Source organism: Chlorocebus sabaeus, unplaced genomic scaffold (assembly GCF_047675955.1).
Source record: "Chlorocebus sabaeus isolate Y175 unplaced genomic scaffold, mChlSab1.0.hap1 unalloc_scaffold_256, whole genome shotgun sequence".
NCBI lineage: Eukaryota > Metazoa > Chordata > Mammalia > Primates > Cercopithecidae > Chlorocebus > Chlorocebus sabaeus.
The window spans coordinates 252,416-304,552 of NW_027327544.1; the positions used below are offsets into that span (position 1 = coordinate 252,416).

The window sequence follows — 52,137 nt, forward strand, 5'->3', positions numbered from 1 at the left end:
TGAAATGTCTTTTCAGGTCTTTTATTCATTTTCAAACTAGATGATTTGGTTTCACTGCTGAATTTCGATAGTTCTTTATATATTATAGATATGAGTCCTTTATCAGACATGTGGTTTGCAAATAGTTTCTCCCAGTCTCTAGCTCCTCTTTTCATCTTTATTTTGCATTTTACATTTTAGTCTATGATCCATTTTGAGTTAATTTTTGTATGACGTATGAGGTTTAGAGCAGAGTTCAGCTTTTTCTCCTATGAATAATCAGGTAACCAGTAACTTTTTTTAAGAGACAAGGTCTCACTCTGTCACACAGGCTGGAATGCAATGACAAGATCAGAACTCACTGCAGCCTTGACTCCTGGGCTCAAGTTATCCTCCCGCCTCAGCCTCCTGGAGTAGCTGGGACCACAGGCAGGTGTCACCATGACCAGTTAGTTTTTTTAGTTTTTGTAGAGACAGGGTCTTGTGCCATGTTCCCCAGGCTGGTGTGGAACTCCTAGGCTCAAGTCATCATCCCACTTATATGGGGCCAGGCAGTGGCACATGCCTGTAATCACAGCACTTTGGGAGGATGAAGCAGGAGAATCACTTGAATCCAGGAATTCCAGACCAGCCTGAGCAACAGAGGGAGGCCCTGTCTCTGCAAAAAATTTTAAACATTAGCTGGGCATGGTATTGTACACCTGTGGTCCCAGCTACTTGGGAGGCTGAGGTGGGAGGATCTCTCGAGCCTATGAGGCTGAGGCTGCAGTGAGCCATGATCGCACCACTACACTCCATCCTGGGAGAAAGTGAGACCCTGTCTCAAAAAAAAAAAAAAAAAAACCTAGAGCATCACCCATATTAAAGACAGGTATTGTCTTTTTGATAATTTAATTACAGTTATATAATGGACATGTAAAATATCCAGTTTGAAAGTTTGAAAAATACATAACTTTAAGTATTCTTACCTTAAAATTCTGATTCCTACCTAAGATATCACATACTGTTTACATAAGTATCACACTGCTGGGACAACAACTAAAAATGTGTACGAGGGAGAAAAATGAGCATGTATGCCTATTAAGGTATATTTCCCTCTTATTACATAAAAAGGTCATCACGGCAAATCCCTGTGACTGTATGTAAAGCAAGCCTACAGTTTTACTTCTCTGTATTATAAAATGCAAGGCTAAAATTCAAATACTACACATTTCCTGAAGCCAAGGGTAGTTTACTTAACATAAATGCCTAGGGTCTATATAAAAAATTTGAAAAAGCTAGCTACTTCATAGCCATTCCAATCTAAGTTGTTTTTTCTTTTTTAATTGACACATAATTGTGTACTGTACATATGTATGTAGTATATATAGTGATGTTACAATACATGTATTGTAGGTGATCAGCATAATTAGCATATCCACCATCTCAAACATTTATCATTTCTTTGTGTTGGTAACGTTCAATACCCTTCCTCCAGTTATCTGGAACTTTCTTTTTCTTTTTTTTTTTTTTTTTTTTTTTTTTGAGACAAAGTCTTGCTCTGTTGCCCAGGCTACAGGGCAGTGGTGTGATCTCAGCTGACTGCAACATCTGCTTCCCAGGTTCAAGCTATTCTCCTGCCTCAGCCTCCCTGGTAGCTGGGATTACAGGCACCCACCACTATGCCCGACTATTTTTTGTATTTTTAGTAGAGACGGGGTTTCACCACGTTGGCCAGACTGGTCTCAAACTCCTGACCTCAGGTGATCCACCCACCTCAGCCTCCCAAAGTGCTAGGATTACAGGCATGAGCCACCGCTCCCAGCCTGAAACTATATATTCTTGTTAACTATAGTCATCCTGTGTTATAGAACACTAGAACTTATTCCTATCTGGCTATAATTTTGTATCCTTTAACAAATTTCTCCCTATCTCCCTCTTCCCCCACCCTTCTCACCCTCTAGGATCCTCTGTCTACTTTCAACTTCCAAGAGATCCACTCTTTTTTGCCTTCCACATAAGAGAACATGTGCTGTGTAACTATCTGTCTCTGGCTTATTTCATAATATCTTCCAGTTCCATCCACATTGCTGAGAATAACAGGACTTCATCCTGTGTTATGGCTGAATAGTATGCTACTGTGTATAAAGACCACATTTTCTCTATCCATCATCTGCTGTTGGACACCGAGGCTGATTCCATATCTTGGCTATGGTGAACAGTGGTGGAGGAAACAGAGGTGTGGATGCCCCTCCGACACTGATTTCCTTTTCTTTGGGTGTCTACACTGTAGTGGGACTGCTGGATCACACTGTAATTTCATTTGCAGTTTTCTGAGGAACCTCCATACTGTTTGCCATAGTGGGTGCCTTAGCTTACTCTTACTCTTTCTCTTTTTTCTCTTCAAGACAGAGTCTCACTGTTGCCCAGGCTGGAGTACAGTGGTGTAATCTCGGCTTGCTCACTGTAGCATGTGCCTCCCGGGTTCCAGTGGTTCTCATGCCTCAGCCTCCTGAGTAGCTGGGATTATGGGCACCCGCCACTGCACCTGGCAAATTTTTGTATTTTTTAGTAGAGATGGGGTTTCACCACGTTGGCCAGGCTGGTCTTGAACTCCTGGCCTCAAGTGACCCACCAACCTCAGCTGCCCAACAGTGCTGGGATTACAGGTGTGATCCACCGCTCCCAGCTAATTTTTGTGTTTTTAGTAGAGACGGGGTTTCACCATGTTGGCCAGGCTGGTTTCAAACTCCTGACCTCAGGTGATCTGCCCGCCTCCGCCTCCCAAAGTGCTGGGATGTCAGCGTGTGCCCCGTGCCCAGCCAGCTGCTCTAGTGTACACCCCCCTACAGTGTGTAAGAGCTTCCTTGTCTCCATATCCTCGCCAGCACTTGTTATTTTTTGTCTTTTTGGTAATACTTATCCTCACAGGTGAGATGATACCTCACTGTGGTTTTGATTTGCATTTCTCTGATTATAAGTGATACTAAGCATTTTTCTCACATATTTTTTGGCCATTTGTATGTCTTCTTTAAAGAAATGTCTGTTCTGTTGGGTGTGGTGACACAAACCTGTACGCCCAGCACTCAGAACGCTAAGGCAGGAGGATAGCTTGAGCCTAGACCAGCCTAGGCAGCATAGCGAAATCAAAGAAGAAAGAAGAAAGAAGAAGAAAGAAGAAAGAAGAAGAAAGAAGAAAGAAGAAGAAGAAGAAAAAAGAAATAGCTTTGTCTGTTCAGCTTTTTGACCTCCAAAAATTAAGAGCCCATTTTGGAATCTGACGACCTGCCTGATTCAGAGACAATCTGTGTTTGGTTCTACTCTGCTACTTCCTATGTGACTTTGGGAAGTTCCCTTAGCCACTTTGAGCTCAACTTCCTCAACATTAACCGGGAATAAGTGCCACCTGTCTCTGCTGGTTAACGCTGAGGACTGATAGAACCTCCACAACGCCACTTGACAATGCCACCTGGGGGAAGCCCCTCAATGCGGGGCTGGTAGGATCATCTGAAGCTAAGTACAACTTTCCTTTCCACTTTTCCAGGCTCATTCTGCATACGATTAGCAAGGAATAGCGAATAAAGGAAACCAAAATACTTGCCTAATTTTTTATAAGAAAATTTTAAAAAGTGGGGGTGGTAGAAAAATAGGAGGGAGACGAGGGGAAGAAAAAGCAGCCGGTCACAAGTTCTAGTCCAGGGCGCATCCCCGGCCTCCTCACTCAGGCAATCACCAGTCCCCACCTCCTGGGGTGGGGGTACTTTCTCTGCGGGCTTCACCCACATGGAAGGCACTGCCACAGGTGTTCAGAATCCAGGAACACCTTGAAATGGGCAATGTGCTTTGGGTAGGAGACCTACAATTTCCTCAAAGAAACCACGGCACAAAAGTGACCCACAGAGGAGGTAACCAACGGCTGTAAATACTTGGTGGCAAAAACTGATGTCATACCTTCTGTACAGGAGACACACACCCAAATGAAACGTCAAAATAGCAGAGAAAAAAATACAGCAGACATCCAGTACCATTCTGTTACAGAAATATTTATATCCCAAAGCCAGGGACCTCTCTGGAACACTGCCTTTATTTCCATGTTTCATGGAAGATGTTTGAGTGCACTCACATGTGTCTCAACAAACTTCCAGTCCCTGCTCTAAACCCTGTGGCTCCTCAGCAAAACCCAAAGACAAGTGTCCGTTTTCCTTCCAAATGGGAAATTTCCTGACCTACCGAAACCAGCATCAAATCCACTTATTATGAGACAGCTGATTACAGGTGAAGCCCTCTAGTCCCAGGATGACTCCCCTCCTGCAGGAGCAGGAAGGATGGGCATAACACTGGCCTTCCAGACCACATCTCCAGGCAGTTCAAAACCATTGCTGCTAAGGTGAGCCATGATAAAAATCGAAACCAAGTATCTCTGAAAAGTGTACATGTCAAGAGCCACACCTCGAACCAGACTCAGCAGAAATGGACGTTGCAAGGTTTGTTCAGAGACCTCCTCTCCATGCCCCCTCTCCCGGGGACCTCCCTCCTTGCACTAGGGGCCCACGGCCAATGGACCACTCCCTTACCTCTAGCCCAGTGCATTTTCAGGAACAGCTCCCAGACTGTACCAGACCCTGAAATGTATTCACTGAATGCCCTATTTCTTCAAATGATCATAAATCACCTGACTATAACAACAATTGTTTTAAAAGTGTTCTCTCTCTCTGTTGGGAATCGTACCATGAGTTTGAGCAAGCAGCTTTGCTTCTCTCTACTGCAATCCTATCATTTGCAACATGTTAACAATTACTGTGTTCACCCATAGCATTGTTGTAAAAAGCCTTAAGACCCACTTCATGTAGCCTGCCTGGAGCACAGACCCTGTCACATGGCAAACGTCCACTGAAGGTGAGTTATCTGTAGCTATTAGTACCTAGCACTCCAGTGAACAAAAGGAGTCGATCAGGTCTCATCGTATCACCATGAAAGGATGTCCATGTAGACTGCGCAGTGGGAGTAAGGGGACTTAGTGTTTATCAGGTACTATTTTGTATTTTACAAAGTGTACATACATATTTGTAGGTACACTGGAAAAGATCTGGAAGGAAATACACCCAGTGTTAAAAGTGACTACCCTAAAGACACATTCATCCAAACACACAACAGAAAAACACTATCTTTCTGTCTTCCATATCATTTGAACTATTTTCAATAAGCATCTATGGCTTTTGTAAAGTTTTTGAAAGGAATTTATTGCAATTTTTTCTGGAGAAACAAGCAGGAGCATGAGAAAGGTGGAAACAGAAGGTAAAATGGAATGGGACTCAATGGAATTGAGTCCAAGCCAGGCTCAGCAGGCACACGAACCACGCACCTCTCACTACAACTCAACACCAGCTCTCTCTTCTCTTGGCCCAATGGCCCAAGACTTAGAGATAAAATGTTTTTTTTGTGATCACATCAATCACACCAAGGAGCTTGGAACCACCCTTCCAAACTCCTCTGGTTCTGTGTACCTACCCGGGGCTGTTAGCTTTCCTCCTGTGTCTTTGGCTGGCCTGTAATCCCCTAGTGGTGGAAATGCACCCTGACACTTAGCCATCATCCCCACAACACTCAGTACTGCATAGAGACCAGGGCAGTGATGTCCACTCGGACTGTGATTCTACTTATACAGCAAAGGACCAGGGACCAGATGTGACTTGTCTTTGGTAACTCACCAGCTGTTGCTTGAACCAGAACAAAGCCAGGTCTCCTGATGCCCAGAAAAGAACTAGTGCCTCTCCCACTAGAAAAGTGATGAAAATGTTTTGCTTGCTGTGAAAAGATGCACTACTGGAGAAGATGGGTGCAAGTTCTCATGGAGGCACTCAGCCCAGATCACCAGGAAACAGGGCTGCCAGATGAGACACTCTGCCCAGATCACCAGAAAACAGGGCTGCCGGATGAGACACTCGGCCCAGGTCAACAGGAAACGGGGCTGCCGGATGAGACACTAAGCTCGTCCACCGGAAAGGAAATCTGGCTGGGCAGTGGAGGGAAATTCACACAGTGCAAGGACAGCAACAGCATGAACAAAACAAAAAATACCTGCCTGGAAAGCCATAGCCTGGCTAGCAAATTCGAAACAGAGCCACAATCCTAGCTGCACACATCACTGCAACACAGAGCTTCAGTCAGTGTGCGCACACTTTAAGTAGAAATGTAAAATGTCCATGTTTTTGGAACAAGCGGGCTATTTTTGTGTGTGTGTGTGATGTCAAAGAAAACAGCTGAGAAAAAACTGTTGGCAAGGAAATAGAAATAGGCGCCCTTACACATTGACAGTGAGATAACGGTATGGCCCTAACGGAAGGGAATCCGGCAACACCCATCAATATTTAAAAAGCGCAGATCCCTGGATCCCACAATTCCATTTCTAGCAATGCATCCTATGAACATATTCACGCAAATATGCAAGAATTATGTACAACTCAGCATTGATTAATCCAGACGGTTGGGAACAGCCTAAATACTTACCAGTGGGGAACTGGTGGAGAACCGTGTTTATCTTATGCCAACATCTGTGTTTTTAAAAACAAGACACATAGGCTGGGCACAGTGGCTCATGCGTGTAATCCCAGTACTTTGAGAGGCTGAGGCAGGTGGATCACGAGGCCAAGATATCCAAACCATCCTGGCCAACATGGTGAAACCTCGTCTATACTGAAAATACAAAAATGATCTGGGTGTGGTGGCGCACACCTGTAGTCCCAGCTACACAGGAGGTTGAGGCAGGAGAATCGCTTCAATCCAGGAGGCAGAGGTTGCAGTGAGCCGAGATCACGCCAGCCTGGTGACAGAGCAAGACTCTGCCTTGGAAAAACAACCAAACAAACAAACAAACACTGGCAACAGTGGTCACAGAGCAGTGATGGGAGTAGGACTGCCTTTCACTCTCCAGTACGTTTTGAATGTCGCTCATATTACATATTCAAAATATATGACTACAGCAAATATTTTCAAAGTAACTATGAAAAACTGGGAAAATAATATCATCTAACACACAGAACTGCTGTATAATTAAAGGATGGAAAATCATTAGGCACTATCAGAGTTCAAAGGAAGAAAGATTAATTCTAGCTTGGATGTCAGAGTGGGGATCATGGAAAGGAAGTGAGTATTTCAAGTCTTGAAGGATGGAGAAGATTTAAAGAGGCAGAAATGTGGAGATGATGTCCCAGAAGGAGATAAGAACATAGGCGAAGACGATGAAGAGATGAGAAGGTATAAATTCTAAGTGCAGCTCTCAGGCTGGGCTTCAGAACAGGGCTTAGGCAACAAGCTGGAGTGCAAGGCTCATGGCGGGAATGGAAACACTGAAACCCAAACTTGCATATCACGCCCTGATCATGAGCCTAGAATGCCAAGCCAGGGAACCCGTCCTTGATCTTAACAATGAAAAATCACTGGGCCGGGTGTGGCGGCTCATGTCTGTAATCCAGTGCTTTGAGAGGCTGAGGCGAGAGGACTGCTTGAGGCCAGGAGTTTGAAACCACTCTGGACAACACAGCAAGACTCTATCCTTACAAAAAATTTAAAAATTAGCTAGGCAGGATAGCACACCTGTAGTCCCAGCTACTCAGGAGGCTGAGGCGGGAGGATCACTTGAGCCCAGGAATTTAGGGTGACAGTGAGCTGTCATGGCACGCCTGCATTCCAGCCTGAGCAACAGAGCAAGGGCATGTCTCAAAAATCAAATAAAATGAAATAAAATCACTACAAGCTTGTATAGACATAAAATATAATATCATGCCATATATGATTTAATCCAGCTATATAATATAAATTAGAGGGGGGAAAGAGAAATTAGGAAGCTATTATGAGAAAACAAGACTCAACTAAGACATGAGCAAAGGCCCTGGGCTCACAGCTCTATCTTTATATAAAGGAATGAACTACTACATTTATTTTCATGGCAACACCAACTCAGATACAGGCTACAGTATTCTGGAACCATCTCTGTATCAGTCAAATCAGATGGCCATAACACCTTAGGCAAATACCATAAAAAACACCATAGGCTGTGTGGTTTAAACATTAGTTTATTTCTCACAGCTCTGGAGGCTGGAAGTCCAAGATCAAAGTGTCGGCCAACTCAGTTCCCGGACAGGGACCTCTTCCTGGCTTGCAGACAGCCACCTTTCTTCTTGTTTCCTCACACCAGGGCAGTGCGAGCTCTCGGCTTTCTCTCTCTTTTTTTTTTTTTTTTTGAGACAGTGTCTCACTCTGTCACCAGGCTGGAGTGCAGTGGCACAATCTCAGCTCACTGCAACCTCCGACTCCCTGGTTCGAGCAACTCTCCTGCCTCAGCCTCCCGAGTAGCTGGGATTACAGGCATGTGCCACCACACCCAACTAATTTTTGTATTTTTAGTAGAAACAGGATTTCAGGATGGTCTCAATCTCCTGACCTCATGATCTGCCCACCTCGGCCTCCCAAAGTGCTGGGATTACAAGTGTGAGCCACCACTCCTGGCCTGGTTTCTCTTCTTCTAAGGGCACTAATCCTGTCAGACCAGGGCCCACGCTCATGACCTCATCTAACCCTAATCACCTCCCAAAGCTCCTTCCCCCTAATACCATCACAATGGCAGTTAGAGCTCCAGTACTAGAATCTGGGGGAGACATAAACATTCAGTTTATAACAATGTCTTTTCAATCCTGTTGAAAAAAACAACCAAATGAGTAGGCGACAAAGTACCTTATATGTAAACAAGTCAGGACTTTTCATATTTCTGCTAACACATTTAGGTCAATTTAAAATGTCTGATAGCAAGAGTCAGAAGCAGAGACAAATGAAAGTTAATTATTCTGCATTTTAGGCCTACATTGAGCTGTCTTCCAATGACATTGTGGCACAAAGAACACTGCTTTCTATTCCTGGTTTTGCCACCAAAAAAGCTGGAACATTTCCCTGTATTTCCGTTTATCTCTAAAATCACTCTGTTGACCTAGCAGAACTCCAAGGTCCCTTCCATTCACAAATTCCACAAATAACTTCCTACCAACAGAGGCTACACAAATAAACTACACTGACGAAGGGGAAAGGTAACACTAGCAAACAATGAGATACACACAAGGTAAGACGTATAGAGAACTGGATCCACCACAAACTGGTGGACGATGAGCCGGCGGTGCATAAAAACACATTCCCTAAGGATGGACAAAGAGGCAATGGCGCCGAGGTAGTATTGTTGAAGATTTCCTCTTTTAAATCTTCAAGATAAATGGCCCCATTGTTCATATTCATTCTGATTCCATGTGAATGTGAAAACTTCCTCCAGGGGACACAGACATCTAAAATCTTCCCAAGGTATCCAATTTGTCACTTGATGTTTTTACTGACAAGAAAAATGAGGGACTGAATATACAAACAGACCATGCCTGATCATATGTATAAAGACAGAACTCAGACCACAACCTATGGCTGCCCACCCAGGAAACCAATCCCCTATCTACAGTCAACAGCCAGGAGGCCAGCCAGGCTAGCACATCAGACAGGAAGCCAGACTGCTCTCTCTCCACAACCCAGAAACTAAACCACAACTCTGTCCCAGGTGACCAGGACTTGACTCAAAACTGACAGCCACCCTAATTTTGGCCCCTGTGTCCAGTTAGGATCATTCAGAGAAAGCCAAATATGCCCCTAACCAATCACATAGGACACCCCACTTCTGCACAGTCGCCTCCAGCCCCCACAACAGCCTCCACTGGGAGCCGTTCTTTCCATCCTGAAGCTTCCCCACTCCTCATCCGCCATTCACTTGCATGTCAGTCTCTGCCACACGCAAGTGACGGTGCCGACTCTCTTGCCACAGCAGCTCTGAGAAAGTCGCCTCTGCCTGTCTCATGTGGGTGGCTTTCCTTCATTTTCCCCAAAAAATAAGTCTTAAATGAGGGGCTTCTCACTATATGGCCAAGCTATACAATTCAGAAGCCCAGCATGGCAGATTCCAAGCCTGGAAAGACCATACACCCCTCAGGTCCTCTTTCCACAAAACACAGCTTCCTTCAGTTCTTCAGTCACTCCCACCAACCAGGGAAGGAACCACGTGTTATGGAAAGATCAAGGGCCTTGAAGTCAAACTTCTGGGTTCATCAAGTACTTCATCTTTCAACTTAAGAAATGACATGGCCTTGGCCAGGCGTGGTGGCTTGCACCTGTAATCCCAGCACTTGGGGAGGCTGAGTTGGGTGGATCACCCAAAGTAGGGAGTTCAAGGCCAGGGTAACTAACATGGAAAAACCCCGTCCCTACTAAAAATACAAAATCAGCCTGGCGTGGTGGCGTATGCCTGTCATCCCAGCTACTCGGGAGGCTGAGGCAGGAGAATCACTTGAACCTGGGAAGCAGAGGTTATGGTGAGCCGAGATCGCACCACTGCACTCCAGCCTGGGCAAGAAGAGCAAAACTGTCTCAAAAACAAAACGAAAGAAAACAAATGATGTGACCTTGAACAATTTTCTTAACTTCTCTAAGCCTCTATCTTCAATAACATAATTTTACCTCCAAGATTGCATTAAATGGAATCCCACAGGAAAAACAGCCGACAAATATTAGGGGCCCAACAGCTGTGCGCTGCTACTGCCACCCCACTTTACCCCAAGGGAGAAGCGCAAGATGTCCAGAAAAAGCCTGTTCATCCCTACACCTCAGCATCCTGTGTTCACACAAGGCGCAGTGGCATCCAGACTTACCGGGGTCACCCAAATACAAGCCATGTTTTGGTTTTTCAACTTAGGTACACATGGCTTCTAACGTTCACCATATATGATCCATAATTTAGAAGAGATTTTCCTACACTACCCTGTGGTTCTATTTTAGCAGACTTAGATGTGCCATAATAGCTCAGTCTCTTAAGCCCTCTTCAGTATCAAAAACAAAATTTTCATCTGTAACACAGTTATCAGCAGTGAAAGTGGAAAACGTACCTAGGAGTCAAAATGACCCTCTGCCCCGCCCCACCCCGCCCCACCCTACAAAAAGCTGTTCAGGAGTATTTGGGCTGCTTATGAGAACGCTGTCTGTATTCCCAGGGACAGACACATGCCTACCCTGGTTAGAAGCTGCGCAGCTCACCCTCCAGGGTAGAAAGCTCCCCACAACCCCTACCCAAGAAGAGAAGCAAATGGGGTGGCCCGGCTCCAGGATGTGGACTGTTTAGTGTGGTTTCTGCAGTCCAGGTCACCGCCATGGGTGAAGCTCTTCCTTCTTTTCCACCCAAGTGGCCAAGGTCCTACGGCTGCTGTAGGGCCTCTTCCCTATGAGTCAGCCCAGGCATTCCCCTTCCCCTTCCTTCTGTTTTTTTGAGACGAAGTCTCGCTCTGTCACCCAAGCTGGAGTGCAGTGGCATAATCTTAGCTCACTGCCACCTCTGCATCCTGGGTTCAAGCAATTCTCTTGCCTCAGCCTCCCAAGTACCTGGGATTACAGGCACCCGCCAACAAGCCCAGCTAATTTTCATATTTTCAGTAGAGACGTAGTTTCAACTTGTTGGCCAGGCGGCTCTCAAACTCCCGACCTCAGGTGATCCACCTGTCTCGGCCTCCCAAAGTGCTGGGATTACAGGCATGAGCCACTGCGTCTGGCCGAGTCAGCCCAGCCATCCTGACTTTTTGTTCTGGCAAAATTACTCTCTTCCACGTCTACCTTCCAAGTAGCTAAATCAGAGATCTGGCCTTGGGTCAGGCTTGAAGAATCCCTGTTTTTGGTCTTCAAGAGGTCCTACCAGGGTCTGCGACAATTCCAAGACTTGTGTTCTTAAAGAGGAAAGAAACCTCACATACACGGCTCTCGCAGAGCTCAGGCGGGCCCGTATCGGAGGCAAGGCTTGGGAGGCGGCCCTAAGGTTTGGGAGTGCCATCTATGATAACAGCTAAGAGATCTGAAGCTATCTGTCTGGGTTCAAACCTCAATTCCAACAGCACTGGCTGTGTGATGTTAGACGACGTCCCCAGCCTCTCTGTGGTTCAGTTTCCTCACTGTAAAAGGGCCACAATAAGACAGCTGCTCTAAAAATTAAGTCAATTGGTGCATATAAGGTATTCAGAATAATGCTTGGCACATGGGGGACTTCAATAGACACATATTGAACAGAGTAACTTAGCAATTAGTAAATATACTCATGCAGGCCAGGCGCGGTGGCTCATGCCTGTTATTCCAAAACTTTGGGAGGCTGAGGTAAGAGGGTCACTTGAGCTCAGGAGTTTGAGACTAGCATGGGCAACACAGCAATATTCCATCTCTAAAACTGTGTGTAACATACATGTCTATATACACTCAAATGTTCACAGTGTATTTATAGTATACAAAATAGCTGGAATACAGAGTTAACTATTCACAATGGTTACTTCTATAGAAGGGGGATTGCAAATTTCAGCTTTTTACCCCACACATATATTCTTGTATCATCTGAAATATTTAAGCAAATTGTATGTAGAAATTTGCCCCGAAACACATAGCAGAACAATGTAGTTTTCACTCAAAAATCTTCAAATCGTGATGGAATTGTCCTGTGAAAGTAAAGTTATAGAGATGAAAAGCCTCCCTCCAGCCTAAATGCTCGTTCTTATGACCTATATTACACAAACCAATGCAGACACCCCAATCCTTTCCCCACTGTCATAAGAATTTTTCAGTGAACTGTATTCCCCTTTACAAACTAGATGATAGTTAGAGTTACCAGGCAAGAACGTGGATCCAGTTCTGCTTTTTCAAAGCCCAATGTTCCTCCCATAATAGCAACGCATTCTTCAACCGGTCAACTGCCCCCAACACCTGAGCTCTCTGTTGTACACAACTCTACGAGGCCTGGGAGAAAACAGGTGCAAGTTTCACTTACTCAGTAACAAAACATCCCACCTGATTCCTCTGCTGGGCTAGTTCTCAAGTCATCTTTTTCTAAGCTTTCATTCGGCTCTACCACACGTACCTAGGCTGGGTAAAACACTTTACCGGGTTTTTTTTTTCGAGACGGAGTTTCACTCGGTCGCCCACGCTGGAGTGCAGTGACGTCATCTCGGCTCAGAAGCCAGCGCCCGGGTCCATGCAGCCCCCTCCGCGGCAGACGCGGGGAGCCGGGGAGCAGTGGGGACAGGCGCCTACCGGCAGGGTGACCGGGACCCCCGCGCGGGCCCACGTGGTATCGCAGCAGGCGCGAAGCCCCCGGTGCCACACGAGGCCGAGACAAAGCCCAGGCGCAAGGACCCCGGATCCCGACCTCGGACCCTGCGGAGCCCAACTCGGAGCCGCCACGCCCGGGGCAGAGACCCCCGCCCGGTCCGGAGACCTCGTTGCCCGTTTTCACCTCAGACCGCCGCCTACGAGTGCTCGCTCCTCGCCGCGCGCCTGGGCCGACTGGAGCGCAGCTGAGCAGCCGACAGAGCCGCGGCAGCCTCAACAATGGAGTCCCGGGGCGGGGCCGCTGCCGCGGGTTCAGCCCGTGTTCCACGCTCAGGATCCGGCTCGGATCAAGGAGCTGCAGCTGGCGCGAGGCTGCGGCCGCAACACACACCACGCTGGGGCACAGGGCCCCGCCTGCCGCCCGCCGCACCGCCTCCAGCAGAGCCGGGCGTCCAGGGCCCGCCACCCGGCCAATGGGGAGCGATCCGCGCGGAGAGGGCGGGGCATAGGGGAACAAATGGAGGCTGGGCGGGGCGGCGCTGGGATTGGGCGTACAGGTTTCCGCGGGAGGACCGGACCCAAGAGCTGGCCGGATCCTGGCCTCCTAGAAGACCCAGCTCAACGTCCACCTGCAGTCTGCTCTACAGGACGCGCTCATCTCAAGCCCAGAACTCAGGCTTTTAGGGCAGAGAGCGAGAGACAGGCTTGCTTTACAAAAAGTGAAACTGAGGTCCAAGGAATAGGATTGCCTGCTGCCCGAAGTCACGTAGTCCCATTCACTCGTTCACTTTGTGATTCAGCAAACATTTGGAAGCACGTATGGTGGGCTTTAGGACTGAAGTAGGGCCAGGCGCGGTGGCTCGCACCTGTAATCCCAGTAATTTGTGGGGCCGAGGCAGATGGATCACTTGAGGCCTCGGGTGGCACCGGGGGCTTCGCGCCTGGCCAACAAGATGAAACCCCATCTCTGCTAAAAATACAAAAACTTAGTCGATCGTGGTGGCGCATACTTGTGGTCCCAGCTACTGGGACCTGTGTAAAACAGGACCTGCACCCTGAAGGCACTCACTCGGGGAGGCTGCTGGGATGGGTGGATGCACATTTAAGGTCTTCATGGTGGCTGGGGCTGACCCCATCCCCATCGCTCTTCCCACACACACCTGAACACTCATCACTCCCACGCTCGCACCCACCACTGAAAGCCTGGCCCCTAATCTGATTTGCCTAACAAGCTCCCCAGATGAACAACACATGCTTCCCTACCTCTCCCCTGCTGGGGCCCCACCGTGTTCTGGGATGTACTCAGGGATCAGGAGAACAAAACCTCAGGGAGTGAAAGGACATTCCAGGGTGCAGGCCTCTGCATCCCCCTCCATGCCCTCACCCCTGCCTGACACACCCTCACCCCTGTACCTGGCCAGCTCCTACCAACCCTTAAATTCTCACCAAGTTCTGTGGTGGCAGCCACACCTTAAAGTGGCTGATCCCCCAATAACCTATGCCCTTGTATAGTCTTCCTGACCTTGGGTACGAGCAAAACCGGTGACTGGCTTCTAACCCATAGAGCCTGGCAAAAGCAATGGGATGTCACTGTCACAGTGCGTCACCTTCTCACACTTGAGAGAAAGGTTCCGCCTGCAGGCGCTGCCGGAGGGAGATAATGTGCTGAGAAAAGACCTTTGGAGGGGCCCCGTAGGCAAGGAAGCAAAAAGCTGGGCCCTTGCCAACCGGGTCCCAGGAAATGGATTCTGCCCTGGTGGAGCCTCAGATGAGGATGCAGCCCAGCTGCTTAGCGTGAGATCCCAAGCACAGGACCCACTAAAATGTGCTCAACTCCTAGTTTGCCAAAATTGGCTTAAAAGTGTGTGTTGTTTTAAGCTTCTAAGTTTTTAGTTATTGCCTGTGAAAGTGTTAAAATATGAGACAGTAACTTAGGTCCCTTCCCCATCACACACATTCTTCTTTCTGGCATTCATCACAATTATAGTTATTGATTGAAAATCTCCCTCTTGACTGGGTGCAGTGGCTCAGGAGTTCCAGACCAGCCTGGCCAACGTGGTGAAACCCCATCTCTACTAAAAATACAAAAATTAGCTAGATGTGGTGGTGCAATCCTGTAATCCCAGCTACTCTGAAGGCTGAGGCAAGAGAATTGCTTGAATCCAGAAGGCAGAGGTTGCAGCGAGCCGAGATGACACCATTGCACTCCAGCCTGAGTGACAAGAACAAAACTCTCTCTCAAAAAAAAAAAAAATTGTCTCTTGCCACTAGCATGAAGGTCCCATGGGAAGAAAAATGGAAACTCTTTCTCATAACAGTACCCCAAATGCCCAGCACGGTGTAGTTCTAGGGCAGTTGGTCGATGGTGGACGCTGCTGGTTGGAGGGCCCAGCTGGCCCTCCCACCTGCCTTCTCCCTGGTCAGGTTCCATTATAGAGAACAGAATAGTTTCTTGCCTTTCTGGAGTCCCTCTTAGTGGGGATTGGCCAAGTGACATTGTCCTGCCCCGGGACACATAAGTGGAAGTTGGCTGAAAGGTTTCTAGCCATGGTGTGCTGGGGCGATTTGAACCAGGACATGAGAGCTGACCATCCATTGTTCGAGAATTCTGCAAGTTGGTTGTTCAACACATTCAATACTTCAAAATATCAAATAATATAAACTCGCAAATTAAAAAATGCATTAGACTAGATGCAGTGGCCCACGTCTAACACATTGGAAGGTGAGGCAGGAAGATCACTTGAGCCCAGGAGTTCAAGACCAGCTTAGGCAAAAAAGGAAGACCCTGTCTCCACAAAAAATTTTAAAATTAGCTAGGCATGGTGGTGTGTGCATGCAATCCTAGCCACTCACGAGGCTGAGGTGGGAGGATCGCTTGAGCCATCTGTTCAAGGCTCCCATGAGCTATGATAGTGCCACTGCACTCCAGCCTGGGTGACAGAGCCAGACACTATCTCAGAAATAAACATATTTCATATATCAATAAATTTATAATAAATGTATATTTATATATACATTTATGTATTACAATTATATATTTAGACGTAAATATATATTTCTTGTTTTATTTATTCATTTATTTTGAGACGGAGTTTAACCCTTGTCACCCAGGCTGGAGTGCAATGACGCAATCTGGGCTCACCACAACCTCCACCTTCCGGGTTCAAGTGATTTTCCTGCCTCAGTCTCCTGAGTAGCTGGGATTACAGGCACACACCACCATGCCTGGCTAATTTTTGTGTCTTTAGTAGAGATGGGGTTTCTCCATGTTGGTCAGGCTAGTCTCGAACTCCTGACCTCAAGTGATCTGCCCACCTCGGCCTCCGAAATTGCTGGGATTACAGGTGTAAGCCACTGTGCCCAGCCTATATGATATATTTATATATTATAATTATGTATATTAATTTTATATAATTATATATAAATATAAATATAAAAACTTTCCTTGCCTTCTCTTGTTTCTACCTACAGTCAGTCCCATAACTTCAAATACATGTAATAACTTCAAAGTATATTTATATATATATTTTTTTGTTTTTGAGACCGAGTCTCACCCTGTAGCCAGGCTGGAGTGCAATGATGCAGTCTCAGATCACAGCAACCTCTGACTCCCGAGTTCAAGCGATTCTTCTGCCTCAGCTTCCCAAGTAGCTGGGCTTATAGGCTTCCAGCACCACGTCCAACTAATTTTTGTATTTTTAGTAGAGACAGGGTTTTGCCATGTTGGCTAGGTGGTTTTCGAACTCCTGACTTTAATTTATCTCCCACCTCGGCCTCGTAAAGTGCTGGGAATACAGGCACGAACCACCTTGGCCAAAATATTTTTCTGTTTCCAAGCACTTTACATGAGAGGAAAGCGGAGAATAAATCATCTGGCACTCTACTGTAAAAAAAATCTTTGTGCCTCTCTTCTTTTCATCTTTCCTAAGGGGACATATTACCAAAATGTCTTTAGGTTGAGGTCCCCACGTGAAAACTTTACAGGGTGCTGTGTTCTCAGCCACCCTCCTGCCTTTTCCTTGTCCTGGTATTTTAGAACTGTGTGGGGATGAGCCAGGATACCCACAGTGGCCATGTCTATTAGAGGGTCTAGTGAGTATTAGCCCCGGGGTCATCTCATCGCCAAGGACAGCCTCAGGTAGGGGATAGGGTCTCTCAGGGGAGTAGCTGGATGCTCTTGGCCTTAGAGGAATCTCCTAGTATAGTTTCATCTAAAATGGTGACCCCTTAGGGTTATTAAAATTTTAGGACATTAAAATGAATGGACAATACAACGTAATGTGATTAAAGCTAGGTCATTAAAACTGTTCCTCCAGCTGGAGTTTTTATTCCTCGGAGACACATTGATGGTCTGCCAATGGGATGGTGATATTGAGAGGAAAAGGCAGAAATGATTTCTGCTCTCTAGATTGTCTCAGACTTGTGAAGAGAGAAAAACTGTCCCAAAGGACAAGGAAAACCCACCCCAGAGAGGATGTGCAACAACCTGAACATGAAAATGCACTGAAGGCGCACAGGAGGACAAAGAGCAGTGCCAGTGCCTCCTAGGTGGTCACTGAGTACTTTACTGAACAGGATGGGTGTCCCAAGGGATAGAATGGCCTGCCGTGACACTTAGAAAGGTGTTGGAGTCTGCACTGCCTCTCCCTGAATTTGTTACCTTGAAAAGGCTTCTCCACTTATTTGAGTTTCAGTTTTTCATTGACTGTAAGATACATTTTATCTGTACAGCTTGAAAGATAAACATACTATTTCCAAAGAGGCAAAGTAAAATGATGTATTTTATTTGCTAAAAATTCGTATTTATTTCTTCCCCAGAGTGAGTGTAGTAAGTTTTAAAGGTCTGTTCTTTTCAAAGGTAATTTCAAATGGAATTGTAGGACTTAGCTTTGTCAATGCTACCGCTGAAATAAAAGTGTGATAGATAAATTGATGACTTACAAAGATTCACCAAAATGTCAGTTTCCCTCTTGCAGCATGGTGAAGAATTTATGACAGTGGACACATCTGTATCCTCTTATCTGGATACCTGAGGGTTTTTTTTTTTTTTTTTTTTTGGAGACACTGTCTTGCTCTGTAGCCCGACTAGAGTGCAGTGGCGCCATCTCTGCTTACTGCAACCTCCGCCTCCCGGGTTCAAGTGATTCTCCTGTGTCAGCCTCCTGAGTAACTGGGATTATAGGCAGCCACCACCACACCCAGCTAACTTTTGTGTTTTTAGTAAACATGGGGTATTAGGCCTGGCACAGTGGCTCAGGCCTGTAATCCCAGCACGTTGGGAGGCCAAGGTGGGCGGATCATGAGGTCAGGAGTTCCACAGCAGCCTGACCAACATGATGAAAACCTGTCTCTGTTAAAAATACAAAAAAATTAGCTGAGCCTGGTGGCAGGCACCTGTAATCCCAGCTACTCGGGAGGCTGAGGCAAGAGAATTGCTTGAACCCGGGAGGTGGAGGTTGCAGTGAGCCAAGATGTTGCCACTGCACCCCAGCCCAAGTGACAATGTGAGACTCCATCTCAAAAAGCAAACAAACAAACAACAAAACGACAGGGTTTTGATATGTTGGTCAGGCTGGTCTCAAACTCCTGACCACAGGTGATCGCCCTCCTCAACCTCCCAAGCTGCTAGGATGACAGGCATGAGCCACCATGCCCTGCCCACTCTATTTTCTTTTTATTCCCTAAATTTTAATATGTTTGAGTTTGTCTGTTCCTTTGTTACTGTTTTCTTACATAAAAGAAATTCTGCCTAATCCTTCGTAAAAAAAAAAAATCTTCCTGTGACTTCTGAAAGTGTTCTGGTTTTATCTTTCACATTTGAATATATAATAAGTCGATTATGGTTCATGGAATAGAGAAGAATGCGATGCATTTTCCCAAGTAGATGCCAGCCTGGTTTGTCTCATATTTTAAAATGCATGTGATTTCTTTTTCTAGTCTATAGTGCCAACTCTATCATTCATCAACTTTCCATATGAATGCTGGGTCATTAACACTTTTTTTTCCCTTTGATCTGCTTGCTCATCTTTCTGCTAATACTATGCTGTCCTGAATATTTTCGCTTGAAAATCTTAGAAATATGTTAGACAAGCCATCACTCTTTTTTGAGATGACTAAAAATCATTAGACATTTGTCATTTTTACTACGTAAGAAAAAGTAGTTTTTCTTGCCTAAAAACAACCTGAGCTGGGAATTTCTGTGATTTCATAGGAATAACATCTGGAAGTCGTGATATAAATGTCATTAAAAAACATGTGTCGCATTTCCTCTTATTCTTTACTACCTTGATATTGTGCAATAGAAATTTTTAAAATTGTGGCATTAGTATTACCAAATATCAATTATTGGTTTGATTTACTACTCAGTTAAATTTAATGAGCCTACTCTGTCTTGGTGTAATCACATGGCATGGGCTCAACTCCTCAGTTAACATGTGACTGCACGTGTAAAATATTGTCTACCAGGGAAACTCATTGAACACTTAGTGTTCAGACTGTGTTTTGGTGTCTGGTTCCCTAAGCACCACTGCAGTGACACAAAATAATGGACCTTCAACAGAAAAAGTTTTGGCAAATATATTGCATAAGCCATTTAGATGCAGTGAGTCATTCTTATTACTTGGGTTGGTGGAATCCCTTTCAAAATGTAAATTACTAATACAAACAAAGATGGAACTTTGTGAGCAGACGTTTTTAAGAAAAAGTAGTCTCAGGACTGATAATATTAACTCCCTTATGCGCATCAGGTAGGACTTTATTATGACAGATACTAGAAATGTACAAAGTGAAGTTGAAAGGTAACTCCTAGCAGCACATCTTACTCCCTGGATTCTCTAATAAGATGGGTGTTTCTACTTTGCTGTTGCCTTTTTGAATAGTTCAATTCTAGCATTCGTACTGCTGTGTGGGAGGGAGTATGTGTGAACAGAGTAAGAGTTGTGACAATCAAGTCACAGAATAAATGCTTGGAAATTTTAGATTCATGTAAACAGCTTATGGATTGAGTATAGATTCCCAGTGCTGTCAGTCCCACCCATCCTTCTATCCACATGTGTGGCATGTTCTAGGACTCCGTGGCTTTTGAGAATGTGGCTGTGAACTGTACTCAGGAGGAATGGGCTTTGCTAGATTCTTCTCAGAAGATTCTCTGCAGAGAAGTGATGCAGGAAACTTGCAGGAACCTGGCTTCTGTAGCTGAGAATGACAACACATTTCACTTAATTACAGAACTATTTCCCTATCATCAGTGCTATTTGTGATTTGGAATGTGGCAAGGGAATGATTTGGTGAAGAAATCAGGCATGGGCACTGTGTACAATGAACATTAAATCTAGTAATGTTTCTATAGTTTGTAATAATTTGTGAGAATTTTGTGGGTCTGTATTTTAGGAAACAAATGGAAAGGCCAGAATATTGAAGATCACTTTGAAAAACCTGGGAAAGAGATAAGATAATTTGCACTGAGAAGAGGAAATAAAGTCCTCTGAAGGAATCTTAGCTTGTCATGAACTTAAAAACAAGCGATCAAAACAAATAAGAGTCACTTGAAATTTATTTCTTTTTAGAAAAATTTCATCCAAAATGTAATGTACTTCAGCGTAGCAGTCAGTGTTTGGAAAACAGTTTACTTGAAAATAGTACTACAAAATTGTGTACATGAATGTTACTAATTTGGTCATAGCCATGCAGGTGGTAGCTGTGTTTTCAGTAGTAACCCATTTACTTTCAAATAATTCAGTCATGGCAAAAAAAAAAAAAAAAAAAAAAAAAAAAAAAAAAAGCATTTTCCTTGGTATTGGTAGCAGTGTAAGTCAAAGACCTATTAATAAGTAGAAAGTTATTAAACCAAGCTATAATAATGTGCTTGTCATTTTTTTTTTACAGAAATCATATGATACAGAGACTGTGTGAAAGCAAAGAAGGTAGTCAATATGGACAGTTGCCAGCCAAATTCCAAAGCTTGATCTGAATGAGAGCATTTCTCCTGGATTAAAGCAATGTGAATGAAGTATTTGTGGAAAAGTCTTTGTACGTCATTCCCTCCTTAATAGGCACATCCTAGCTCACTCAGGATACAAACCATATGGAGAGAAGCAATATAAATGTGAACAGTGTGGGAAACTCTTCGTTTCTGTTCCAGGTGTTAGAAGACACATGATAATGCACAGTGGAAATCCAGGTATACATGTATGATATGTGGGAAAGCTTTTTATTTTCTCAATTCAGTTGAAAGACATCAGAGAACTCATACAGGAGAAAAACCCTATAAATGTAAACAATGTGGTAAAGCGTTCACTGTTTCCGGTTGTTGTCTAATACATGAACGAACTCACACTAGAGAGAAACCCTACGAATGTAAGGAATGTGGAAAATCATTCAGATTTTCTTGTTCCTTTAAGACGCATGAAAGGACTCACACGGGAGAAAGACCCTATAAATGTACCAAATGTGATAAAGCCTTCAGCTGTTCCACTTCCCTTGGTTACTATGGAGGCATTCATACTGGAGAGAGACCCTATGAATGTAAACAATGTGGCAAAGCCTTTAGTGGTTTGAATTCCCTTTGTAACCATGGAAGTACTCATACTGGAGAGAAAGCCTATGATTGTAAACCATGTGACAAAGCCTTCAGTCGCCTCAGTTTCCTTCACCTCCATGAAAGTATTCATACTGAAGAAAAAGTCTATGAATGTCAGAGATGCGGTAGAGTCTACATTCGTTCCAGTCACCTTACTCGCCATGAAAGAAGTCATGATATAGAGGCTGGGTGTAGTGACTCAGCCTATAATCCCAGCACTTTGGGAGGCCAAGGAGTGTGTATTGCTTGAGCCCAGGAGTTTATAACCAGTTTGGATTAAAACAATGTGAAACAACCTGGGCATCATGGTGAAACCCTGTCTCTACAAAAACTAAAATAATGCCAGGCGCGGTGGCTCACGCCAGCTACTCAGGAGGCTGAGGCAGGAGAATGGCGTGAACACGGGAGGCGGAGCTTGCAGTGAGCCGAGATCGCACCAGTGCACTCCAGCCTGGGCGACACAGCGAGACTCCGTCTCAAAACAAATAAATAAATAAATAAATAAATAAATAAATAAATAAATAAAAATAATTAGCTGGGCATGGTGGCACATTTCAGTGGTCTTAGTTCTTTTTCAAGGACATAAAAAGCAATGGGGCGTTGGGGGAAAGCCCTCTGCATGCGGATCACGAGGTCAGGAGATCGAGACCATCCTTGCCAACATGGTGAAACCTCGTCTCTACTAAAAATACAAAAAGTAGCTGGGTGTGGTAGCATATGGTTGTAATCCCAGCTACTCAGGAGGCTGAGGCAGGAGAATCACTTGAACCCAGGAGACAGAGGTTTCAGTGAGCCGAGACTGTGCCACTGCACTCCAGCCTGGCAACAGAGTGAGACTCCATCTCTAAATAAATAAATCAATAAACAAACAAATAAATAAATAAAGCCCCTTGAATGTAAGAAATGTGGTAAAACATTGACTCTTTCCGATTCCCTCATAAACATGAAAAGGCTCACACTGCAGAGAAACCTTAAGAATGTAGGAAGTGTGGTCAAGCCTTCAGATGTTCCTGTTTTTGAAGATTTGGGAGGACTCAGAGTGGAGAAAAGCCTTTTGAATTTAAATTTGTGGTAAGGCCTTCAGTTGTGTTAGTTCCATTTGAAGACTTGAGCTCCTTCCTGAGAAAAACCCTATGAACGTTCAAAATGTGGGAATGTTTCATTTCTCTCATCTCCACTCAAGGACAAATGAAAATGCACACTGTAGCTGGCTGGACCTTGTAAATACAAGAACATACACAGGATTAAAACTCTAATAGTTTAGAAACTGCAAGAATATTTTCAGTTTTCACATTTACTTGAAAAGTCATGTGAAAACTCCCATGAGAAAGAAGCTCTATAAGTGAAGCTTTTCTAATTTGGAAAGCCTGATGCAAATTAATTATAGTGCAGTGTTTGAAAAAAGTGTATGAAATGTTACACAAGTTACAAGTATATTGCTTTTATCGGTGACTCATTCTTAAAGAGTCTTGAGAATGCATTTCACGTTGTTTTGCAGGGAAAGTTTGAGGTGAGAGTTCTGTAAATGCTCTTTAAGCAGTAGTACTTGAGTTTCATAGATAATGAGATTAAGTTTGTTGGTAGAATTTTTGTCTATTCATTTGATAATTTGCTGGATTCATGGTTGAATTTTGATGTTTTTCTAATATGTAGGTAAGTTCAATTTTTTTATTTCATTATTATCTTTTTTTGAGATGGAGTCTCACTCTGTTGCCCAGGCTGGAGTGCAGTGGTGCAATCTTGGCTCACTGCAACCTGCATCTCCTAGGTTTAAGCTATTCTCCTGCCTCAGCCTCCTGAGTACTTGAGACTACAAGCACCCGCCACTACATCCAGCTAATTCTTTGTATTTTTAGTAGAGACAGGGTTTCGCCATGTTGGCTAGGCTGGTCTTGAGCTCCTGACCTCATGATTTGCCTGCCTCGGCCTCCTAACGTGCTGGGATTACAGACATGAGCCACCGTGCCTGGCCAGGTAAGTTTCATTTGTATGTATTGCCCTGTGATTAATGGACCAGTGAATAATGATTGTGAATTGTTGAGATAGTGTTACTAGCCTCATTTGGTAAACTTTGATTATGCCTTGTTCATTATACACATTCCACATTTCTTTATTAAAGGAAAAATTACTCTTGATGCAAAGATGTTTCTTTTTTGCTAATACTGAGTTGGTATTAATTCCTAAGTATATAAAGTATATCATGGAGTATCATCTCGTGAGTTATTTGCATCTGTTGCCCTTTATTCTTTATTATTTCTGTCTGTTATTTGGATCGTTCACTTTGAATGAAGGAGAGAGGACTGTGATAGGACGATACGTTGTAACCAATCTGAGGGAGGAAGCATTCAGTCTCTCAGTCACATATGATAACATTGGGCTTTTCATCGATGCCTTTGGTATTGTAGTAGATCGTATTACACCATTAAGTTATGATAGTTTATATGTTGTATTTTAGAGTATTACAGTCTTACCAGTCAGTGTCACATGATTCAGTTCCCTACCAGCCAACAGATAAACCAATCACGTACTCCTGTAGGAACAAAGGAACATCCTCAGCTGGGCACAGTGACTCACGCCTGTAATCCCAGCACTTAGGGAGGTCGAGGCGGGCGGATCACGAGGTCAGGAGATTGAGACCATCCTGGCTAACACGGTGAAACCCCATCTCTACTAAAACTACAAAAAATTAACCGCGCATGGTGGTGGGCACCTGTAGTCCCAGCTTCTAGGGAGGCTGAGGCAGGAGAATGGCATGAACATGGGAGACGGAACTTGCAGTGAGCTGAGATCACGCCACTGCACTCCAGCAAGGGTGATAGAGCGAGATTCTGTCTCAAAAAAAAAGGAAAAAAAAAAAGGACTATCCTCACTTTTTTAATGTGATACCACTCCCTGCTCCCAAGTTAATCCCTGTTTGGGCCTGTGGGAGCTTACGCCATCTTCCTGTATGTAATTAATAACTGATGTCTGGCTTATCTGTTTAGTAATAGATATTATGTGTTTAACGGTGCCAGTAAACCTAGGGTGCGAATTCCTTCCTCACCAGTGGGGTGCATGAGACGCTATTGAAACAATTGGCAATGCAACACGAATGAAATGGACCAGCCCTCATGCAGGTCACCTGCTCAACTTGACCTACCTGTTGTCGGCTGATGGTTCTGTAACACATCAGCAGTCACCTGACTCAGAACCGTGAGCTGACGATGGGCCTTCCCTTTGTTCTGCACAGTGTTTTGTGGTCTTCAGGTGTTGTCATCTTCTCCCACACTAAAATGCTCTCATCTCCTAGACATGAATGTTTAATTGCACCCCAGCATGACATGTGGCCTCTGCTTAACAGGCAGTTTTGGGGCCCTGGATTACTAATGCACAGAAGTGCAGCACATAAGCCGATACTTAAGTCCTAATTAGCAAGAATCAGGCTGTATCTCTGTAGTCCCTGCATCTACTCCGGTCACCATCTCTGTATGCTTAGGGCAGCCATGTGAACATTAATAATTACTGTACACTCCAAGACAATAGTAATTATGTAGGAAGAAGTAGTGGCCTTGTTTGTTTTTTGTGCTGCTGCTCTCCTTGCTGCTGTCCCCTACACCCTCCTGATGAGGTGTACATCCATGGCGCCTCATGGTTCAAGAGAACTAGTAGATGGCTCACAAGAACACTCTGTCGCTACTGTCTGTGCCTCTGTCACAACAAATATCCTGATCCTTCAGTTTTAGGGGTGCAGGGCCATTTTCCTCCCTTTCTTACTGGTAGTTCTCAAGATAACTGTATGATATGCTGGGAAGGCAATATCCTGATAATCAGGTGACATTGGTCAGAACAGTGCAGGCTCTGTTAGAGTCCCTGCTTGAAACAGAGTGGCCTTTAACGTTTGTGTCCAGCAAACCACATCGTGGGAGAAAACCCAAGGTGGGCTGCTTTCTGGGGTCCCTCAGTTGTAGTGCAAGTGAAGGGTTTACAGTCAAAACTCCATCCGTCTGCTCTGGGTAGCCTTCCTGATCTTGTGGTAGCGGTTCATATTGAATCCTAGGCTTCTGTTGTTTTTTGTTTGCTATTTGTAAGTAATAAATTCACTTTATGGAATTTATGTATGAATGTGTTGGTCTCACTGTACTCAGAAAAGTTGGTAGCCATTGCACAGTGAACCTGCTTCATAATTGGTGAAAACACCTATGCCCCCCTTGTGCCACAGCAAGGAGGTTAATTCAGCCAAACATAAACTTCATGTTCCTAAAACCCTGTAGCACAATTATTACAATGTGGGAGGCCTTTAACAATGGTGATGCTGATTTGAAGAACTCTGAAGGAAGAAATTTACACAAATGGGTTGGGCACACGGGAGATCCTCCTAACTTAAAGCAAACCTTACTCCCCTCTGCCTAAAAAGAGTGGAGAGGGCAGGCACGGTGGCTCCGGCCTGTAATCCGAGCACTTTGGGAGGCCGAGGTGGGCAGATCACAAGATCAGGGGTTCAAGACCAGCCTGACCAACATGGGGAAGCCACATCTCTACTAAAAATACAAAAATTAGCCGGGCGTGGTGGTGGGCACCTGTAATCCCAGCTACTTGGGAGGCTGAGGCAGGAGAATTACTTGAACCTGGGAGGTGGAGGTTGAAGTGAGTCAAGACCATGCCACTGCTCTCCAGTCTGGGTGACAGGGCAAGACTCCATCTCAGGGGGAAAAAAAAAAAAAAGTGGATAAGAACTGAAACAGGTTTAAAATTTCACCTAATTGGAAATGCAAAGTTTACAAAAATAATATTTCAAATAAAATGCTAAATGAGTGTTCATTGAATTTTATACCTCCAAAAAGTAGGTTGTGAATTTACTTCCACATCTGTTGAAAGCCACCAAAGTTGGGAAGCCTGCAAGTCTGAAATTCACATGTAGCTCAAATAAGAATTATACCTGGGGATACCCAAAAGTTTAAATATGGTATCCCCTGTGATATTATGAGGAATTACTGTACATAAAACAGGTTGCCTTCCTGTAACTCTGTAAATAATATTATCTTGCCTAAATTCTCCAAAACGCATCACTCTGCAGTATCCTATAGTGGATATAGGTTTCCTGACCAATGAGCACTAAAAGTAAGTGTGTGCGACTCACCTATGTTTATCAAAATGGAAATCCCCGAATCCCACCAGTTAGAACAACATGACACAATGTCAGGTTTTTGGAATATACAGGTTTTCTGTAAGGTTATTAGGTATTGATTCCATTTTTAAAGTAGATATCAATATTTTTAGATTACCTATTTCTCCTATGTTTTAGTATTAATAGATTGTGTCTTTTAATTCATCCAGGTGGTCTAATTTACCAAGTTTGTGGGTTATGGAGATTGTAATATTCTTTATTATTTTATCATCCCTGGGCTCTCTAATATAAAGACCTCTTTTAATTCTTCTATTATTAGGTTGGTGCCAAAGTAATTGTGGTTTTGGACGGTGAATTTTAAATTTTTGTAACTAGGCTGCAACACATGTTTATTAATCAAAATAGAACCCATTACAATGGACTGGGCACAGTGGCTTACACATGTAATCCCAGCACTTTGGGAGACTGAGTCGGGTGAATCAGGAGGTCAGGAGATTGAGACCAGCCTGACCAACGTGGTGAAATCCCGTCTCTACTAAAATTACAAAAGGTAGCCAATGTGGTGGCAAGTGCCTGTAATCCCAGCTACTCAAGAGGCTGAGGCAGGAGAATCTCTTGAACCCAGGAGGCAGAGGTTGCAGTGAGCCAAGATTGCACCTTTGCACTCTGGCCTGGGCGACAGAGTGAGACTAGGTCTTAAAAAAAAAAAAAAGAAATCATTACATTGAACACATTTTTTGCCAATGAGAAATAAACTTGTTTATTCCCTGCTTTCAGGGTTGGATGAACACTTGGAAAGCATTTTCTGCATCCTGCTGGTTGTGTAAGTGTTTTCCCTGCAAAAAGTTGTCAAGATGCTTAAAGAAGTGGTAATTGGTTGGCGAGAGTTCAGGTGAACATGGCAGATGAGACAAAACATCATAGCTCAGTTTATTCAACTTTTGAAGCCCTGGTTGTATGACATGTGGTCAGGCGTTGTGGAGAACTGGGCCCTTCATGTTGACCAGTGCCAGCTCCAGGTGCTGCAGTGTTCCGTGCATCTCATCGATTAACTTAGCATACTTCTCAGATGTAATGATTTCACCAGGATTCAAAAAGTGTAGTGGATCAGAAGACCGGCAGCTGACCACCAAACAGTGACCATGACCTTTTTTTGGTACAAGTTTGACTTTGGGAAGTGGTTTGGAGCTTCTTCTCAGTCCAACCAGTGAGCTGGCTGTTGTATGAAATCCGCTTTTTGTGGCATGTCACAATCTGATCAAGAAATGGTTCGTTGTTGTTTCATAGAACAAGAGAAGATGACACTTCAAAAGGATGATTTTTAAAATATTTGGTCAGCTCACGAGGCACCCACTTATCAAGATTTTTTAGCTTTCCAATTGGCTTCAAATGCTGGATGACCATAGAATGGTCGAAATCCAGTTCTTCGCCAACTTCTCGTGTATCTGTAAGAGGATCGAATTCAGTGGTTGCTCTCAATTGGTCGTTATCAACTTCTGGCCCAGAGCCTGGGGCTGAGGCTGCCATGACCACCCTGTTCTCTACTTTCTGTTGCACTTGGGCCCAGAGGCTGGGGCTGAGGTTGCCATGACCACCCTGTTCTCTTCCTTCTGGGGCCCCCAGGAAGCTCCCAGGACTGAATGATTCCCACAAATACAGTGGTCAGGATGGGAGGGCTGGAGGTCAATTACCTCCCCCCCCACCACAACCAAGAGGCCCCCATGGAGGTTGGCCCCGAGATGTGGGTCCCTGTGGGATGCAGGCTCCCACGGATACTTCAGGGGATGAGCACGGGTCCTCCTGGCTGACAGGACCTGGTGGGCACTGGGTGTGCGGGGCCTGAACAGGTGGGTTGGACAGAACTGGGCCTAACCAGGGAGCCGGAGACTGGTATGTCTTCCAGATTTCCTATAAGATCCCCTATCTGGTCATAGATGATGGTGATTGCTCTGAATCCCTGTAAGGTGTTAGGTGCTCCTTTCTTACCAAGTTTATTTTGTTACCTGGTAGAACTTGGCTCATAAAGAAGAAAATGGTGAAGAGGAGGACAGGAATCCTCATAGCTGAAGAAAGAAGAAAGTTTGGCTTCATTTCCAGGAGGCAGAGAAAACTTCCGTCCGTGGCTCTCTAGCACCAGTGGAATGTCTCTGTTTGGATAAGAAGAGCCTTTCTGTACGTCATTAGGGATATTCATAGATAGAGGTGTTCTATGCATGCACAATTGCTTTGATGGGAGGACTGATGTGGGTGCACAGTTTTGGCCAGAAAACCTTGTTAAATGGGAATATAAGCTACACACATTTTGGTAAAAGATGAAAGTTTATGAACAAACAACCATTTATATTGTTACAATAAGTTTGACTGTGTTGAGAAACCAGTTGCTTTCGTTAATGACCACACATTTTTTTTAGCGAACACTTCCCAGACTTTACTAGCCCTGCTAAGAATTAATCACCCCACTTGCTCCTGGTCTGAAACCCCAAAGTGCTTTGTTGATGTTACAGTGCTTACTGCCTTGTATGTTAGATTAGTGAATGTATATTTGCCTCTTCCACTACTGTATGAGCTTCTTGCTTGCTAGGACAAGGCTATATTCCTCAGAGCAGAGGAGGGAGTTGAATCATGTGGTCATTTATTCTCAAATCCTCTTCACCAAGTGGAACAAAACAGAACAGCGAAAGACCACTGCACATGGAAGCAGGAGGTCTGGATTTGGGTTCTAGATCTCTAGATCTATTACTAACTGGAGGTATGGATATAGTCAGGAAAATTGTCTTCCTTAGGTGCTTCCTTGATAGCACCTATAAAGGTTGAGATCTGTTGGATCTAGATCAGGGGATTCTCAATCATTACTATGCATAAAATCAACTGGGACAGTTGCTTTGTAATACACATGCTTAGTTCCATCTCATGATACTTTTACTGTTTTTTAAAATTGATCTAGTATTTTTCATTAAATAATGTAAACTTTCTTAGTCTACATCTAATAAAACTCCCACCGGCATACAAATACATTGAATGATATTAGCAGCAGAATCTTTAAATAAAGTAACCATATACAACTATTAAACCACTTTTTTTCATTACTTATTATTTCATGCTGTTTTTCATCATTGTCATCATAATCAGCATCATCCTACATTGCTGAACAGCCATTACGAACCATATGGCATAAACATTTTTCCTACTCATAAGGGGCATATATTCTCTATATGCATACGAAATTAATGTCTGAACAAAGTGGCTTAAACAAGGCAGAAGTTTATTTCTTTCTCACTTAAATCTATAGTTACACCTATCATGGCTGGTAGAGATGCTTGCCAAACTCATTAGGGATGCAGGCCCCTTCCAGCTGTCTGCTCTGCTGTACTTTAGAAGAGGCCCCAGTTTGGCTGCTAAATGCCCACCTATCATTTTTTAATTCCAGGCACCAGGAAAGAAAATAGCCGAGAGAGAAAAACAAGGGAACATCTACCCCTCCTTTTAAATTTTTTAACCAACCCCCTCTTTTTTTTTTAACCCAATTTGTTGAGCTATGATTGCATTTAAAAAGCTGTCCATGTTTAAGGTATGCATCTCAGTGAGTCTGGGGATAAGTATACATCATGAATACCACTACCCTTAAGATTAGAAACATATCCTTCACCTCCCAAAGTCCCCCCCACCATTATTATCATTATTACTGGTAAGAAATTTTGGTAAGAACACAAAATCCACCCTTTTAGCAAATTTTAAGTGTGCAATACAGTATTCTTAGCTATAAGCACTATGCTGTAAATGAGACCTCCAGAACTTACTTCTATGGTATATCTGAAACTTTGTGCTCTAATCATATCTACCCATTTCCCCTGCACCACGGCCCCTGGTAACCACCACTCTCCTCTCTGCTTTTGTGAGTTTGTCTATTTTAGATTTCAAATGCAAGTGAAATCATATAGTAATTGCCATTCTGTGGCTGGCCTATTTCTTATAACGTAATGCCCTCGAAGTTCACCCATGTTGTCACAAAAGACAGGGTTTCATTATTATGTAACACTGAATAATATTCTAATGCATATATGTATTACCCATTTATCCTGATACTCTCCCTCCACCTGCCTCCCAACAGGCCCCAGTGTGTGTTGTTCCCCTCTCAGTATTCATGAGTTCTCATCGATCTGCTTCCACTTATAAGTGAGAACATGCAGTGTTTGATTTTCTGTTCCCAGGTTAGTTTGCTGAGGATAATGGCTTCCAGCTCCATCTATGTCCCTGCAAAGGACATGATCTCATTCCCTTTTATGACCGCATAGTATTTCATGGTGTATATGTACCACATTTTCTTTATCCAGTCTATCATGGATGGACATTTGGGTTGATTCCATGTCTTTGCTATTGTGACTAGTGCTGCACTGAATATGTGTGTGCATGTATCTTTATAACAGAATGATTTATATTCCTTTGGGTATATACATAGTAATGAGCTTGCTGGGTCAAGTGATCTTTCTGGTTCTAGGTCTTTGAGGAATCACCATACTGTCTTCCACAATGGTTGAACTAATTTACATTCCACCAACAGTGTAAAAGTGTTCCTATATCTCAACAGCCTCATCAGCAGGTAGTTTTATTTAAAAATTTTTTGAGAAACCTTCATAATATTATCCAAAATGGCCATATTAGTTTGTATTTCCACCACGAGTATACAAGGGTTATCTTTTATCCACATCCTCACTAATACTTGCTATTCATCTTTTTGATAACAGCTATTCTAAGAGGTGTCAGGTGACATTTCATGGTGGTTTTTATTTGCATCCCCCTGACAATTAGAGATGGTAAGAATTTTGTCATATATTTGTTGGCCATTTGTATCTTTTCTTCTTGGAAACGACTATTCAGATCTTCACCTGTTTAAAAAGAAATTTCAACTTTTATTTTAGATTCAGTGAATGCATGTGCAGGGTTTTACATTGGCACATTGTGTGATGCTGAGGCTTGGAGTATGAATGATCTTGTAACCCAGGTAGAAAACATAGTATTTCATGGTGTATATGTTTTTCAGGTCTTGGTCCCCACCTTCCCTTCCCCTTCTTGTAGTCCCCAGTATCCGTTGTTCCCATCTTTACATCCATGTGTAATCAGTGCTTTGTTCTTACTTATAACTAAGAACATATGGCATTTGGTTTTTTCTTCCTGCATTATTTTAGAATAATGGCCTCTAGCTGCATCCATGTTGGTGCAAAGGACATAATTTTTTTAATGGTTGCATAGTATTCCATGGTGTACATATACTACATTTTCTCTATCCAATGATAGAGAAAATATTCACATCTTTGCTATTGCAAATAATGCTATAATAAATATATGAGTGCACATGTCTTTATGGTGGAACAATTTATTTTCCTTTGGATATAAGGGTCAATCCCCATGGCTGCTGTCAAGGGTTGTGTTGAGTGCCTGCGGCTTTTCCAGGCTCAGGGTGCAAGCTGTCAGTGGATCTATCCTTCTGGGGTCTGGAGGATGGTGGCCGTCTTCTCAGAGCTCCACTAGGCAGTGGCCCAGTGGGGACTCTGTGGGGGCTCCTACCCCATATTCTCCCTCTGCACTGCTCTAGTAGACATTTGCCATGAGGTCTCCACCTCAGCAGGCTTCTACTGGACATACAGGCTTTTCCATACATCTTTTGAAATCCAGGTGAAGGCTTCTGATAGGGTTTGGCTCTGTGTCCCCCCCCAAATCTCACAATTCCCACATGTTGTGGGCGGACCCAGTGGGAAATAATTGAATCATGGGGGCAGTTTCTCCCATATCGTTCTCGTGGTAGTGAATAAGTCTTACGAGTTCTGATGGTTTGATAAGGCGAAACCAGTTTTGCTTGGCTCTCATTCTCTCACTTGCCTGCTGTGGTGTAAGACATGCCTTTCGCCTTCTGCCTCCCCCCAGCCATGTGGAACTGTAAGTCCAATGAAACTTCTTTCTTTTGTAAATTGCTCAGTCTCGGGTATGTCTTTATCATCAGCGCACTCCTGTACTTTGTGCAACTGCAGGTTTAATATCCCATGGAAATTGCCAAGGCTTATGGCTTGCACCCTCAAAGCAGTGACCCAAACTGTGTCTGGGGCCTTTTTAGCCATGGCTGGAGCTGGAGTGGTTGGGAGGTAGAATGCTGTGAGCACTGTCCTGCGCTTGCCCTGGGTGGTGCAGCCCTAGGCCCAGCCCACAAAACCAGTCTTCCCTTATAGGCCTCCAGACCTTTGAAGGGAGGGGCTGCCACCAGCCAAGGACTCTGAAATGCCTTTCAGGCTCTTTCTTCATTGTCTTCTATTAGCATCTTCTTTCCTTTTAGTTATGCAAATGTCTTAAGCCTGCTTGAATTTCAGAGGATACCAATGGCCTTAAAAGTACTATATGACCCCTAACACTTCCTGACTTCATTTCTTCAATATATGTTATTTATATCATCATGAATATTGAAACTTTTTATATCTATTCACTTTCCATTTGTTTTCAAGTCCAGTTTACTTCCAAATAATTTTAGAATATAGAGTCTCCATAAGACACTAGTTTGTCTGGTTTCTTGCTGTACCACATGACTGCGAATGCCTTCTAGTACATATAACACACTCAAAAGTACTTATGAGGCCGGATGTGGTGGTCCACGCCTGTAATCTCAGGACTTTGGGAGTCCGAGGTAGGCGGATCACGAGGTCAGGAGTTCTAGACCACCCCGGCTAACGCGGGTGAAACCCCATCTCTACTAAAAAAAATACAAAAAAATAGCCAGACGTGGTGTCGGGCGCCTGTAGTCCCAGCTACTCGGGAGGCTGAGGCAGGAAAATGGCGTGAACCCGGGAGGCAGAGCTTGCAGAGAGCCGAGATCGCACCACTGCGCTCTAGCCTGGGCGACAGAGCAAAACTCCATCTCAAAAAAAAAAAAAAAAGTACTTATGAATGAAAAAAGGAATGAATCTTCCTATTTTTCCTTCAAAATAGCCTTAACTCTTTGGTTTCCAAGTTGATGTGGGGTTTTTAGTAGTTGTCTCAAAAATCCAATCAAATTGAACCGGGTGTGTCTCCAGAATGAAGTTTTGATGAGGTTCAGTATCTGTGCAATCAGGGCATGTCTCTTGGAATGTAGTGCTGATTAGGTTCATTAATTGTTTTTTCCTATATAAGGGGAAGCCAATCAGAGGATGCGCTTTCCCAGAGAAGGAGCATCAGAAGAGATTAAGACCTTGGGGGAAGAGAGTCTTGCTGCTTGCTTGTGGGACTTGTCTTGGAAGGTAGATAAGTTCACAGCATCCTCCAACTTTTTATTTTTGGTGAGTTCTCCGAGCACTGAGATGTGAACTGGCCTCATTCCCTTACAATGATACTGTTACCAGTAGAAGAGATTCGAGTTACTGGCAGCATATCTGCATGGGCCCATAAGCAACTTCAGTCCTTGCCTCCTCAGAAGAAAGAATTCGACTGAGGGGCATACAGCGGAAAAAGAGACTAAGTTTCAGAGCAGGAGTGGAAGTTTATTTAAAAAGGCTTTAGAACAGAAAGGAAAGGAAAATTCTCTTGGAAGAGACCCAAGTGGATGCCTGAAGGTCCAAGAGAGAAAAGAGAAGGGCCTTTTACCTTGATCCTGGGATGGGCTTGCGTCTTTCCCATGATTCTTCCTTTAGGGAGAGTTTCCGGCATGCACAGTGCTTTCCTTACCCTTTGGAATTGAGCATACATGGTGTGTTTAGGGAGTTATATGCATGTCCATCTGAGGCTTTCTTTCCTTTTCCAGTAGAGTGTGTCCCCGGAAGATTATACTTTGTCATTTTTGTCTCTTAACATGAATGCCCAAGAAGTTGCTTCTTCCTGGGATCTGCATTTAATTAACATTTTTGATGTTAACAGGTGTAGACCACCATGACATGGCCTCTCTCTGGTGCTGCCTAATTCTCATTTTTAGAGAGGCAAAGTGATCATTAACAGACCATCACCTGACATTTCTAGTGGGTAGGGGAAGAGCCCTCTCCTGACCTGCTCCTGCTCTTCTACCTGTAACAAGACAAGCCTTGAATATCATTAGACATGTGTCCCATCAAGGCAGCATCTCATTATTAAACTTTACTGTGTGAATTGTTCCTTCACATTCTCATATTCTGTGTTCACTATTTGTGTGTCTTTTCCATTTTTGTTTTGACCGTATCTCATTATTTTAACTGCCTTCTCCAAGATTCTAGATCTGCATTGACGAATAGAGTAACTACTAGTCACAGGTGGCTATAAACTGTAAATTAATTATAATTAAATAACTAAATGGCATATCCTTAGTAGTAATAGCCAAATTTGTGGCCAAACTAGAAATTCTGTAACCACATATGTGTGGTAGTTACTGCATTGGACAATGCAGATACAGAGAATTTCTTTCATCACAGAAAATCATGTTGGGCATGTTGGCTGCCATTTATTTTTATTTTATTTTTATTTTTTATTTCTTTGAGACAGAGTTTTGCTCTTGTTGCCCAGGCTGGAGTGCAATGGCGTGATCTCAGCTCACCGCAACCTCCGCCTCCCAGGTTCAAGTGATTCTCCTGCCTAAGCTTCCCTAGTAGCTGGGATTACAGGCATGTGCCCCCACACCCGCCTGTTTTTTTTTTTTTTTTTCTATTTTTAGTAGAGACGGGGTTTCTCCATGTTGGTCAGGCTGGTCTCAAACTCCTGACCTCAAGTGATCCGCCTGCCTCCGCCTCCCAAAGTGCTGGGATTGCAGGTATGAGCCATTGCGCCCGGCTTTATTTTTAAATTCTGTTTGTGTGGTTTATAATTAAATCATTGATTTGTTTTATGCGACCACCAGAGCAGGCGCCAGAGAAAAGGCAAGTAGGCAAGGTAAAAAGAAACTGTATTAGCTAGCCAATGTGAAGGAAGAAAGGGCGAAGTTCACCGGTCTCTGGCGGTGGAGGTTCCTAGGTCTGCACATGAGGAGGGGCCGAGGAAGTACGCGCCGCGCGCCTGCCGGGAGCTGCTTTTCTGTCTAAGGCTTGGGAGTGGGAGGGCAATAGGTGGGACACGGGCGTGTCGGGGGTGTTCGGTAGGTGCGGCCAGGTAAGTTGCGGTTTCCTCGATCAGACGCCATGTTGCGCCTGTGCAGTTGGTCTGTATTTTTCCCGGGCGCGTTCTGCGTTTTCCCGTGCGCGGTTAAGTTGGTGATGAAGAACCTGGAAATGCGCCATCTTAGTCGTCTTTGTCCTCTCCCGTCGTCCAGTCAATTATATTCTGCTTCTCTATACTCATTTCCTTTCACAGATTTTCTCAGGCAATTTTTAAATTTCATTCATTTACCTTCTTGAGGAACGTACTTAGATCATTTTTTAAAAATAATGTACAGCAAATAATTTTTCCACGGATATTGTTTTAGCTTTATTGTGTTGGTACTTTTACATACTATATTCAGGTATTACTATTTTTCATAACTCACTTTAAAAATTGTGCCAATTTTATTTAAAAGAGATTTCTCCCTTGATTTTCAGAGGTCAGATTGTGTCTTCCATTGCTGTTATTTTAGTTTAATTTTAATTTATTATATGTAAATATGTTGCATATTCTTTTTAAAAATGTGAGATTTTTTCTCTCTCTTGTTACACAAACTTTGTATGCAGTGTTCATTATGCACTTTAAAATTAAATATTTTGTTTCAGGGCATGGTGCTTTCACACATGCAACCTTAGAATAATTTGAAATTCCATTCCACTTTCACCATTCCTGAACTGCTTTGAATATATTGGATGTTGGAAGCCATGAGAGGTTTTGACTTGCATCCAGTCAAGATAATAGGATTTTCCATTTATAGTGTAATCTGATATATATTCATTTTGATTTCATACTTTTAAAAAATCTATTCTCTTTTACTCTGTGGTGATCTTTGCTTTTGTATTTGTGCATTGCTAGAATGTCAGCTGCTGTTTCCCTAGCACCTGAGATGTTACTCAACACTGTATAGTGCTGGTGTTGAGAATTGAGAGAATCTACTAAATAATAGCACTTTTCGAGACCGCAGTTCTGAATTAAAAGGAAGGGAAAGGACAGGCAAAAGAATATAGACATCAGCTATTTTTACTGAAGATCTGTTGGAGAACATGGTTTTGGTGTCCAGGAACTTGAGACCTAATACTGCATTCCTAATACTTCATTAAGGTGTGTCTAAATAGCCCTGAAAGGGCTAGGAAGTCACAAGTCAGCCTCTTAGTTGTTATGAATGTCCTTAAAATATTAAGGGAATATTGAGGATGCAGAATGGCTCCTTCCTCATGACTTTTTAAGAGATCTGGGCTGGGCGCTGTGGCTCACGCCTGTAATCCCAGCACTTTGAGAGGCTGAGGCAGGTGGATTACCTGAGGTCAGGAGTTCCAAAGAAGCCTGACCAAAATGGAGAAACCCCGTCTCGACTGAAAATACAAAATTAGCCAAGCGTGGTGGTGCATGCCTGTCATCCCAGCTACTTGGAAGGCTGAGGCAGGAGAATAGCTTGAACCTGGGAGGTGGAGGTTGCAGTGAGCTGAGATTTCACCATTGCACTCCAGCCTGGGCAACAAAAGCGAAACTCTGTCAAAAAACGAAAAAGGAGAGAGAGAGAGAGAGAGATCTGGAGGGAGATACTAAGCTGTGCAGGCTCTCATCTTGAAGTCACCAAATACGTAAGTTGTTATTCCTGCTCTGGTGAGAAGTTTGTCAATACATTTTTTCCATGAATTAATGAAAATTTTAGACCCATAACATAAGTTTAAAAAAATTTATCCTAAAGATTGCTTGTGTATGTATGTGTTTTGAAATATATTTAATCTCTATATCTTGAAATAGTTTTTATAGATTCCACACAAGAGTCCTTTAGGAAATAAGTGTGTTTTAATTTTCTTATAATATATATATATATATTTTTTTGTCCCTGGCACAGTCTGTATATGACCATTTAAATTACTTTTAGTTCATGTTTGGGTTATAATCACACACAAATATTCTCTAAAGTCCAAATCTTATTTTGATATTCTAGGAAGAGTTTACATGGTAATAATAGTAAGGGTTACAGCTGGTTTCACTGAAGCTTTGTAGGCATTCTCTAATACCTTATTGTTTTGAAGGAATATCTGTTCTGCTTGAATTATAGACTACATAATACATGCACTGTCAGGTACATTCATGGAAGGGACAGGCAGATGGAGTCATATGTTACTGGAGTCTTGATGAACAGATGTAGGAAATAGTCCAAGGAATAAGAAAAAAGTTGATATTGAGAAGTGCTTGTTGAAGTCTGTAAATGTGCATTAAAATGTGGCAGTAAAAATAGACACAGTGAAGTTTGGGACCTGGGGTCTAGATCCTGGAGTCCCCAGAATCATAGAGAACCTTGGTTAGGGAAGTAATTTTGTAAAAAAAGGAAGAAGAGGCAGTGACAAGGCAGAATATAATTAAAAGTATTGCTGTGTCATTTTCTAGTTTTGTAATTTTGTCATATTTGTCAAACTCTGTTGATCATTTATTAAACTGGTAAATAAACTATAATCAGCAGGGTTATTATAAGGGTTAAATAAGGAAACTTGTGTATATCTGTAAGCACAATGTCACAATTAATACAAAGCTACCCTTTTTATTTTTCCTGAACTTCATGTACAAATGGGTCAGTTAATTTTTTGTTTATGACACATAATTATCATTTGTACATAAAATATATTTAATTATTTTTATATTTTTATCAGGGAAATAATACATGCATGTTTTCCCCCGTCTCAAACACATGCATTCGTATAAACATATCCATCTATATACCTACATATCTATGTATGAATATACACATGGACATCAATATTTCTCAGCAAATATGTATCATGATAATCAGAGATATTGCAACAAAGACTAATATAAACCATGATTGCAAGAATGTTAGACACCACCTTAGTAAAATATCAGATTGAGCTGCTAAATTTCTCTCAGCCCTAAGTCATTTTGTATTTTCTGAGCATCCTAGAGGATTGTGACTGTATACACAGGACAGAAACACCATGACGCAGGGTACTGCTGCGAATTTCTGATGCAGGGGATTTTAAGGGCTAGATCAGCAGGATGGGAGTGTTGACCCTCCAAGTGAAATAAATTCCTGAATTGATTATCCTCATCCTGAAACAGATTTTTTTTTTTTTTTTTTTTTTTTTTTTTTGTGATAGAGTCTTGCTCTGTCGCCCTGGCTGGAGTGCAGTGGTAGGATCTCAGCTCACTATAATTGCCTCCTGGGTTCAAGCAATTCTCCTGCTTCAGCCTCCTGAGTAGCTGGGATTACAGGCAAGCACCACCATGCCCAGCTAATTTGTGTATTTTTAGTAGAAATGGGGTTTCACCATTTTGGCCAGGCTGGTCTCGAACTCCTGACCTCAGGTGATCCACCTGCCTTGGCCTCTCAAAGTGCTGGGATTACAGGCGAGAGCAACCGCACTTGACCCTAAAGCAGATTCTTACTTGATTGATTTCCGAGTTCCAAGGGGAAATACGAAAGTCGAAATTGAGAGAAAGTAAAAGTGGAGTAAGGCTTCAGAAGGCTGTGATTGGTGTTGGAGAAACATTGCTAGGGCATAAAGCTGGGATAATAAAATCTGAGAAATCCCACAGTGTTTATCTACAGGTGGAAATCATGTTTTAAAATCAGTGAGGGAATTGAATATCTGGACTTGTGTCAATTAACATACAAAACTCAGTGCTTTTGATGTTCTCATTCACAAGATATCTGTGTTCCTTCTTTGTCAGAAACCGTAGTCATAGGCTTCCTAATTTTGACCATGGGAAAAGAGGAGAGGCCTCTGTGTGTTTGTGTCTGTTGGTTAGGCTGTGGTGCAGGTGATGTCACATTTCAGTGAAGGTCTGGCTTTTCATCACAGGTTGGTCTGAAAATTATGTACAAGGCTGGTGTCTCACGTGTTCTTTCTCCAACATTGGCTTTTCTTAGTGCCTGAAGTGTCTGCAAGTGGAAATCCAGAAGAAGACAGAGAGAAACTGAGTTCTTGACAATGCATTCACTAGTGAGTAGGGGATGCCTCTTTCTACTGAAATTATACCCATATTGCTGGCAAATGGGCAGTTTTCTCCAGTTTGCATGGGTGTTTCATTTTTATTCTTTTTGTTTGTTTGTTTTTATGATGCAAAATCCACCCAGCCTGGGTGTTCCAAATGCAATCAGGAGACTTTCAGATATCTGGCCTCCAATTAAGTTTTCTCAGGACTCTAGGTTGGGTATCATGTGTCAAAGATTCCTAAATTATCAATATAATTTCTAACATTACACTACTTTATTCCAGCCCCTATGCAGGCTATTTACAAAAGAAAACATGAGAGGTCTCATTTATGTATTTCTTTTTCTTCTATCCATCCTATAACCTCATAGGGAAATAATTGACCCATTAACTGTCCCATTGGCTGAAATAGACTTAGGATTGTGATGAATGCAGGCAATAGAGATGCGTGAAGAGCAGAAGATCGCAGCCCAATAATGAGGCTGATGTTCTAGCAGCTGAGTTCAATAAATCCCGTGTGATAGGCCTTGGGCAAGAGCTGCACAGTGTTGAGGAAAAAGGAGAGTTTGATCAAATATATCTATGCTTTTAAAAACTTTGCAAAAGGACAACTAAAGAAGTCATTATTATTCTTATCCCCATTCGTTTTGCCTTTTGATAATTAACCTTTTTGCCTTCTGGTAACTGAAAGTAACACATAAGACATACAATTACTTAATTATGGTTGCACACTCAGGAGAAGGAATATAGTAGATATAGTACAATTTAGGGTTCTGTGGAAATGCTTTATAAGGGCTGGTTAGAAAAAAACAAAACAGTAAAGAGGCCTTTTTATCCTTGAACAAGCCAAGTGACAAGGTAAAGTTAAAAGAGAGGCAGTGATAACTGAAGTTTGGGTTGCCCAGAGAAAGTTGAGAACAGGAGGCTTCATATGACAGGAATCATCAGACTAAGACTTCCTCAGTATAGCAGCCTCAGCGGGCTTGTCTTGTGCAGCTGGACTGTCTTTAAGCCTTGTCATGAACGCCTGAATTACATAACATTAGAGTGACTATATGTATGAATTGAATCCTATATTCTGTGTAAAACTTGTTCAGTTCTGAAGAATGCTGGAGTCTGGTTCATGACTTTCTAACTTTTTAATGAATAAGGGACCAATGACCTGTATTTAATAAATATTTGCTAGATAGGAAACATGTTTTCTATTACTTCTTTAGATTATTCAAAACACATAATAGGTCTTTTAACCATTTGATTGGTGAGAAACCTGTGGTTTATCTAGAGAAATAATTCATTTAATCACGGTTGTGTTTAAAAAGTAGTAAATCATGGTTATTTGCCTTGTGACAAATCTGTAATTTACTTGAAATTCATGGTAAATTTGTTTTATTTATGAAAGTTCAAGTGAAAATTTTATAATCAGTTATGTACAGGTGATTAACACATTACTGAAAAATATCTGGGCTATATTATGCCACATCTCATGCGATATTTCTTCATAGGAAAGTTTAATGGATTAAGAGTGGGTATGTCTCTGTGAGTGAATCTGAAGGCAGATACCAGCTTAGTATTGAGAATGAACTGGCTGGAACCTAAAACACTGAGTGTTCTGCATACCCAGCTCCTACCTATGTCATGTCAGCCTTCCTCCTCTGGACATTAAAAGGGATTCTCTTTCTAAACTAAAATGTCTGTGATGTTTTAGAACAAAGTGACTTTTGAAGATGTAGCTATTGACTTCACCCAGGAAGAGTGGGCCATGATGGACACATCCAAGAGAAAGCTGTACAGAGAGGTAATGCTGGAAAACGTGTGTCACCTGGTGTCCCTCGGTGAGTCCCTCTACATTCACATACATATGTAGACATACACTGACTCATTCATTCGATAAGTGTTGGAACAGCTTCCCCATATCTCACTCTAATCTCTTCTCTGATTCTCTCACAGATCTTATCTGAAAAAAGTTTGAGCTCTCTAAATCTGACTGAAAGAAATATCTTTATTTTATTTTATTTTATTTTATTTTATTTTATTTTATTTATTTTATTTAGTGTGTCATGCAATTAGAATGTAATCTTGACAGGGATTTCATGGTTTCCTTGGTATTCAGTCTCTAATACTCAGAACAGACCTGGGAACTTAATGAATATTTTCAATGTATTAAATTAAATATTTTCTAAATAACTCTTCTGCTTCAGTCACTATGCTTAGGCTGAGACCAATTAGTGAAAACAATAGCAATATCTTTTCTGTATAGAACACAAATTATTTTTGTAAATCGAATGTTTTTTTTGTTCTGTATGAGAATAATAATAAACATACTGTGCAGAGGTTTAATCTCTTTCTGAAAAGACTGTGTATTATGCATTGTGTCTTGGAACTTAGGCATGGACTCAGCATTCATAGGTCCTGACTGTTTTGAATTTCCTTTTCCTGATGGACTTTTTGTTTGAATTTATTTTCTAGTCTCACATTGGGTCAGAAAAATCCTGGGGAGTTTTCTGTGTTCTAGGTCTTGTGGCCTGAGCTGACCTTCACTGTTTTTATTCTTCCTCGGTAGCCTGTCTTACAGTTGGTGATAATGCACATTTATTGACAGTGAACTCAAAACACATGTACTGTTTCCACTAACAGGGTACAGATAAGCAAATCCTATATAACTTTGCAGCTGGAGCAAGGAAAAGAGCTCTGGCGGGAAGGAAGAGAATTTCTCCAAGGCCAGAATCTGGGTAAGGAACAAGGTCCTGTGCTCTAACAGGAGGAAGTGCTTTGTCAATGAATAATATCAGTCAAATATTAATTAGCAGTTTTATTAAATGAGTGGTAATTTCTAAAATGTAGGTTAAGCTACTGGAGCAGAATTCCTTAGATGTTATTATCATTTTGTTCACATGTCAGATGCTATTCTTGTGTCCTCTTGCCTTTTCTTTTACTTTCGGGAAAAGGATAATTCGTGTACCTGTTGGGGTTAAACTGTCACATGCTGACTCTTTTCCCGATACCCCTGTGAAGACTATCCCTCTATTTACCTGCCTGATATCTCATCTCCATTTTATCTCTTTTCACATTTTAATTTTAAAGCACTTTTCTAATTTCTGACGCTGTACAATCTGTTTCTTCTATTGAAGTATTTTCTTCATTTGACACATTTGCCACATCTAAGTGTCAATTTTTGAAAAAAAGTAAAAGGGCCTTGGGGTTTTTCAAACAATTTTATTACCATAATACCAAGGTAACAATTTATTTTTCAATGATTTCAGACAAGGAAAGTGTCCTTAAGAAAAAACACACGATATTCATGCATCCTATCAGAAAAGACGCATCCACCGGTATGACAATGGTGAGTTTTATAGCTGTGTACACCAGCCATCTAAGCTAAAGACCTGGTAATGGGTTAAGTTAGTAATGACGCACAGTCACCTGAGTGTAATTAGGCTGGCATTAAGTGCTTTCTAAGCAAAAAAATTTTGATAGTTTGAATTCATTGAATACAGTGACCTGTGTTCTAAACCATAACATGAGATCTTTAAAATAGAACAAGTGCATATACATTGCTCATATTCAGACTGTGAAAGATATTGATATCATCACAATCAATGGAATAACTCTGCAGTTGGGATCTTACAAAAGAGAAAATATCTGTGTCTGCAGGAGACAATGTGTACGCAAGTGTCAATCGAGAAAAATGACGAGACAAGTCTCAATCACTTTAGGAGATTTATTTGCCAGAGTTAAGGACATGCACCTGGGGGAGAGGTGTATACCTTTCTCCAAAGATGATTTTCTCTAAATTTAAAGGGGGAAAGGGTGGGATATTGAGAAGTACACAATTTTCATGTAAAAGGTGCGTAGAAAAAAATAGTCATTCATGCATTTTTCTGGCTCAGTGAATCTGGACTTTTTTACATGAGATGACATAAACAAATGAGGCAGAGGAATAATGCAGGAGAGCTGCATTTTATATAAGACAACACAGGCAAAATGGGGCAGGGAAACAATCGGATATGCATTTGTGTCTGGTGAACAGGGGATGACTGTGCCTGTAAAGACAAGCTATGAGTTGGCATTGCCATGGTGTAACTTTAACAGCTCATGAGGAATTTCCTTGTGGGCAAAATATGGGGGAGGCATGTAGCTTTTCATCTTGTAGCCATATTATTTAGGAACCAGAAGGAGGAGGCAGGTTTGTGTGACCCTGTTCCCAGCTCGATTTTTCCCTTTGGTTCAATGAGTTTGGGGTGCCAACATTTAATTTCCTTTCACACAAGTAACATTAGAAAGATTTCAACTGGGCTCTACCACTGAATAGTTGGTCTAGAATTCAAAGGTGGTGAAATGAATGTATAGATGTATGTTGGTAAATCATTAAGAGCTTTTAATCTTTGTCCCTAAAGGAGAACTCTCTCATTCTGGAGGATCCCTTTGAATGTAATGATTTGGGAGAAGATTGCACTCACAGTTCCACAATGACTCAGCATTTGTTAACTCAGAGTGGAAAGAAACCCTACATCAGCAAACAGTGTGGAAAATCCCTTAGTAATCAGTTGTTCCCTAAACCACATAAACAAATTCATACTAAAGTTAAATCATATCACTGTAATATATGTGAAAAGGCCTATACTAATTACTTTCACCTTAGATGGCACATGACTCACACTGGAGAGAGGCCATATGCATGTCATCTATGTGGGAAATCCTTCACTCAGTGTTCTCACCTTAGAAGACATGAGAAAACTCACAGGGGAGAGAGACCGTATAAGTGTCATCAGTGTGGAAAAGGCTTTATTCAATCCTTTAACCTTCGAAGACATGAGAGAACTCACCTTGGATAAAAGCGTTATGAATGTGATAAAAGTGGGAAGGTCTTTAGTCAAACCTCTGGCTTTAGAGGACACACAAGAATTCACACTGAAGAGAAATCACATGCTTGTCTTCTATGTGGGAAAGCCTTCAGTCTATCTTCTGACCTTAAATGATATGAGAGAACACGCAGTGGAGAAAAGCCATATGAATGCCATTTATGTGGGAAAGCCTTCAGTCAGTGTACTAATCTCAAATAACATCAGAAAATTGACCCTGGAGGGAAAATGATAAATGTCTTCAGAACATATTCTGACTTTAGATGACACGGTGTTAGGAATGACGAATGTAAGGAATATGGAAGAGACTTCAGCTGCAGTTGTAACATCAAAATATGCCAAAGGACTCACATTTTGAAGAATTACTATAATCAACATGGACGTTACTTCAGTTACCTTTATTCTTCAGTCCTCATCAATAAATTCATATGGAAGACAAATTGTACGACATGTATGTACCAAAGACTTGTTAGTGATCTGATCATAAATGACACGAGAGAGCTGAAACTGTCAACATAATAAACTAAAAGTCTTCAGCAACAGTTTTAATAACTTAAAACATGTGGGACTTTCAGGTAGAGAATCTCTAGCTCTGCACTCAGTGTGAAAATGTTTTTATGTGTAATTTGTTGTCAACTAACATAAGAAAACTTTACTTGGGTGAACCCTTTATTTCTATTTTCTGTGAATAAACATTCAGCCAAGCACTAGGCTTGATGTTCACAAGAAAACACAGTGATAAAATGCTGCTAAAATGGAAAATAAGAGAGGAAATCCTTTATAAGCTAAATAAGAAGGGAAAGTCTTTCCAAGGGCAATGAATTCTCTTGGAACACCAAACACTTCTTACTGGAGAAGTTATGTCTTGAAAAATCATGAGAAATCCTTTCTTCACAGAGTAACGCTTGTGGCACATGTGAGATTTCACACTGGACAAAACACGGTTAGCATCTTGAAAGGAGAAGATTCTTAAGTGGTAATTCATTCCTTAGTTGACATTAAGTTTCTCACATTGAGAAGCTATCAAACTTGAAAATCACTGTGGAGAAACCTGATAGATTTCTCATCAGAAAAGTGAGTCAAGAAGGTGGACCTCTAGAAAAAACTCTTAACACGTAGTTTAGCAAAATAATTCAGAAATTTGAGAAAACATCTATTCATAAAAATGCAGCACATAAATGTATAATAGCAAAGTGACCTGGGCATAAATTGAATGCAGAATTGTATAAGAAATCTCATTAAACATTTCCAAAAGATCAATACTTACAAATATTGAAAGAATACAATCGGATGTTGAAAAAATTTAGTGTGTTGGTGAAGTTCTTCTTTCATTTATGCAGCCCCAACAAATCGATTTGCATCTGCACTTCTAGGCTTATGGGTCGAGATTCTACCCCAACTTCTGAGTCTCCCCAGTCTTCAACGGCTCTTTCCTCACAGCTCACCTCCCTTTACTTCCATGTCCACTAAAACCACTTGTTTCCATCCAACCCTGGAACTGACACATCAGGGATCTTCAGCCCCACTTGCCAGATTTCTCAGTGTGTCATTGCATAGATTTAGCAAGGAAATGGAGGCTGGATCAAAGAGACCTAGTATATGCATTTGGGTGGCCCCAGTCTTTGCCTCTGTCTCTGAGTAGCTACCTGGGATCAGAGAATAAGGCAGCCCTCCTCTTCTATCCCTCAGAAATCTCCTGAAATTTTGTCCCTGAAGCCTCTCTAAGTGGAGGTAGCAGTTCATCTCATGACACCCCAGAGTTTACTCAGGTAAGTCCTGAGTTATTACACACAGACAGACACAGCTGTGTTCCTTTTACTTCTGTCCAGAAGATAAAACACCAGCATGATAAAACAGACGAAACTGTCAGCCACCATGCAAGCCTTTCCTATATTTGATTCAATGTACTTTTCCAGAAGCAAAATGAAAGTTCTCACAGATGGGGCCTCCTCTGCCTTGTCCTCAGAATTGGAAAATGTATTGTCCATCAAGGAGCCTCAGTACTGAACCTAAAACTCAAGAGAAAACGTTTCCTGAATAATAAGTGGGATGATGACTTGAAATTTTGCAAAACAGGCACAATCTTAATACGATAGGCCTTACTAAGGCTAAATGGCCTTATCCATGGTTGAAATTGACACATCATTATATTTAAAAATCTCCACAAGTGATTGATTTTACGCAGCAGCCAGGGTTTATGTCAAGTGTGAGGATAACGAGCAATAAATTCGAGCCCTTAGGAAACTGGTTGGAGAGGCAAGGATTGTGTCCAGGTAGAGCTCATAACATTATTTATTGTTTAATCTATTTAATTAAATATGTAATTTACCCTCAAACTGTGGCTGACATTATATGTAGTCCTGAGCCACATTAAGATGTACTATTTGTGCTGTGAAATTCTACGGGATTTGACAAGTGCATGGTGGCAGATCTCCAGCATTAAAGCACAACACAGAATGCTTCTCTTATTCAAGCTCTTCTTCCCTTCACATAGAGGGAATCAATCGACTTTTGTACACTAACTTTCGAATGTGTTTCTTTATTCCCATCTTCTTTAATTAAAGCACAAGATATCGTACTCAATTTCCATTTGGTCTTCCAAAAGAAAGGTACTGAATAATCCGTACCTGAATTTCAGTGATTCAGACTCAGGTCCACCGTTAAACAGTAAAGGCCAAATGTCCTGTGCTGTCACCTCATGGCCGGCAGAGGGCAATGAAACCCATCGGTCCGGCCATGCAGGGCGCATGCGTGGTCTGCTTCCCGCGGCCAGCCGGGTCTCCAGGGAGGACCTGAGTTTTCTTTACCGAGGGTGAGGGAGGCGCCGCCGCCCTGGCTTTGGGGCTGGGGCCTCCGGGGATGTTCCGGGTGGGGGCGTTGAAGAGGCCGCTCTTTTTGCAAGGCCCAAGATGGCGGGCCCTGCGCAGGCCGCTCTGTTCCGCGCCGTCAGGGAGTCAGTATCCCGTTGGGGCCGGATGCCCCCTCTGGGCCCGGAGCATCCTTGGCGCTGCCCTCCTAGAGCCGCGCTGAGGCTGAGGTGGCGCGGGCGGCTCGGGCTCCGCGAGGAGCGGCGGCAGCGAGGACTGGAGGACCCGGGCTCCGGGGCTCCGGGGCGTCTGGCCTGGGTGGGACTGAGCCCATCCAGGGACTGGGACTCCCGAGTTCTGGTGCGGGTGGATCCTGGGCAGGCTCAGGACCAAGTCCCTCTCCTTCCACCAAGGAGCGCCCAGAGGCCGGCGGGAGCTCCAGGTTCACCTCCTCCTCCTTCAGGTGTTTACTTTTCCTTTATTTCTGTAAGGCCAGAAATTGGCGCCATCCTTCACATCGGTGAATCGGGACCCTAACACCCATTACCTCAGGTTTATTGTTATTGCCATTAACAGAGTTGGTGGCATTATCACTAAGATCATCATTGTTGTTATTGTCATTCATGATTATTAGCAGATGTGTTCATTTTGTCTCACTATGCATTTTTTTTTTTTTTTTTTTTTGTGATTGGTTTTGTATGACGTTGAATTGAACTTCTCTAATCTTGACTAGTGTTGTCAGATTCCTGAAGAGCATTCTGGGGGACAACTCCTGCCTTTAGTGCAGCCACAGAATTTCGTGGGCACAGGAGAGCACCTAGAATATTCCCCTTTCATTGCACAGCAGCTTTGGGAAATGGTGGCTGCCTGGCTCTGAGATGAGGTGGAAAAGACCGGACACTGGGGCAAGTGATAGCACCTCCACTGATGTTTTTATGAAGCCAGTGCACTGTCTCCCACGTAGACTTAGAATAAAATCTGATGGCTCTAAAAGGCCATGTTTGCCCTTCCTGGACTTCCTGGGAGCCTTTAAACCTTGTGTGGTTCCTAGAGTGGCTAAGTTGCCATATCTGTGCCTCGTATGGCAGCACCAGTCTTTTCTGGGCCAACAAGGGCACTTAGAATGTTTCCAGAAGCTCAGGCATGCTGTCTCTGTTCCTCCCTTCTGTTCAATGGCAATTCACTGGGTCCCTGGCTGACATAGAACATCCTGCAGAGGGATGGGCTTGGGTGACTTCCTGGCCAGCCTTTCCAGGCAGTTATCTTTGAAAAACTTGAAGAGACTCACAGAGGCCATTCACTGGTATTTCATGACTGCAAGTTGGGTTTCTGGTTCCTTGAGTTTACTTAGAATATCTGAATGGCCAAGAAACCCTCCCTGGTCTTAGAAGCTGCCAAAAGCTATTACTGGGCCTCTGAAGAGTCTTTAAAATTTTTCCAGGCACAGCTGAGAATAGGAAACTTTTCCAAGTCTAGCCCAACCAGCTCAGGTCGAGTCCTGAAAAACTGGTGGGTATTGGGGGAGCTCATCTTATGAAAGAGCAACTGATGGCAAAGCTGGGTCTCCATGACAGCTGTGTGTGTATATGTCTGCAGAGCATGCCTTGTAGTCATCTTTAGTAACTGAACACCATTTGTGAATGGATAAACTATATTCCTTGCTGTACAATAATGAAAAATCCATATTAACAGTGGTAGTAATAAAAATATTGATGAATATTGGCCGGGCGCGGTGGCTCAAGCCTGTAATCCCAGCACTTTGGGAGGCCGAGACGGGCGGATCACGAGGTCAGGAGATCGAGACCATCCTGGCGAACACGGTGAAACCCCGTCTCTACTAAAAATACAAAAAACTAACCGGGCGAGGTGGCGGGCGCCTGTAGTCCCAGCTACTCGGGAGGCTGAGGCAGGAGAATGGCGTGAACCCGGGAGGCGGAGCTTGCAGTGAGCTGAGATCCGGCCACTGCACTCCAGCTCGGGCTACAGAGCAAGACTCCGTCTCAAAAAAAAAAAAAAAAAAATATTGATGAATATTAACAGGAATGATGATCATCATGATACTAGTACTAGTGGTTATAATACTGATAATAATACTAACCCTATGGACTTGGGACATACAAGTTTTCCCTAAGCGGATAATAGGCATAAATATTTGGTGGTGTAGGGTTATTTCAAGTCCCAGAAAGCAAGGATGAACATCTAGAACGAGAAGAAAAAGAATCTGGAGGTTGGCATGTGCACACCTGGGGACTCCTGTGTTAACTTCTGGTGTTTCAGCCTAAGAGGGAATGTTAATATAACCCTGGTCCTGCAACACCATGATGACCAACACCTACCAGCTTTCAGGAGATAAGATAGCTGGCTGATGGAGCAGGGATCCAGAGAAGGTACATGTCGAGACCCGTACATGTTGCCCAGTGGCAGAGTTCATGACAAGCAATAAACCCCAGGACAATGTCATTCCCAGCCACCTGGCTATCATCTGCTCTTTCATGGCCCCTCTCTACTGGTACCTCTAGGCACTGGCATGTCCTCCAGAGGCTGTAGGTGGGCATCATACTCAGTACTCTCCCAACTGCAAGAGGCAAGAAAGATGGAAAGAGCTAAATACTGTGGTTTCTGGATTCTTTTTGGTGGGCATGGCATATTTTGCATTTGCTTTACTAATGGTGGAACCCAGTCAGTGGTTTGCAATACAGCTCTGGATGACTCTGGACACCTGTAGAGATTTTGACAATTTCCAGAAGGTCACAAGTTCTTGGAGGACTTTTTCATGAGTTCTATGACTGAAAAGGTGGTTCAAAAAACTACTGTTCTGACTTAGAAAATGTTGCAGAGGCTGGGCGCGGTGGCTCATGCCTGTAATACCAGCACTTTAGGAGGCCGAGGCGGGCAGATCTCGAGGTCAGGAGTTTGAGACCAGCCTGAAACCCCATCACTACTAAAAATACAAAAATTAGGCAGGCGTGGTGGCATGCACCTGTAACCCAGCTACTCAGGAGGCTGAGGCGGGAGAATCGCTTGAACCTGGGAGTCGGAGGTTGCAGTGAGCCAAGATTGTGCCACTGGACTCCAGCCTGGGCGACAGTGCGAGACACTATCACAAAAAAAAAAAAAAAAAAAAAAAATAGAAGAAGAAAAAGAAAAAGAAAATGTTGCAGAGACTCTGGTGAACAGGTAGTCCCTCTCCTGCCACTCCAGGTAAAAGTTTCTTGGCCACAAACCTGATTTAGCAGTATCCCTTCATCTTAGGTGGGTAACAGAAAGCCATTCATGACCTATCCAAGCATGGAGGGGGAATTTGACTTAGAAAACTTTTAGGTGGACTAGTTGGTGAAAGAAAGTGCATTCTAGGGCTCACAGGCCTACACATAGAGTTGCTAGCACATAAAGCATCTGTATGAATTCTTTCTGAGCCCATGGCAAGACCAGGGTGCACTTCATCCATCTCCTATGCTGGTATGAATAGGTACTTGCCCGGAAAATAAAAGAATAACTCAGGAAGCCCATGCTTCTATAGGACACCAGGTGGTACAGTAGGAGTCTTGGGGTTGCTGTGGTATGTATGTTTTAAGGTTGTCTTTTAATCATCTTCAGCAAATTCAACAGTCTTCAGAACATAAAAAAAAATTATTCAACGTTCCATAATAACTACCACAAATATATCCATGATAAAGAACTGTACCCACATAATAATAACATTAATAACAATCACAATGGTGATGATTTAAATGTCATTTTAATGAAGAGAATAATAAAAAAGCAGATATTTAAGAGCATATTCCTGTAAGCCTGTGACATTGTTCCCATATGAACCCTCATGTTATTGATTACAGGGAGAGGCTTGGGGCTGCATCTTGAAATATCTCCTGTGATGGCAAAGAAGAGTGGCAGTAGGGAGAATAATTCTGAGCCACATGAGGGCTTGGGCAAAAGTGGAGATGCCTGTGCCACGTGGAAATACATTACAAATGGACTATGGAAAAGGGTCTGGCCAGAGTCCTGCCCATACAAAAGCTTTCAGTAGTTCACCCCAAGGAATGGCTGGTCCAGGCTGTAAATGAGAAGCACTGGGCAGACAGATCCACATCTGCTTCCTGAGTCTCAGAAGTCTGGTGTGCATCGAACATTAAGCCCCCAAGCCTACTGAGACTTCACCTCCTGGCTGGTCTTCTACCATTTGATTCTTGAGCCCCATCACATAAGTGCCATCTCCATACTGGAATTGCTGACAATGTCTGATGGAGGGTTTCACCCTGGGTACTCAGTACCAGCAATGGATGAAATACTAGAAGGGAGGCTCCAGGGCTTCCATAGAAGACACATTCTAAAGTTGCTTGGGTGATCAAATGGTCATTTCATAGATTTTCAGCAGAACTGCAGCATTTTGTGAATACCTGAGTGAATGCAGAAAGTATCCAGACGCATGGGCATTCTAGGAAGCTCCCTGTGTAAATCAAATACAAGGAATATCTACTTCTGGGCTCAAAAGCTAACTTAGATAATAAAAAAAGTGAGATGCTGGCAGAAGGCAAATAACTCCACTTCAGTTCCTGAGAGAAAAATGGTTCTGTAACCTCTGAGTTTATTTAGAAAAAGTTTGGAGCCTCAGGAAGACCAAGTATATCATTCCTGATGTTTCCAGGGCAGATTGGACTGCTTAGGC

The 52,137-nt window shown here is 42.9% G+C and overlaps 1 protein-coding gene and 1 pseudogene across 1 annotated transcript; both read left to right on the top strand.

Moving 5' to 3' along the window:
- The first annotated feature begins 13,033 nt into the window (after positions 1-13,033).
- On the top strand, positions 13,034-22,329 carry LOC119623631 (uncharacterized). Its single transcript, XM_073014097.1, is given in 7 exon segments — positions 13,034-13,661; positions 14,675-14,904; positions 20,178-20,301; positions 20,497-20,557; positions 20,992-21,044; positions 21,047-21,286; positions 21,289-22,329. Coding segments are annotated over 7 exon segments (1,986 nt in total). The 3' UTR covers positions 21,939-22,329.
- Positions 22,330-39,643: 17,314 nt separating this feature from the next.
- Positions 39,644-44,781, top strand: LOC140711189 (zinc finger protein 705A-like; annotated as a pseudogene).
- The last annotated feature ends 7,356 nt before the right edge of the window (positions 44,782-52,137 follow it).